This window comes from Lycium barbarum, chromosome 3 (assembly GCF_019175385.1).
Source record: "Lycium barbarum isolate Lr01 chromosome 3, ASM1917538v2, whole genome shotgun sequence".
In the NCBI taxonomy this organism is placed as follows: domain Eukaryota; kingdom Viridiplantae; phylum Streptophyta; class Magnoliopsida; order Solanales; family Solanaceae; genus Lycium; species Lycium barbarum.
Genome location: NC_083339.1, coordinates 122,626,902 through 122,698,990, shown reverse-complemented (window position 1 = coordinate 122,698,990; position 72,089 = coordinate 122,626,902). Strand labels below are relative to the sequence as shown.

The window sequence follows — 72,089 nt, the reverse complement described above, 5'->3', positions numbered from 1 at the left end:
GAATGTTGAAATTTGTGGTGGATCTTGAGAATCCCCTATTTTGATGTTGAAAGATCAATATCATGTAAGTAATAGATTAGCTAGATAATGTGGAAAACATCACTAAGGCCACACGGTGGTTAATGTCAATATATTTGAAATCCTAGTTGGTTAATTTTTGAATTATATAATTGTCTCATCATAATATATCTGAAATCCTAGTTGGTTAATTTCTTTCGTTAGTGCTATCATATTTTTAGTTTAATTCAATTTTTACTTTGGTGGTAAATAGTTAATCAAAAATCCACAAAACATTCAGCATCTTTGCAAAGTCTAGGCTTGCAAGTCGACATTCGCCATATAATTGCTCTTCGTGAAATCGTGGACCCAACACATAGTAGATTTTATGTTTGCATTAATTGACACTTGCCTTCTCATAAAACGTAGTTCGCGTTATCATATATCATTTTATGGTTTTGTCTTGTTGTTTTCTATAGAGAGCGCTTGAAAAAGTATTTGTCAGTGTCCCTTCTAATCGCAAACAAGAAAAGCTAGAGATCAATTTATAATTAACTATGAATATTTTTTGTAGCAAATAGTTAAATTATTCAATTACAAAGTTTCAGTAAATGTATGTGCATGTGTGTTGACATCCAATTTTGACTCACCCCATCTTTAATTAATTTGTTAAGCTTCTTGAATTTTTAGAGTAAAATAATTATTTATCAAAGTTAAAAACATTTTTCTATTTTTTTGGTGCTATTTTTCCATTTCATTTGGCAAAATACCCTAGTATATATTGTATATTTTTTTATACATAATTAAGGTATTAATTTTGTCACAACCCAACCCCGTAGGCCGTGACTAGTGCCCGAGCTGGACACCCGTATGTACCTGTTAACTATATTCATCCACAACTAGCATAATACAGACTTATCAATACCAAGGCAAGACGTCATCTAAAAACTGTCGCATTATTTTGACGTATCACAACAACCTGCCTCCTGGGGAGTTACAACTTTTAACAGACATTATAGTACATAAGCCGACAAGGCTTTCATAATATATAAGGGAACATCCCCGCCATACATGAGCCGACAAGGCTATCATAACACATTACTTCTCAAAACATATATATATATATATATATAGCTACGCAAGCCGACAAGGCTGCCACTACGAATGGGAACGTCCCAAAACATAAGCCATATAGACACAACTGAACAACATCGATACACAACCCACACATATGTCTACAGACCTCTAAGAGTAACAACAATATCATATGACGGGACAGGGCCCCGCCGTACCCCTGGACAGAATACATATATACAACAACAGGTTCTGTACCAAAATCTAGGCTCCGGAACAAGGGAGCTCTCCAAGATAGCTGAATAGGACTCCTAAGCTGGCAGGTTACCAACGTGAGCATCTGTACCTGCGGGCATGAACGCAGCCCCCCGAGGAAAGGGGGTCAGTACGGAATATGTACTGAGCATGTAAAGCATAAATACAATAAACAGGATCATACTGAAGTAAGGAGTACAGAAAAACCAGTACAATAACAAGAAACCACAAGGCTTACCTTTGAATCATAAGTCATGGTGTCAATATCAGAGTTAACTCGTTATAAAACTTAATGTCATAATTAGATAATCATCTTATTCATATGCATATGTATAACGTGTCCCGGCCCTCTAGTGAGGGACTCGGTAAGTAAAATCATATCATTATCATGTATATATATAACGTGTCCCGGCCCTCTAGTGAGGGCCTCGGTGAATAAATGATCATATGCCATCTTGGCCGCCATCCCCATATCATCATGTCATCATATCATCATATACATATATATATAACATGTCCCGGCCCTCTAGTGAGGGACTCGGTGAATAATGCAGTGGATCTGCGCACGAAAACATGTCCTGGCCCGGGACTCAGTGAAGGATGTAACGGTAAGCACGAGCAGAGTGATAAGCAACCATATACATACAAATCATCTTTTGAGACTCAATAGATAAGTAAACTAATTAGCTCTCAAGTATCAGGTTAACAATCATATTAAGTTCTTTCTTACGAACTATAACAAGGAACGTTTCAGGGATCATGTACATGTATCAAATTAACATGAAATAACTTATGAAAGTCAAGGACACCTCTAATTATGGAATTCTTTAAGAATATAAACTTCTATACATCATATATTAGTCAATCATTTAATAGACTCAAGGCAATAGCTCGACTATCCTGAAAGTTCTAATATCAAGAAACGAATAAAAATCATGAGTCATGCTTGGAACTAGTAAGTAGAATTACCCCAAGGCTCATATTATATCTTACTTACATCTAGGACATGCCAAAGGAAAGAAGGGATAGGCTTTACATACCTGTCATCGACTATTCGTGAATCCTTTTCGCCTCGTCGCCCTTTTAGCCTATTTATATAAAAGTAACGTTATCGTTAGTAACTATATTTTCTAGTCCACAATTCTATAACCCATTTCTTATTGAACCTATATTTTAGTTTATATATCCTCGTTTAGGGTTTTCTATTATCTAAAAATCTAGCGAAAATCCGGCAGCACTTCCCCTATACATTCGCCTATCCCAAATTTTCAATTGCTCTCCTGTTGACACAGAAATACCAACAACAACATATGGATACAATCATATCTTCAATTCAACGAAAACAACAACATATTCATATCAACAAAATTTCAACTTTAACTTTCTAATCCTTTCGCCATATAATCCATGATAACAACAACCATACTACTAATTAAACTTAATTTACCATAGCTAGTTTAAATTGGCCCCATACGGCTCAAACTCCACTTTCATATCAACATACACAACTCTTGTAATTTCTTCCACACCCACCAATTCATACAAAGACTAATCATCTTCTAAAACATGTAGGAAAATATTAAACCTTACCTTAATAAATTTGGCTAAAAAAGTATACCTTGGCCGTGAGCTTCCTTCACTCTTTCTCCTCCAATTGTGATTGAAAAATTGAACAATTTAATGGTGTAGGGTGGGGCTGGCCGTGAACAATGGCGCCGTGAACAGTGCGCCGCCGTGAATAGTGGTGCCGTGAACAGTGCGCCGTGAACTTCTCTCTCTTTGAGCTTGAGAGCCCCTCTCTCTAAGACCTAATTTGCAAGTTTAATTTGTAGTATAAGTGATGACTTAGTCATCCACTTATGCTTATATATTATCTTTACAAAGTGGACATGTGTCAATTTTCATGACATGTGTCCATCTTTATTCAAGGCCAACCAAATTTCGTCGTGTCGTGGGGCCCACTTTCGATAATTAGATTAATCATAATTAATCACTAATCCCCACTTAATAATCTAATCATGGTAAATTAATCCCAAATCTCCACTAATATTTCCATGCTATTTGAAATTTATAAACAAATCGCGCCATGTTGATATCGGAGATTAAAAAGGTCCTTGTCGCATATTCGAAAATAATCTTGTCCTTGGATTTATGTCGATTGACTTACAAATAATCCGTCGTGTAATAGAAAGGCTATGAGCAAATTTGAGTAAGGAGGCAATGGAAGAATTTGAGTCCTGGGTGAACAGAATAACGAACAGGATGTAATATGAAACCTATAAGGATTGCTATAGAAATGAGTAAAGCCTAACAATAAGGTAACTAAATAATGCGATGTGATTGGTGTGAAACGGAAAAGAAAATGCAGAACGAATAAGAAAGACTTACGGAGTTCTATAGGGAAAGCTCAGAATAGAGATCAAGTAGTAACAAAAGTGAAAGCGAGCACAGGAAGAGAAGGAGTTAATAGAAGGAGGAAGATAAGAAGAAAGTGAGTGGGATTACAGTGTAGCGATGGGTTATGACATGTAAAGCCAAGAAAACGAGTAATATAAGTGACGGAACTATGAAAGACTAAACTATAGCAAGATAAGTAACGAGGTAGAATGAGTGCCAGAAAAAGGATTGGGATGAAAGAATAAATAGGGATGAACATAATACGTTTTGAAAATGAGAAAGGGATTATGCATAAGTAGTGTTTTCTGAACGGTACAGAGGTAGCATGAGATTCCTCGTGTACAGAATAAAAGATGGACATAGACTGGGGAAATGTTAAGGGAAATATATACCTACGAACATAAAGGTGTAATACGACGACAAGGCGATAAGATAAGACTATCATTAAGACGAACGTGATATGATTTTGAGTAAGTTAGAAGTCAGTTTTGGGTACACAACAAGGGTAAAAGAGCATAAGGCATAACGGAGTACTGCGCGTATATGACTTCACCTCAGAAATAGTGAAATCCTTAAAGGACAAGGACTGTAGGCCTGAGGAACAAATGGTGTATTGTAAATTTATTAAAGGAAACAGATAATATAGGATTGGGATAAAGATAATATTACAAGAGAACTTTGGACACTTATCATCGGAATATAAGTACTACCTAATCGAGAATTTGGGACGACTACAAATACTAAATAATTATTGATTGGAGTAAGTGGAATGTGGCCTTGGATGAGTTGCTACATTGGTTGGATTATTCGATTACGGATTATTAGATGAGATTTTATACTATATATAGAGAGGTTCTCGTCGTTTCATGATTTTGTTAAGATCTCGTACGTGATTAATCAAAGTTATAAATTATAAAGAAAGAATATGGATATGGTATAGTACACCAAGTGAATTGGAAAAGGGATCAAATAAATTTGAGATTGGAAATAGGGACATCGAGCATAATACAAACAGATAATAGCATAAGTACACCCTTAAGAGGGGAAGCGGGTGTGAGAAATGCAAGTGTAAGATGGAAACAATTGACACTGCAATATATTTGATATGGATGCTTACACTTCAAGTGTGATCCCTTGTTGAAACAAGTTAGCAAGATCTGAAAGCCAGCAATAAATGAATAGAAGTCAGAATGGTACTTGAAACAGTGCCGAGAATTATTTGTAAAGACCTTGAATGATAAGACATTAGGAAGTAGGTCTTATAGAATGAAAGAGTACGATAAGAGAATGGTAACGAGTAACTTAAGAGATGTTATAAAGGAAAGCAATGCTATACTAGATTAGAGGCTAAGATTTGGCAATAGAACTGTGCGCTAATGATATTGCGACTTATAAGTAGCAAAGTGAAGGGATAGAAAATCCCCTATAGCAGGATATGAGAAAATCAAAGGGGTGAATAAAGGAAAGGGAAGGGAGTATGACAAGATAGGCTACGAGCTGTACGGATGAAATATGTAAAGCAGAATGAATCAGGAGAAGGAAGGACTATGACTAAGATTGGACATTCTTTCTATAAGTTATACAAGAATAGTTATGCAACCTACGAATATTTGTATGCTAAGAATGAGACTAGTTTAACATTCGAGGACGAATGTTCTAAAGGGGGGAAGGATGTTATATCCCGTATTTGTGGACTAGAAAATTTAATCGTCTGTCATGAGCAAATTTACCCGAGCCCGAAAAATTCGATCATATCCAAGGATGAAAATCAGGAGCTCGGTGTATACAAGGAATGAGGTCCCAAAATTATTTAAGACGAAAAAGTGTGACGACGATGATCGAAAATAATATTTTATGTGTGGCAAATGAGGTCATGAACTAGTGTTATATCACATGGTCGTGGTAATGGGTATACGAAGTGTACTAAAAATAATTGTTATTACAGTGAATTGAGATCAAGAAATTAATTATGTGCATAACGGATTAATTATTGGATAAAGTGGTATCAGAGCAGTTCGTCCTTGGAGTGTCTACAGACCGTGTCTAGTAGAGTCTTGTTTATCGGTGTGTTGTGCACCACACCTATAAACAGGAAGCTATAGGACATTTAGGATGTTACCTTTCTTTCATATCTAAGATCGTGCGATAGAGCCCAGTCATAGGAAATGAAATTCCCTTTACTAACATTTGATTTCAGCTGAAGAACGATATCAACAGATGAAAGCGACTGATGACATTGGAAGCTACACAGCACGCAGGTAAGAAATGGTGCAAAGGAGGTATGTCGGATAAGGTAAGAATAATGGTACGATCGAAATATAAAGTTGAAGGATGAAAGAGAAGGTAGATACGAAGATATAACAGGATAGGTCATTAAAGGGTCAGTTATGTCCTGAGGTGCGATATGACAGGTAAGTCCTGACAGGTAAGTCCTGAGGTGCGATATGACAGGTAAGTCCCAATTCCAAATATAAGTTACAAAGGTGTCAGGACTTACCTGTCATATCGCACCTCAAGACATAACTGACCCTTTAATGACCTGTCTTGTTATATCTTCGTATCTACCTTCTCTTTCATCCTTCAACTTTATATTTCGATCGTATTCCATTATTCTTACCTTATCCGACATACCTCCTTTGCACCATTTCTTACCTGCGTGCTGTGTAGCTTCCAATGTCATCGGTCGCTTTCATCTGTTGATATCGTTCTTCAGCTGAAATCAAATGTTAGTAAAGGGAATTTCATTTCCTATGGCTGGGCTCTATCGCACGATCTTAGATATGAAAGAAAGGTAACATCCTAAATGTCCTATAGCTTCCTGTTTATAGGTGTGGTGCACAACACACCGATAAACAAGACTCTACTAGACACGGTCTGTAGACACTCCAAGGACGAACTGCTCTGATACCACTTTATCCAATAATTAATCCGTTATGCACATAATTAATTTCTTGATCTCAATTCACTGTAATAACAATTATTTTTAGTACACTTCGTATACCCATTACCACGACCATGTGATATAACACTAGTTCATGACCTCATTTGCCACACATAAAATATTATTTTCGATCATCGTCGTCACACTTTTTCGTCTTAAATAATTTTGGGACCTCATTCCTTGTATACACCGAGCTCCTGATTTTCATCCTTGGATATGATCGAATTTTTCGGGCTCGGGTAAATTTGCTCATGACAGACGATTAAATTTTCTAGTCCACAAATACGGGATATAACATCCTTCCCCCCTTTAGAACATTCGTCCTCGAATGTTAAACTAGTCTCATTCTTAGCATACAAATATTCGTAGGTTGCATAACTATTCTTGCATAACTTATAGAAAGAATGTCCAATCTTAGTCGTAGTCCTTCCTTCTCCTGATTCATTCTGCTTTACATATTTCATCCGTACAGCTCGTAGCCTATCTTGTCATACTCCCTTCCCTTTCCTTTATTCACCCCTTTGATTTTCTCATATCCTGCTATAGGGGATTTTCTATCCCTTCACTTTGCTACTTATAAGTCGGAATATCATTAGCGCACAGCTCTATTGTCAAATCTTAGCCTCTAATCTAGTATAGCATTGCTTTCCTTTATAACATCTCTTAAGTTACTCGTTACCATTCTCTTATCGTACTCTTTCTTTCTATAAGACCTACTTCCTAATGTCTTATCATTCAAGGTCTTTACAAATAATTCTCGGCACTGTTTCAAGTACCATTCTGACTTCTATTCATTTATTGCTGGCTTTCAGATCTTGCTAACTTGTTTCAACAAGGGATCACACTTGAAGTGTAAGCATCCATATCAAATATATTGCAGTGTCAATTGTTTCCATCTTACACTTGCATTTCTCACACCCGGTTCCCCTCTTAAGGGTGTACTTATGCTATTATCTGTTTGTATTATGCTCGATGTCCCTATTTCCAATCTCAAATTTATTTGATCCCTTTTCCAATTCACTTGGTGTACTATACCATATCCATACTCTTTCTTTATAATTTATAACTTTGATTAATCACGTACGAGATCTTAACAAAATCATGAAACGACGAGAACCTCTCTATATATAGTATAAAACCTCATCTGATAATCCGTAATCGAATAATCCAACCAATGTAGCAACTCATCCAAGGCCACATTCCACTTACTCCAATCAATAATTATTTAGTATTTGTAGTCGTCCCAAATTCTCGATTAGGTAGTACTTATATTCCGATGATAAGTGTCCAAAGTTCTCTTGTAATATTATCTTTATCCCAATCCTATATTATCTGTTTCCTTTAATAAATTTACCATACACCATTTGTTCCTCAGGCCTACAGTCCTTGTCCTTTAAGGATTTCACTATTTCTGAGGTGAAGTCATATACGCGCAATACTCCTTTATGCCTTATGCTCTTTTACCCTTGTTGTGTACCCAAAACTGACTTCTAACTTACTCAAAATCATATCAAGTTCGTCTTAATGATAGTCTTATCTTATCGCCTTGTCGTCGTATTACACCTTTATGTTCGTAGGTATATATTTCCCTTAACATTTCCCCAGTCTATGTCCATCTTTTATTCTGTACACGAGGAATCTCATGCTACCTCTGTACCGTTCAGAAAACACTACTTATGCATAATCCCTTTCTCATTTTCAAAACGTATTCTGTTCATCCCTATTTATTCTTTCATCTCAATCCTTTTTCTGGCACTCATTCTACCTCATTGCTCATCTTGCTATAGTTTGGTCTTTCATAGTTCCGTCACTTATATTACTCGTTTTCTTAGCTATACATGTCATAACCCATCGCTACACTGTAATCCCACACACTTTCTTCTTATCTTCCTCCTTCTATTAACTCCTTCTCTTCCTGTGCTCGCTTTCACTTTTGTTACTACTTGATCTCTATTCTGAGCTTTCCCTATAGAACTTCGTAAGTCTTTCTTATTCGTTCTGCATTTGCTTTTCCGTTTCATACCAATCACATCGCATTCTTTAGTTACCTTCTTGTTAGGATTTACTCATTTCTATAGCAATCCTTATAGGTTTCACATTACATCCTGGGTGAACAGAATAATGAGCATAGTGTGCCTCCCCCATTACCTGTTGCCGTAATCCTGCAACCTCAGGTACACATAATATGTCTCTGTATCGTAGTATTCCGTCAGATGACATCTTAAATGGGGTCTCGTCCTTCTGAAGTGTTGTATCTCTGTAATGTACAAGAATAAGATCCTCATACTGACGTCTCTTTACCTCTTCTATAATAGAGGACTCAGCAACACCTCGCACAAAAGTTCTACCATCATCAGAATATAAAAATACGCTGCGGATAATTAAAGCTTCTGAGACTGAGTCGGTTGAATTGGCTTCATATCGGTTGCGTGATGTAGCGGTTAATTGGTATGAGTCCTGGGAGTTGTCTAGGGGTGAGGATGCCCCTCCGGCAGTGAGGGACGAGTTCGTGGAGGCCTTTCTGGGCCATTTTCTGCTTCCGGAGATGAGGCGGGCCAGAGTGGATAGATTTTTACACCTGAGACAGGATGGCAGAAGTGTTCGAGATTATAGTCTCGAATTTGATTCGCTGGCTAGGTACGCGCCCACTATTGTAGCTGACATGGCTGATAGGGTGCATCGCTACGTGATGGGGCTGGATCATTACTTGATTGATAGTTGTATGGCAATGGCTTCTCAGCCCGGTATGGACATCGCTCGAGTGCAGGCATATGCACAGGGGGTTGAGGACCGACATAGAGAGCAGGGCAGGGGTCAGCATAAGAGAGTTAGATCAGCTGGGTATTCTGGTGAGTTTTGAGGCGGGCAGCCCCAGCAGCAGCATAGCAGATATCCTTCTCAGCCGGCACGGAATGCACCGCCACGATTCACCGGTAGGAGGTTTGACAGCACGGGGTTGGGTCGTGACAAATTTTGCTTATATAAATTAATACATGTTATTTTATAAAATACAATATATATTTAGTAATTTTGAAAATAAAATTATTTCAAAGATAGGTGTCTGTATATATAAAAATTATTTACGGGTTAATTATTATTTTTAGTCTATTTTTTGCAAATATAATTTATTGTTCAAGTTCATAAAGCTTAATGAATTAATTGAATAATTAATTTATCTCAACTATACTTCAATTTGATTGAATATTAAATATATTGTATTTGAAATTGAATTTGATTTCAGCAGATTTGATTATAATTGCGATATAGTAGCCACAATATAAATATGATTATAACCAAATTTTAAAAGCCCATATTTGGCTGAATTTCCTTCTTGGAGCATCTTCTCATTCATTCTTCCTTTGCCCCACTTTGTTTTTTTCATAAATATCATGGCTTTTCTGAAAATGTTTGCTATCAGTAGGCACTCGAACAACGATAACTCGTCACCATAAATAATCGTAGCCAATGATCATTTATATTTAGCTACGAATTTTTTTCATCGCCAATAGTTAAATATTTCAACTACAAATTTCAAACCGTCACTATTTAAAACATTGCATTCGGACGGATCAAAATGACTTGAATCAATAATAATAAGAATTTACGCGGGATGACTTTGCTAAATGCTGGTGTCTAACTTTTAGCCTTATTAAGAAAAGTTGAGCCAAAAAAGACTTCCACCAGAATTTCTCATCCTCCGCCTTTTTCTTCCTTTTCCCTGCTTCTTCTTCTCATCTTTTTCTCCTTCCGTTGTTTATTTGTGCATTATATTGATTGGGTAATGTTCCATTCAACTTATATTGTCTATTCTTAATAATTTAAATTCATTTGGTTGGAGCAAATTGAAGACCCCATTGTTGGGTTTTGTTGAGCTTCGAAAAAAAAAAATTGAAGCAAACAAAGTGGGTCTATTAATTTTTGAAGATTTAAGTTGAATCCAACTACTGGAAAATATTTGGATTACTATTAGAAAGTTGTATATCAAATTCGAAGTCATCTAGATCAAATTTAAAATAAAACCAAGTTGGTGAATTTCTACACAACATATTATATAGGATGATAACCTGGATAGCCACAAATTCTGATAGATTACCAGGATTCAGCGATAAATGCTAAAAACAATTATGGAACTAATACGAAATCTTGGCGATCAATAGAATTTTGCTTAGAAATCCTAATGATTTTTTTTTAAAGCAAATCCACTAGGCGAGGTGACTAGAGCTAGTTTTTTAATTTATATAATAAGCGAAACTCAAAGAAAAAAGTACAAGCAAGGGAAGCTAGGCCTTACCTTACTAATCTTATTAAGGCGAAAAAAACTTCTACTATATACATGCATGTAAAAATAAGAAGAAGAAAGAACTAAATATTATATAATCATCATAGAGTTTGCAACGCGCTCTAATACTCTATGATGATATTATAAATGATAATACTTAAATAGAGAAAAATTAAAATAAGCAATAACGTAAAACCAGACCTTGTTTCTTTGAAATTATGAAATCTTCAAGGAGATGCTGCCCTATAAAAATCTGATTCTTCACCTTGTGTTGCTCCTCCAACCACTCCAAATCTCTTATTCTTCACCTTGTCTTCTTTCTAGTGAATCATCAGAAGTCATTATCGCAATCGTCAAGGACGTGCTTGTAGATTTTTAAGCAAAATTGCATTAGTCTGGTCTCCACGCCAGAAACTGGAAGCACGTTCCTGACGATTGCAATGATGGGCAAACCCGGGTAAAGGCTTAAAAACATAACCCATTTTGATAATAAGCTTGAATTGGGTGATTAAGAATGTAAAAATCCCTAGCTTCTATAGCTGGGTGGAAACTGGCTATAGGGTGCAATTTCTAAATAATTCTAGCTTTTTCTCGTCTCCCGTTTTTTCTATTATGTATTGGCGTGGGATCTTTTCTATTTTGTTTTTATCTTGATATTTTCTCTTGCCTAGTTGGTAAACTAATGATTCTGTATGTATTTTAAATATCTTGCTGTTTCGATCTTCATGCATTTCATCAACTTTGCTGGTAGCTTAGAAATATGTTTATCTTTTAACCCAAAAAAAAATAAAAAAGGGAGATGTTTGTCCATTTTCTTTTCCCGGGTAATTACAACGGAATGGAATAAATGATACTAACTATTCAATTACAACGTGCTTCTGATTAGCTTGATTTTTTTTAATCTTTGTGGACACAGCCATTCCAAAACGAATTCATCAAAATTTAATTCTATTTAAAGAATGCTCCGTTCCCGTTTACTTGGTCTAGAATTTTAGTCTACTACTGATAATTTATACCAGTTTCTGTAGTTCTGGACTTCAATTTTTAACTCACTGTAAGGGAGATTCTTGATCTTTTGCTACGGGTTATAGTAAAGGGAGGATAAAAAGTCTTATTTTGCATAGAAGCTCAGTTGAGAATCCCCTGGTACATACTTAGATTACATAAGTGCATTGAGATAAATAATTTATCATAATTAGCAAACTCTTGCTTCCATCCTTTACTCTAGCCAACAACTTCTGGGAACTCGGTTCTCACAGATATAGGGCTTCTTACTTGGTGCACCCCGTCAGTCTAAGTTAAGCTCCCGAAATAATAGTCCGTGGTGTATTTGTGAGTGGTTGAAATGGTGAGATTGAAAGAGATTTTCTTGGTGCTGGAGTTGAATATCAAAGTTTTAGGCTTTACTTTTATGGTAATGCCCAGTGGAGGCTCAATGATGGCCTTATACTTGGAGTTCATTGGTCCGACGTTTGTGACGGTTCTGCTAATAGTAATTGTATCTTTGAGACTTGGTATTGTTAAAGAAGGAAGATTGAAATCAAGAATCGAAGGCATTTTGAGTGCACAAGTAACATATCCGTTAATGATGCTACCGATGGCACTAGTGTTATAGCCCATTGGGCACAAATAATTAAAAACATAGTCAGACTCTCCCATATCATAGACAAGGCCAGGATCTTTCGCACCATTTGCATTCACGAGCCCCCACCGAAATCAAACGGATCAACGATCTTATTCGTATTTCCCTCAGCTAGAATTGGTTCCCCAGAATGAGGGTCCGTTTGTCATGCTGCATGCACAATATTCAAACTTATGGTAAGAAAATGTTATTGCTAAGACATGTTAATTTAGAAGGACCAAAAGATAAATAGAGCATATGGCAAACTGGATCTGCAAAGACCTATTGTGACAAGTGCAGACTTGATAGCAGTTGGAGACCAATGTGGATGCATTGACTTGAGCAAGGCGACAATGCCAGAAATGTGTGGAGCTGCCATGGACGTTCCCGATATAAACTCGTACGGAGTTTCTTTAGGAGGAATAGCAGCCAATATATTGACTCCCGGAGCTGCTATATCTGGCTGTAACATCAGACATTAACTTAAAAATATGATGCAATATTTAGAAGGTGCAAGTAGTACATATCAAGGATAAGATGAGATCAAATCGCTTGGAATGGTTTGGTCACGTCCAAGTTGATCTCCAAATGCATCGGTCTGTAGATGCAAAACCATAGTGAGTGAAGGTGTTGAAAGGGAACTAGGTAGACCTAAAATTACGTAGAAGGAACTCGTCTCGAAAGATCTACGTTTTGTTGGAATTCACACTGACTTAGAAAAAATACGGTAGAATGTAGGAAAAATATCTATATCGGTGATACCAATTAGTTGAGACTATGTTTTAGCCGGATCCGGCTCCTCTCCATTACCTTTTCTCTCCATTTCCTCAAGTACACATTTAGGTTAAAGACATGTGTCCTATTTAATTTTTAAAGGCCAAGATTTTATTACACTAACAAGTATATTAACCATAGTTAAGTGAATAATTTTTGGAAAAGAACTCTCCAAATTTGGAAAGAAAAAGATATTCCCCACAATTTTTGGTACCCATTAATTTCATCTTATATAACAATATTTAAATGTTAAAGTTGTAGAACATGAACCTAATAACGTGTTTGTTTAGCCTGATAACAGTAGTCTTCAAAAACATTTTGGGTTTTGAACAATGTTTTATTTCATTTCACACAAAAAGGAAAAGATTAAAGAACATTCTTATAAAACAGATTTTTTTCCCCCTTCGAACACACACATTAGGCTGATGACCTCTCGCATCTTCTTCTTCTTCTTCTTCTTCTTCTTCTTTTTTCCTGTTTTTTATTTTATGGTTTTCTTTCAACATTGAAAATTTTCCTTTTTATTGTTTCTCAACATAACTTTTCAAAAATAAATTTACTGGCACAAAATATCGTACAACTTAACATTTAAATTTATTATATAAGATGAAATTAATGATATTAATGGGTATCAAAAATTGTGGGGAATTTCTTTTTCTTTCCAAAGTTGGAGAGTACTTTTCCATAAAAATTTCACTTAACTATGGTTATAATACTTGTTAGTGTAACAAAATCTTGACCTTTAAAAATTAAATAGGACACATGTCTCTCATCTAAATGTGTACTTGATGAAATGGAGAGAAAAGGTAACAGAGAGGAGTCGGATCCGTTTTAGCCACATTAATTTGTTAGGTCTTTATGTTTTCTTGGAGTGTTTTAGTCTTATCTGTGATTTATGTGCTAGTGAAAAGTTGAAGAAAACTTCTTGTACTTTCATATAGTGAAGCCAACTTATTTTTTTTTCCCTTTTTTCAATAACCTTGGTGTTTGGGCCAGTTTGCCGGCACCTCGACCACTAGCAACAGGTACCATGTAACTCTATCCACCAAGGTTAGCACAGATGAGAAGAAATCATCTAGTGTTTTTGACTCTACTGGATATGAACCTGAGACCTCATGGTTCTCAACCCATGCACTTCATTATTCACTAGTTCACACTCTTGAGTGCAAGCGAACCCCAACTTACTTGGAATTAAATCATGGGTGTTGTATTTGTTATTGATGCAGTATTAGAATTCATAGTGCCACAATGTGTGCGACTTGGTTATGCCCAAATAGTCATACCTTAAGTATGGCAGGGGCAACAAAATTGGGACCTCGAGATGAGAAGGATGCAATATGTGTTGAAATAGGTTTTCCAACATGAGTTCTGGTAGGACTTAGCTTTACTTGTGGGTTCCTGCATTATTTTTTAATGATAGTTTTAAGCACCAAACAAAGTGATTTAAGATTTCTCTTCTCTTATCAAAAGGAAAAAGAATCGGATATGTTCGTCTACCTGGAATATCTAATATAATCGAGTAATTGAGCTCCAACATCAAAACTTACTCCAATACTGGGAAGGTCAGAAGCATAATAATCCAGGGTTCTGGTTGGATTCTTAGCAACAATCAATCCCAAGCCACCAACCTCCTGGACAACTTGTAGATTTGTTGCTAATTCTAACTCATCTCCTTTAACCAGGAAGCAAAGCACCACTTTTCCAGTTGCGCATGTATCATTTGTATTTAAGGTGTCGCAATATCTTCAAAATCCATGAATTCAAGTTATTTTAGCTCGGCAATAAAGTTATAAACAAAAATCCCTACAAAGTAAACCGAAAAACTGTACCAAACCGATAAACTGAGTCAAACCGAGAAAAAAACCCGACTAGTGGTTTGGTTTGGTGTTGGAAAGAAAAACCCGACCATAATTGGTTTGGTTTGGTTTTAGCTAAAAAAAGTCAAATCGAACCAAACCAACCCGACATTAAATGTATTCAATTTTTAAAATATTTTATACATAAAAATATTTATTTGTAAAGTAATTTATAAATATTTCTTAAATTTTTTCGTAATTTTTTATCTATGATCATATTATTCAAGCTTGAACTTAGAATTTTGAATGTCAATAAGTTTTATATCCTATGGATGTTAGTAACTCAAATAAAGTCCAAACCAAAACCAACTCAACACTAATCCTAACAAAAGAAATTCAATTTACCACTATAAATGACAATAATGTTGGATATCTATTCTTTAGTTTTGCATAATTGGTTTAGAGAGTAAAAATACATAACTTAAGTTTTTTTTTTCTTTGTCATATAATTAATACTTATTTTAGCATGACTTAGTATTTTCAGATTATGGTCATTTTCTTTTATGACTTGTTAATTAGCAATATTTATTTTAACCGATTATATTAGCTTTTGTTGAATATTTTAATACAATGTCATCACTCTTCTCACATTTTGTGTTATTTTCTTAAGAAACGCCTTAATTATATAATTGTATCTTAGTAGGGCTAAAGAAATATTTGAAGTAAAAGTTATATGTTTTGTATCAAGACTATTCCGAAAAAAACCCGAAAAACCCGAGAAAACCGAACAATCCGAGAAAACCCGAGGTTGAAAAACCCGAATTTTATTGGTTTGGTTTGGTGTATAAATTTTAAAACCCGACGCAATTAGTTTGGTTTGGTGTTTAAAAAATCCGAACTAACCCGGTTTATGTACACCCCTAGCAACAATCAATCCCAAGCCACCAACCTCCTGGACAACTTGTAGATTTGTTGCTAATTCTAACTCATCTCCTTTAACCAGGATGCAAAGCACAACTTTTCCAGTTGCCCATGTATCATTTGTATTTAAGGTGTCACAATATCTTCAAAATCCATGAATTCAAGTTATTTTAGCTCGGCAATAAAGTTATAAACAAAAGTCCCCTATGAACATAAAAATTAGCCCTAAAAATGGCAAAAACAAGAAAAAACAAGTTGGTTAATTAGGGATTTGTTGATGAATTACAGTATCTTATTAAGAACATACCGATCATATTCAAAATCAAAGCTCTCTGGATGTACGATGCTGATAAAACCAGTCTCCTTTCCAGTATACAGCGATTGACCCTACAGATACAAATTAATTACAATTCCTTCTAGATGTTTGTTTCATTTTCCTTCTTAAGTATGTTGTCTTCAATTAAGAAAAAGAACTTACAGCGAAAGTCCGGTTGTTGCCTAATGTAATGAGTGTGGGAAAGGACCTATCGATACTATAATGTAACACCCCGTATATTGGAACTAAGTTTAGACTCATATCATTAGAGTTTTAGTGGAAAAACTGAAGATTTGAACGTTTTGCGAAAATGGTTGATAGGCCTACTTCGGGCAGAGATAACTCCTTGATTAGTTGGGAATTCGGGAAAGTACCCTTAATGAAAGTTGTAGTATGTAGAAATACCTTTCTAACGATATAAGGACCAAGACAATCAGAGATCGGAGCAAGGAGATATGATCGTCTCAATATGGCTAATAGTAAGGCACTTAAAATTCGATAGAATCGGCTAAATTTTCGATACGTCTGTCTTCCAGTCCAATTTGGTGCAAATCCGTTGAGAATTTGAGGAAACGTAAAACATGAAAGTTGTATCCCTTTGAAATATCTTTCCAATGGTATATTATGGAGCCCAAACAGAACTCTGTACAAGAAGTTATGTCCATTTTACCGAACGCTGTGCAGAACCGACACCCGTAGCTCTTTCAAGCGCGTGGGGGCGCGTGCCCTGTCCCCGCATCGCGGGCCGATCGTGCAAGTCTGAGTATTTAGCTGCAGACCATTTCGCGATGGTCCCGCATGGCAGACCAATCGTGAATCGGGTCAGATTCGGGTCTAAAAGTCGGGTTACGCGTTTTTAGTTATATCTAAGGTTTGGGGTTTATTTCCCCAGCACCCCATTCACGAAAAATTACCCTAAAGTCAATAGAACAAGTCCCAAGCCTCAAGAACCATACAAGGTAAGTGTTATCATGATTCTAGGTTGAATTCAAGTCCCTAATCTCTTTCTAACTTGAGTAAACCCTTCTAATCAATAGATTTGTGAGTGGAACATTATTGTTGGGCGTGGAAACCCTAGAACTTGAATTCAAGAGGATTGAACGTCAAAAAGGTAATGTTTCTAGACTCTAATCATTCATAATAGTGAATTGATGAGTTCTTGGGAGAATAGTAAATGGGTTAGTAAAGAGAATTACACGAACTATAGTAGGGTTTTGAATTGTTGACTTGAGATTGTTATAATGATATGGGTGATGGAGAATGATGTTAATTACATCTAATTGAGATTGTAGAATCACCTAGAAGTAATAGACTGGGAATTGGGTGAAGAAACACCATTAATGGAGATTGTGGAGCTTTATGCCCACTAAGAGTTTGATAAAATGCTTAGATGACCAAAACATGAATATTATTGCTAATATAGAATCCCTTTGGCTTGTATTGATATAGATCAAAGTTGAAAGGGGTGACGAACATTGTATTACGCTCAAAGGCTGGAATTAAGGTATGTAAGGCTAACTATCTACGTTAGGGAATGTTCATAATTCTCCCTATGCCTCATTCTTCATACTTGTCAGCAATTTGACTCAGAATATAGTTAGCCCTAGTTTCATGATATGATATAGAACTGTTATCCTCTAGGGTTGCAGTTACAGAATTCGTTCATGGTTGTCACTTTGAACATCATGAACTCAGCACGTAATCTTTATGGACTTATGCATTATTATCACATGAGTCTCAGTCAGTGTATAACCAGTTATTTGCAAGAGTCCCATAATCAGAAACAGTTATCATGCTATCAGCTATAGCCAGTCTCAGTTTTGTAAATTGTTAATGTTGAACACCTGTATCTGTATTTTTCGGCCCTAGGCCACAGTTTATGCATATGTATTGCTTGGGCCTGAGGCCACAGTTTTTGTGCACATTATTTGGGCCCTAGGCCACAGCTATATTTACAGTTTTACAGGTGATTCTTCATCCAGAACAGGGAGTACTTCAGCTTCTTGCTTTCCTGTTTAGTTCAGTTTCAGTTTCAGTTCCAGTATTTTATTGCTTCAGTTGCTTTACATACCAGTACAATTCAAATGTGCTGATGTCCCTTTTTATTGCTTGGGGGCCTGCATCTCGCGATGCAGGCAACGATATACAGGTTGACGACTCAGCTATTTAGGAGTGCACGTATCAGCTACTGGTGAGCCCCAAATTCCTTCGGGGCATTGTCAGCTATCCAGTTATTTCAGTTTATAGACAGCTCTATTATTCAGTACTCTTAGAGGCTTCATAGACACAGTTCAGAAAGTCAGATATTTATTATGTTTGCCTTGTTGGCAGTTGTTCAGTTGTTTTGGTTTAAGCCATGTTGGCTACGTTCAGATATTTCAGATTGTCTAAGTATTTCCGCATTATGATTTCAGTCAGACCTTTAGTATATCAGCATGTGTTTAGTTGTTTCCACATTCAGTTATGTTTTTGATATCACATGTTGATTCAGCCAGCCAGTTGGTTCGCTCGGTCACATGCAGTCAGGCACCGGGTGCCGTGTTACGTCCAGGCCCAGGTTCGGGGCGTGACATAGAAGCTGCCACAGTTAGGATCCATGGTGTTGTGTCTTCTATTGTTTGGGGAATGGGCCCATCGTTTCCTCTCGAACAAATGACTATGATTCCATTTATGAAAGCATGGAAAGATGCAAAAGCAACGCCACTGCGCATATCAATATCAGCGTACTGAGGAGTATTTATGCCAAGGGATAGTGATAAAATATCAACTCCATCATGAATTTCTTCATCAATAGCCTTTATTATATCAGCAATGTAACATCCTCCAGTAGGCCAGTACCAACAGACCTTGTACATAGCAAGCCGAGCCTTGGGTGCACCACCCTTAACTGTACCATAAGCAAGTCCGTGGTAACTGGCATTTGGTGCAAAGGAGCCACCTGGGGTGCTTGATGTGTGTGTGCCATGTCCATTTTTATCCCTTGGTGACGCGAACTCATTCTTAAGAAAATTTGGATCCTTGATTATCGGTCGTCCAAGCTCTGCTTCTAAACCTTTTAAAAAGTATTTTGCTCCAATTAGTTTCCTGTTACATGCCTTAGCTGGATCAAAGTTTTTAATAGACTGATAGTGGCCCTTCCATTTTGAAGGGATTGGCCCAAGGCCTTTATCATTGAATGCTTCACTTTCTGGCCATATTCCTACATTTTGGGTGAGTAGGTAATTTAGAGTTCTGAAAACATAACAAGTGACTTTGTACTGCATTTGGTACTTTCTACTAGAAATTCCTGCCTTTATGAATGCATTAATGAAAGGATTAAAGAAAGAGTTTCACTTGTCTCGCGGTCGAAAAACCAGCAGAACCTTAATAGGGAAAGCAACCTGGAGTTGGACGAACATGTAGAGAGGGAGGAAATTAACACCACCCTAGAGGAGGTCCATAACAAGACCCCCAACTGAGAGAATCCATCCTGACCATTCGGCAGAAAGCAGGGAGAGGCTGCCTCAGGGACCTTGTTCTGGAAAAAGGAAAAGATGCCCTCATCCCAGATGAGAGGGAATGTACAAAGCGGAGGATCCCCCATCGGCAGTAACTCTAGCAACAGTCCTGGAGTAAAATAGCACCATGATGGAGCGCATGGAAAAGCTTATAAATACCATGGCCAGGGGACTGCCAGTCACTCGCCCTACAGATAACCCCGAGGTTATTCAGGCACATGGAACCCCCAGGACGAAGAACAGGTTGAACCAGAGCCAATCAAGTGGAGTATAGACTTAGCGAGGATTGCCAAGCTAGAAAAGGAACTCTACGACCGGATGAGTCAAATACTCGAGCCCCCTATCTTGAAAGGAGTAGGAGCGAGGAAATACGAAAAAATTCTATACAATCCAAGTGTGACTCACGCACTCATCCCAAAGAAGTTCAAAATGCCAGATATACCCAAGTATGACAGGACCACAGACCCAAAAGAGCACATAACGATCTTTGAAGCGGTCAATCAATGGGATGACCTCAAACAGCACGAGATTGAATCAGTTATGCTAAAAAAATTCCAGCACATGCTCGTTAAAGGAGCACTTTCTTGGTATAATATTTTGCCTAAAAATTCTATTGACTTTTTTGCTGCTCTTGCAGATAACTTTGTAAAAGCTCATGCCGGGGCTGGAAGAGTCGAGACCCACCAAGAGGACATATTTGTTATAAAACAGAGAAATGATGAGACACTTCGCAACTACGTGGAGAGATTCCAACGAGAGAGGATGTTGCAGCCCGTTATATCGAAAGTCTGGGCTGCCGCAGCACTTGCAGACGGTTTGAACGTCGATGGTTCAGAGGCATCAAGAAAATTGAAAGAAATTTTGAGGGAGTTCCTGACCAAATCCTAGAATGACGTAAATAAGTGATAGACGGCCAAGATGAGAATAAAGGACGACCTCAGAATGGGCGCCGGATAGAATTAATAACTAAGCCATAAGCAAGGCCGGCAAATGTCCTCCCCGTCAAGCAAAGGAACCAGACGCATTGGTATGAACCGTATGCGGCTAGCCCCTCTTCGAGAGGCGATGCAAGAGTCCAAATACCGCGGTATGATCAAGGCCAACCCAAGAAAGATAAGGAAATGCCATCAAGAAAGACATCATATGATTCGGGGCCCCCGAGTGTGGCATCATATAATTTTAATATGGAAGTTGGGGAACTGGTCATGGCAATGAAAAATATGAATAAAGCAAGGTTTGCGGAGGCAACGCAATCTAACCCAACAGGCGTAACGTAGAGTTGTGGTGCGAGTTTCACACGCTTCTGGGCACTCAATTAGGGATTGTAAACACCTGCACTATGAGGTAGCGGACTTGTGGAAAAAGGGGCACCTAAAGGAATTCTTAAGCAACCAATCTAAATACAATCGAGAAAAAGGGATCGGGACTTTGCACGGACAGCAGATGCCTCCAAACACAATAAATATGATCTTCGAAGGAAAAATCATGAGGGCAGTGGCCCAAGAGCTATGACCAGGATTGTTGCAAGCAAAGTGCATGTCAAAGCGTGAAAATAAAATTAAAGATGATACACAAAGTGAACGACCTTCATCTATTAAAAAAACATAACAGTAAGTGAGCCCAAAAGCCCAGGACATAGACATTCAAGAGGGCACAAGGGCCCCAACATCCGACAAAAGAAAAACAAAACATAGTCAAACCAGCACACGGACCGAAAATAGCCAATAAAGGCACAATGGCCTATAAAACATGAACAAAATATTTAAATGTCTCACAGGCCGTAATACCTAATAAAGGCACAAGGGCCTGCAAAATATGAGCTTGGGCTAAGCTAAGGGAGGAACATCTTCGCCGCCTGAAGAATTGGTAGACACATCCGAGGATGAGTGCAAGTCATCCAACCCTATTTTCGCAGCCGCTACGTCCACCTCCACATCTAACAGGGCCGAGAAAATATATGTGATTCGACCCTCATTGATCTCGTGGAGAATATCAACTAGGGTCTTCAAAGCAATGATGTCCTTGGTAAGGTTAGAAGCTTTCTTATCAGCTGCCCGACGAAGTTGTAGCCGGTTGAGACGACCTCGAAGATGGGCCTGGGAAGCATCCAACACAGCACTCGGTCCCAGGTGGCTGCTTTTTCTGCTTCGGCATGTGTTATCCTGCCTTGAAGCTCCTGATGATCGACAGTAAGAGTCTGAAGGACATCATCGCGATCGGCCAAAACCCTCTTAGCTTCCCGCATCTCTGTTAAGATAGTAGCCTGGCGAGTCGCGAGCCCCAAAATTTACACTTGTAGATGCAAGTTCTCGGCTTTCAGCCTCTCATATTCTCCGGATGAGTAAGGGGGCATACCTTTGACCCACTCGAGGGTAGAAGCAACACTGGCATGACCCTGGTTGGGAAAAATAAAGGTAACGAACATACTTTGATGAAACGAAGTAAAGAGCCTTGTGAAAAACATACCTAAAGGAATAACTCGGCCAGATGAGAGAGGGATCCTTCCATGTCCGGGTGAAACCTATTAGTAAATGCTAGCGGGACCAAGGGACTAGCACCATGATCAGCACGTCTAGGAGCAACGTACTCTAGGCGGGCCACCTCGGAAGCCACATACGGTTCCCCAATTCCCTCCTCGTTTGCTGTTCCTACTTCACCTTCGTCCAGATTGATTACCCCTTGTATAGACTATTGCCAATACTGTATAACTCTATGATGAGTGCTCACTCGGGAGCTTATCCCCCCCGAGGTAGAAGCGATTGGATCACCTGAGATCCTATGCTTGCGAGAACCTGAGGCCGCAGCCGTAGCCAGCGCAATGTTTGTTCGGGCTTCCTTTCGAGAAAGGGCTCTCTGAGATGATGATCCCCAGGCAGTAAGGCTTGAAAAAAAAAACTTGCCATAATATAAGAAGAGTAAGCGGAGGCGAAAAGGAGATAAAAGTTCTTCTTAGCATACCATGGTTTTTGCCCCTCCAGCTGTTGGCAGAGATGCTCATCCAGGTCCTTTCGACCCCGGGGGACGCGTGTAAACTAGTCAACACCCAGCTGAAGAGATCGGGCATGTAGTCTTGTTCTCCGAGTCCGTTGCAAAAGAATCGGATAAGATTTAAGAGCGGGACTTGTCCAAATAGAAAAATGGTGGAATAAGTATCAAGATAGAACACATACGGGCAGGGTTACAGCGCTACGGAAACGGATCCAAGGAAGAACAGTGCAGGAGGTCAATATGGATCATCAGGATTCGATCATACCAACCGCGGTCGAAGTCGTCTTTAGCATTGGTGATTTGGCCTCGAGAATCTCGGGAGACCATATGGATCATTCCTCCCCAGAACTTGCGAAGAGAATACAGGTGGAGTAAGTGGTTCAGAGTACAAAGGAGCCGGGCTAATTCAGCCAAGTGTTGGATACAAAGAACTATTATCCAAATTTGAGGCTCCAATTGCACAATGCAGATTTGGTAACGACGACAAAACGCCTTAATCACCTCATGGACGGGCAACAAAAAGCCGATGATGAAAGGGTAGGTATAGATCATCAACATACCGGTGGCATGATGGGCTATGTTGGTGTTCTCATGAGCTGTCGAGATATCGACTTCTGGCCCCCACTGGCAGTCAAGAGGGACTTGGGAGAGGGAAGCATAAAAAATCATAGAAAGTATCTGCATAACTGACCCCAATTGTTGGCTGGAGGGGAAGTCCTTCGAGAAATTCAAGACTGGACGGATGATATTGACAATGTTCGACTCTAAATAGATTTCATGGTGTCAGCAAAGGAGAATGTATCAGTCCCTTGGTTAGAAGGGGCATCGAAGGCCCTGCCTAAAGGTTCTTCGGACATAGTGAGGGCCAAACTGTGGGAAGAAGACTATGGGAAAGACATAGTTTTTTGTTCGAAGTTTCAAGGGAATAAAAGATGAAAGAAGGAATCAAATGGCAAAGAGATGAAGCAAAAAGTAAAAAGTGATATCAGAAAAGATTGCGTGGAGATTCAGTGGGCAAATAAATGATTTGAATAGGGGAAATTGTAATCATTAGCCTCGATTTGCAAAAGGGCATGTCCGCTCCTGTAACTGCCAATCGCTGCCTTTGAAGTGGTGCTGCCTTATGAGTGAATAGGTGCATTCAATGCTGCCCTGACAACATGTCAAATTATGGGAAGAGTTGTGACGTTTCGCTAGTTTCCCGCCTTGGATTTGAAAAAGAGTCGACTCTTTCATTTCCCGGGCTTATGCTATAAAGGGCTTAGAAAGTGGGGGACCATCTGTATGGGGGTAAAAATTTACCCAGGGCCAGTCACGAGACCGAATACTCACTATGAATGCAAGGACTATCCAGCTGGCTTCCATTCCCACCAACTCGCATTGTGCAACAGTCCTCGATCAGAGTGCCACAGTAAGTGTGCTCGTTGGGGTGGCAGAAAGGTCACATCACCCATACCATGGGGTTTGAAAAGTTGAGGATTGGCTTATATTAACATTAGCTTAGAGGAGAAGGAAGACATCTTCTTCCTCTTACTCATACTTTTGTAACACCACTTTCTTTCTAAGAACAAGCAATATACATTATGTATGGTCTTTGTTGTTTATTAAAACTCTATCCGCGATCAAACCTACTCTGGGCCGGGCTCATAAAAGAGTTCTCAAGGTTGGATACGTCTCACTTGTTTTCAAACCCTATAAACACAAATCTCTAACTAGTTTTCTTAATGAATTCATTTTCACTGGAAAACAACTTCCAAATTATTACAAAAAAGAGAGTCCAATGTGAAATACACTGTCTCAAGAATCAATTTGTCATATTTAATTAGTTTATTACTAATGGTAAGTTTAAAATTCTCATTCATCATATACTATACTAAAAGTGGGAAACTCTTAAGTTAAAATTTGAATTATGAAAATGCCCTTCAGAAATTGAAAGACATTTACACCCTTTAAACTCAATTTAATTCCTAAAGAATTGGTATACCACTGAGTAAATTCAATAGAAAAAGAAATACAAACATAGTAACTATCCAACACGAAAGTAAGATACATGTACATGATGCATGTAATTAATCTCCAAAGTTAATGCTCACGTTTTATCCTTTCAGTGTTTGTTTTAATACTTGATCTTTCAGATTTTTTAGTGAATCTTCATATTCCAAAACTGCAATTCTTGCCCTATAAATTCAACTCTTCTAATACTATTTTCATAGAGACCTCTCTACTTATCCACAAAAAGATTTCTTATGCTACAATTCTTGTGTGTAGAAGACTAAAGGAGCTCTAAATCAGTGAAACAATGTCAAGACAAGAAGATCTGTGGCAAAATCTGTGAGGTCTGCTTATGTGGTTATGGGGATAGATAACAATTCAATTACTCAAATGTCGGATTTTGGCGTCTTAGTTTTTTCGTTATTTTCAGAGATTAGGATATAATAAGACCTCTCTAGTATATCGTTGAAAAGTTGCTTTTGTCAATTTGCTTTCCAGGCTTTTAAATTTTTGTATGCTTAAATATTGACTATTTATTACATTAGGTTTTGTTTCAATTTGCCTTGTCAAGAGAATAGGAAAAAAAAAAGACTTAAAGACTTTTTTTATATTCGTTGTTAGCCTTATGCCATTGAAGCTTGCTCATAGGAATGTGTTTTTTTTTCTTTTTGTTCTTTGTATTTGTAGTTCACATTTTAAGAATTCGATCGAAGGATTAGCAACAGAGATTGCGAGAGTGAGGAAGAAAGCGCTAGAATGCTATGGAATGGAGATTGCGATAGGATAAAATAGTGGTTGAAAAGACAAATTTGCCTCAGCTTAAAATATAATGACACGGAAGCAGACAAGTCGAAGCCTAAGCTCTTCTATATAATGGAAATGTGATGGTGGATAAAAATCTCTTATCTTTTGGACACATTTTATTATAATTATCAGGAGATCCAAAGGCCAAAGCAATAGGTTGATATACAAACGCTCGACATTGTATCATTCAAAAAAATAATTTTTTTAATAGATGAGTAATTCTATTTAACATTAATTGGAAACTAAAGAGTTTTCCATTTGCCTAGCTCATCGTTTTAATTCCTTTAAGCTTCAGACCATTATGTAACTTTTCATTTTCTATGTCAAATTCTATAAAATGCTCTATAAAGGAGCCGTTTGGACATGATTTGAAATCATGATGATTTGAAGTTGAAGTTTTGTTTGGACATGCAATTTAAATTTTTTAAGTTGTATTTTTTCTTATAAACATAAAAATCCCACAAGTTGTGAAAGTGTCATGTCCCAAACAGACATGAGTGGCTCCCACACTAGTCCTATAGCGGGCGAACTAATTCCCTAACCCATTATCAAGACAATTCCAATTACTTAAACCAATTAATAAACATTGCTCACGAATAATGGAATAAAATGTACGACATTAAAATAAACTAAATAGCAAGTGCGGAAATCTAGCTATTACATCCCCAAAATCTAAAAGTCACCGTACAAGGATTCTAACCAACAATGTCTAAAAGAAGAGATATTGTCTAAAAATAAACATAATGTTTGGGATGAAAATAAACATCTAAAATAAAGAAAGATCTTCAGGCGGCATGACATGGATAGGAGCTCACCCTCTGATCTTGGTAACGAATAACCTCAACTAGATGCGAGGCTTGGAAGACAACTCTGGCTCAAAATCTGCACTCACAAAAACGTGCAGCAAGTGTAGGTCAATACAAACAACACGTACTGGTAGATATTATATGTTGACTAAGATTATTATCATGCATAACAAACAACAACAACATACCCAGTGAATCCCACAACGTGGGGTCTGGGGAGGGTACGTAGAGTGTACGCAGACCTTACCCCTACCTTAGGTAGGGAGGCTGTTTCCGGAAGACCCTCGGCTTAAGAAAGCATCTGAAAGGTCAGATACAGGCAAACAAATCAAAGCAATTATGAACATGAAAACAATAAAAGTAAAGAAGCCATTATAAACCAACAGATACTCGCAAAAATCAAGAGACAAGAAACTATAGAGCAATATAACTACTCATAAGAAAGGATAAACGTGACTACCTGTCACGACCCGCCTAGGGGGCCGCGACGAGCACCCGGTGCTAGCCCACCCGGGCACCCCCTTAACTCACACTTATGCTTACATCTAGGTGAGCCTCATAATTAAACATACATTTCTATTCATCACTCACACTAGTCCCATTGGACGACAACATCTTTATATCATAATTGGCGTCTAGGCCACATCAAATGTACATAAGCCGACAAGGCTACCAAAAGATATACAAGATATAGGCCGACAAGTCCAGACATGTCTAACCAAATACACGTGACTACGAGCCTCTAAGAAGAGTATAACATATCACATGAGCGGGACAGGACCCCGCTATGCCCATAATTATGTACACAAAAGAATAAGTACCCAAAAGCTATGGCTCCGAATGAAATGGAGCTCTGCTATGAAATCTCTGAGAAAGCAGCTATGGATCGAGCCTGTCTCCCTGTGCACCTGCGGGCATGAAGCAGCTCTACAAACAAAAGGACGTCAGTACGAAGAATGTACTGAGTATGTAAAGCATGATCAATATCAATATAGAAGCATAAAGAGCAACATAAGAAATAGCATAGGATAGGGGATGGCAATATCATCGTCATACGCACTTACTTGCCTTTCATAGGAACCTTCCATTGCTAATACGTATTTGTGTACATACATCATTATCCGTATTTCATAATAGTACCCGTACCATATTTGTGCTCATATTCGTATGCATGCCCTTATTCACATTCATATACATAGTCATATCATATTCGTGTTCATATCATATACGTAATCATATCATGTGCGTACTCATATCATATACATAACATTTACATAGCATACCCGACCTCGTAGGTTCGGTGTTTCGTACATACTTGGCCAACCAAGGCTCAAGGTTATACATACCTGGCCCTACCAAGGCTTCACCGTTACATCTACCTGGCCCTACCAAGGCGTCAAGGTTATCCGTACCCTCTGCAGAGGTGTGCGCGCGTTTCGTACTCGTATGCATACTTATTTACATATCATACCCGGCCTCATAAGCTCGGGGTTCTATAATAGTCGTACATATACATAATAACTCATAAACATCTTTACTTTTAACATCATTATCATAATCATCATCGTTGTTATCATTATAGTCATCATCAATAGCATTATCACTACTATCGTCAATCTACTTCTTCTACCTTAATAGGCCTACTCGTCATATGAGGAACTTAGAACAATCGTAGCGTATCAAGGATCGTGAGATTACAAGCTCGGGAGATTCAAATCATTTGGAAGAAAACATACTCGTATAGAGGATTTTGATGTTTGGCCAATGAACCATGCCTTATGAAAGAAGGGTTAGCCTTACATACCTTTCCGTCGCACTATTCTACACTTGCGCGTTCCCTTCCAACGTTAGCATTTCTACCTTCATTAAAGTCATGTTATCATTAGAATCGACAATTAGCACACATGGCTAAAGCTAGGGAAAATCGGACAACATTTCCTTTATTTATACAACATTCCTCCACATCGTAATTCAACTCCCAAACGTCAACAATGCGTTCACAATATCATATCAATGGCCATTAATCATTCACATTATCCACATTCCTCAATTTACTTTCATTTGTCCATGTCTGTGGCTATAACACATGATTTCGTCCATTCACATACAATGTCTATTTCATGGTCTTTCAACATCATTTACAACCCATTCGTGTCACAATATAACAACAATCATGATTCGATTCCAACTAATTCTCTAAATGACACTATTCAACATTCATGACCCATTTTACCATATTTTTCTACAATCCATGTATTTCAACTCTCCAATATCTTAAACAACATATAAATATCATGGATCTTACCTTAGATGTTGTACGAACAAGCCATAGTCGATAATACTCCACTTGAGCAAAAAACCCTAGTTTTCCTCCATTTGGATTTCTTGACTTGGATGATCTTTAATGGGTTTTCTTACACTTGATTCACTTGTTTTATGTTGTTGATCACCAAATATCTTTGAACTCTTGTGAAATAAATGTAGAGAGATGTTTTAGAGAGAAGGGGTGTGATGTAGAAGTGAAAGGAAATAAGCCTTGGTCCCCTTATTTAATGACTTAAAAAAAATCTGAATTGAAGTGCACAGTGGTCGTAAACATGGTTTACGACCCGTCCTCCAGTTTACGGAACGTCATTCATGGTCGTATTTAACCATAACAGAATCAGAAACTCAGGCTGCAACATGGTGATTTACGACCATGGTTTACGGGCCGTAAATCACTTTACGGTCCGTATTCCAGGTCGTATTTTACCATTTGATCATTTGGCAGAAAGTTGAAATCTCGAATGCCAAAATACGACAGGCCAGTTTACGGACCGCCTACCATTTTACGGTCCGTATTTCACTTTACGACCACTGGCCAGTTTTGCAAACCTGCAACTTTTCACATTTCTAGACTTTTCATTCTAATCACCCACATCCATTTACATACATTGCTCATCTCATACCTTGCCTTATCTTAGCCAATTTTCTCGTCTTGCATCGGATGCCTTTGAAATCTCGCCTAAGGTCATCAAACGTCATTTCCTACTCATGGAACATCATACACTCGTACTCATCACTAGTTCATTCACTTGCGTACCAACGAAAAATTTTCGAGGTGTAACATTCTTCCCCCCTTAAGACCATTCGTCCTCGAATGTTAAGTCTTCGGGGATTCTATAAAAATTTCGCCAGAGTTTCCCTTATAATATGGCACTACCATTCTTCCACAACAACCCATAATATCGATGCCTCACAGGGCCACAATACAATAGCATAAGAATCTGGCCACACACGACCCAAAAAGCATAAAAGGAAAACATGCATACCTTATGATCTCGATGTTTCATCTTGGACTTCTTCCAAGGGTTGAAATAATTGCGGGTATCTGGATCGCATGCTCTCTTCTGCTTCCCATGTCATCTCTTCTCATTTACTGCTTCTCTATAGAACCTTAACTGAGGCCACTTCTTTGTTTCTAAGCCTCCGTACTTGCCTATCTAATATGGCAATGGGTATCTCTTCGTAAGATAACTTTTCTGTCACTTGAACATCATCTACTGGGACGATCCTAGCGGGATCTCCAACACATTTTCGAAGCATCGAGACATGAAACACTGGATGGACTGACTCCAATTCTGGAGGTAGGTCTAACTCATAAGCCACTTTGCCTATCTTTCGTACAATTTCATATGGTCCAATATACCGGGGACTAAGCTTCCCCTTTTTGCCAAATCTCATAATGCCCTTCATTGGCGACACTTTCAAGAACACCCAATCTTTCACTTCGAACTCCAAGTCTCTTCGACGATTATCCGCATAGGACTTTTGACGACTTTGGGCTGCTAACAACCGATCTTGTATGAGCTTAACTTTCTCTATAGCTTGCTGGACCAGGTCCGGCCCTATCAATTTAGCCTCTCCAGGTTCAAACCACCCAATTGGGGATCTACACTTTCGCCCATATAAAGCTTCATACGGTGCCATCTGAATACTATAATGATAACTGTTATTGTAACCAAACTCAATGAGTGGCACATCATCATCCCAGTTTCCTCCAAAATCTATCATACATGCCTGTAACATATCTTCAAGAGTCTGGATGGTGCGTTCAGCTTATCCATGGATCTGTGGGTGAAATGCAGTGTTAAGGCGCACTTGGGTCCCTAGACCCTCTTGGAACGACGTCCAGAAATTAGCTGTAAACTGGGTCCCTCTGTCGGAGATAATAGATACTGAAACACCATGGAGTCTCACTATCTCTTTGAGATAAAGCTTTGCATAGTCTTCTACCACATAGGTCGTTCTGACCGGTAAGAAATGAGCTGACTTTGTGAGTCTATCCACAATCACCCATATAGAATCATACTTACGTCAAGAACGGGGTAAGCCTGAAATGAAGTCCATGTTAATCACTTCCCACTTCCAAGTTGGGATTTCTATAGCTTGCAACAATCCACCCGGCTTTTGGTGCTAGATTTTCACTTGTTGACAATTAGGACATTGAGCTACGAATTCCGCTATATCTTTCTTCATTCCATTCCACTAGTATATGGACTCAAGATCATGATACATTTTCGTCGCTCCGGGGTGAACAGAATAACGAGAGCAATGAGCTTCTCTCAAAATCTGGTGGCGTAGACTTGCCACATCAGGGACACATAATCTGCCTCGGCATCAGAGAACTCCGTCTCCTGAAACATCAAATGATGACTCCTCTTTCTGAGGGAGTGTATCTCGGTACTGCCTTAGCATGGAATCTTCGTATTGTCTCTCTTTCACTTCTGCTACTAGCGACGAGACTCCAGAATTCTGAATAATAGCTCCGCTGCTACCTGAGTCCACTACTCGGACTCCTAGGCTAGCTAACTGCCGGAGCTCACGGGCCATTTCTCTCTTCTCTGGTCGTACATCACTTAGAGTTCCCATCGATCTACGGCTAAGAGCATCAGCCACAACATTTGTCTTTCCGGGGTGATACAAGTTATCAACATCATAGTCTTTTAATAATTCTATCCATCGTCATTGCCGCAAATTCAACTCTTTCTGCTTGAAGATGTATTGAAGACTCTTATGATCTGTATAAATATCCACGTGGACACCATATAAATAATGTCTCCATATCTTTAATGCATGAACCACCGCGGCCAACTCTAGATCATGGGTAGGATAATTCTGCTCATGTTTCCGCAATTGCCTTGAAGCATACGCAATGACCTTGCCATGTTGCATCAATACACATCCTAGCCCAACACCTGAAGCATCACAATAAACAACGTATCCTTCCAATCCCTCTGGAAGTGTCAAGACTGGGGTGGAAGTCAATCTTCCCTTTAGCTCTTGGAAACTACGTTCGCAAGCATCTGACCATTGAAACTTTGCTGACTTCTGGGTCAACTTTGTGAGTGGTGTGGAAATAGAAGAAAAACCTTCAACGAACCTCCTGTAATAACCTGCTAAGCCCAGAAAGCTACGAACCTCCGTAGGAGTTGTGGGCCTTGGCCAAGTCTTCACAGCCTCAATCTTTTGACTATCCACTCGAATACCATCGGCTACAACAATATGCCCTAAAAATGTCACCGAGTTCAACCAAAACTCGCATTTGGAAAACTTTGCAAATAACTCTCGAGTTCGGAGTACTCCAAGGACAATACACAAATGATCCGCATGTTCTGACTCGGATCTAGAATACACCAAGATGTCATCGATAAATACTATCACGAGTAAATCCAGGAAGGGCCTGAACATATTATTCATCAGATCCATAAATACTGTTGGCGCATTAGTTAGCCCAAATGACATTACTCGGAACTCAAAATGACCATATCTTGTTCTGAAAGCCGTCTTAGGGATATATTTTTCCCTAACTCTCACTTGATGATACCCGGACGTCAAATCGATCTTTGAAAACCATTTGGCACTTTGCAGTTGATCAAATAAATCATCAATCCTCGGGAGAGGATATTTATTCTTAATCGTCACCTTATGCAATTACCTATAATCAATGCACATTCTCAAGGAGCCGTCTTTCTTTCAGACAAACAATACGGGTGCTCCCTACGGGGATGAACTAGGCCTAATAAAGCCTTTCTCAAGCAGGTCTTTCAATTGCTCTTTCAATTCTTTCAGTTTTGCGGGTGCCATTCTATACGGGGGGATAGATATAGGCTTAGTGCCTGGCAGCACATCAATAGCAAAATCAATCTCCCGCTCGGGAGGAAGGCCTGGAAGCTCTTCCGGAAACAAATTCGGAAATTCATTTACTACGGGAACCGACTGAAGAGTTGGTAATTCAGCTTCTATATCTTGAACTCGCACTAGGTGATAAATACAACCTTTTGTGATCATTTTCCTTGCCTTTAGGTAGGAAATAAACCTACCTTTCGATGATGCCGTATTCCCTTTCCATTCTAAGACTGGTTCTCCCGGAAATTGGAAACGAACCATTTTCATTCTACAATCAACATTGGCATAACAAGAAGCCAACCAATCCATGCCCATAATGACATCAAAATCTACCATCTCTAGTTCATGCAAGTCGATCATGGTGCGACGATCACAAATCGCAATCACACAATTTCTATATACTCGGCTAGCTATTACTGATTCACCCACGGGCGTAGACACCTCAAAAGGTTTGATCGACTCCGGCTCGACTCTAAATCGACCAGCAATATATGGAGCAACATATGACAATGTGGAGCCCGGATCAATCAAAGCATATACATCATGAGAGAATACCGATAATATACCTGTGACCGCGTCAGGAGAAGACTCAAGATCTTGGCGTCCAACCAAAGCATAAACACGGTGTTGAGGACCGCTAGAACTGGGAGCTCTGCCTATGCCTCTACTATGGTCGGCTGGCGCATGAGAACCTGGCCCCGTAGGGCGTACAGATGTCGAAGATCCGGCTATCGACCCTGATGGTTGGGCCCTACCTCTACCATGTACTGAGGGGCAATCACGCATGATATGGCCTGGTCGGCCGCACAAATAGCAAACATCTGAACCTAATCGGCATTGTCCCCAATGCAACTTCCCACACTGGGAACATCGTGGCACGGGTGGCCTGGCCTGACCCGAATCACCCCTAAACTGGGACCCCGAAAAACTCGAACTCGACCCTGAACGAGCGGACCTATCAAACCTCTGGCCTGAAAACTGTGGAGGTGCACTGGTCATAGAATAGCCTGAATGCCTGGGAAACTGCTATCGGTGCCCACCTCTAAACTCGCTCATCGGACCCGAAGATCTGGCCCTCTTGCCATGTCCCCTATCTTGCTCGCGCTCACTTCTCTGTTGTTGCAAGCTTTCCTTTAAGTTCTGAGCGTGGGCCTGAATGCGTGCAATATCCATACCGTCCTGAAGGGACGCTGTCAAGCATCTATCCATCAAGTGTGGCCCTAGGCCTTTAACAAATCGGTGTACCCGGTCACCCATATCCGCTACCATGGCTGAGACATACCTAGCCAGGGAGTTGAAGCGGAGACTGTACTCTAGGGCACTCATGCTACCTTGCCTCAAACTTAAGAATTTATCGGCCCTAGCTCGCCGAACTTCTGGAGGCATATAATGACGGAGAAAAGCATCAACAAAGTCTTGCCATACCGGGGGATGTGCATTGGCTCCCCGTGAAGCCATCCATACCGTATACCACTGGATCGAGACGTCTCTCAATCTATATGACGCTAGCTCCACCGACTCGGTGTCTGATGCATGTATCAATCGAAGCGTCCTCAACATACCATCAATAAAATCCTGAGGGTCCTCCTCCGGCTTTGACCCAAAGAATTCCGGAGGGTTTAAAGTAATGAAGTCACGGGCCCTTGCACTAACAGCCCTATCACCTTGCCCTGAACTTTGCCTCTGAGTCTGGGCCGCAACCAATTGAGTCAGCAAATTAATGGCCTCTTTCACATCTTGGCCCGAAGCATCTGGTGGAGGAGATAGAGGTGCTGGAGCTGGGGCTGAGGCTCCCTCACGCTCCTCAGTAATAGGTACTGTCTGGGAGGACTGAGATTGAGCCGCACTCTGGGACTCACTTTCCTCTACTACCGGTGGCGGTGCTCTTTTAGCCCGCTTTTCTGCCACTGTCTTGCCCTTTTGGGCTGCTGTAGCCTTTTTCTTTATAGTCATTTCTGAAATACACAACACACGATTAAGGGACAAGAATTTCTTACACTATAGCTCTATCGCACCGATTCTTATGAAGAAAGAAGGTCATTTATTCCAAGAATGTCCGCAGCTTCTTGTTTATAAGTGTGGCGCGCAACACACCCATAACCAAGACTCTACTAGACACGGCTCGTAAACACACCCTAGGACTGAACTGCTCTGATACCACTTTTGTCACGACCCGCCAAGGGGGCCGCGACGAGCACCCGGTGCTAGCCCACCCGGGCACCCCCTTAACTCACACTTATGCTTACATCTAGATGAGCCTCATAATTAAACATACATTTCTATTCATCACTCACACTAGTCCCATTGGACGACAACATCTTTATATCATAATTGGCGTCTAGGCCACATCAAATGTACATAAGCTGACAAGGCTACCAAAAGATATACAAGATATAGGCCGACAAGGCCAGACATGTCTAACCAAATACACGTGACTACGAGCCTCTAAGAAGAGTATAACATATCATATGAGCGGGACAAGACCCCGCTATGCCCATAATTATGTACACAAAAGAATAAGTACCCAAAAGCTATGGCTCCAAATGAAATGGAGCTCTGCTATGAAATCTCTGAGAAAGCAGCTATGGATCGAGCCTGTCTCCCTGTGCACCTGCGGGCATGACGCAACGTCCACAAACAAAAGGACGTCAGTACGAAGAATGTACTGAATATGTAAGGCATGATCAATATCAATAAAGAAGCATAAAGAGCAACATACGAAATAGCATAGGATAAGGGATGGCAATATCATCGTCATATGCACTTACTTGCCTTTCATAGGAACCTTCCATTGCTAATACGTGTTTGTGTACATACATCATTATCCGTATTCCATAATAGTACCCGTACCATATTTGTGCTCATATTCGTATGCATGCCCTTATTCACATTCATATACATAGTCATATCATATTCGTGTTCATATCATATACGTAATCATATCATGTGCGTACTCATATCATATACATAACATTTACATAGCATACCCGACCCGTAGGTTCGGTGTTTCGTACATACTTGGCCAACTAAGGCTCAAGGTTACACATACCTGGCCCTACCAAGGCTTCAGGGTTACATCTACCTGGCCCTACCAAGGCGTCAAAGTTATCCGTACCCTCTGCAGAGGTGTGCGCGCGTTTCGTATTCGTATGCATACTTATTTACATATCATACCCGGCCTCATAAGCTCGGGGTTCTATAATAGTCGTACATATACATAATAACTCATAAACATCTTTACTTTTAACATCATTATCATAATCATCATCGTTGTTATCATTATAGTCATCATCAATAGCATTATCACTACTATCGTCAATCCACTTCTTCTACCTTAATAGGCCTACTCGTCATACGAGGAGCTTAGAACAATCGTAGCGTATCAAAGATCGTGAGATTACAAGCTTGGGAGATTCAAATCATTTGGAAGACAACATACTCGTATAGAGGATTTTGATGTTTGGCCAAAGAACCATGCCTTATGAAAGAAGGGTTAGCCTTACATACCTTTCCGTCGCACTATTCTACACTTGCGCGTTCCCTTCCAACGTTAGCGTTTCTACCTTCATTAAAGTCATGCTATCATTAGAATCGACAATTAGCACACATGGCTAAAGCTAGGGAAAATCGGACAACATTTCCTTTATTTATACAACATTTCCTTTATTTATACAACATTCCTCCACATCGTAATTCAACTCCCAAACGTCAACAATGCGTTCACAATATCATATCAATGGCCATTAATCATTCACATTATCCACATTCCTCAATTTACTTTCATTTGTCCATGTCTATGGCTATAACACATGATTTCGTCCATTCACATACAATGTCTATTTCATGGTCTTTCAACATCATTTACAACCCATTCGTGTCACAATATAACAACAATCATGATTCGATTCCAACTAATTCTCTAAATGACACTATTCAACATTCATGACCCATTTTACCATACTTTTCTACAATCCATGTATTTCAACTCTCCAATATCTTAAACAACATATAAATATCATGGATCTTACCTTAGATGTTGTAGGAACAAGCCTTAGTCAATAATACTCCACTTGAGCAAAAAAACCCTAGTTTTCCTCCATTTGGATTTCTTGACTTGGATGATCTTTAATGGGTTTTCTTACACTTGATTCACTTGTTTTATGTTGTTGATCACCAAATATCTTTGAACTCTTGTGAAATAAATGTAGAGAGGTGTTTTAGAGAGAAGGGGTGTGATGTAGAAGTAAAAGGAAATAAGCCTTGGTCCCCTTATTTAATGACTTAAAAAAAATCTGAGTTGAAGTGCACAGTGGTCGTAAACATGGTTTACGACCCGTCCTCCAGTTTACGGACCGTCATTCATGGTCGTATTTAACCATAACAGAATCCGAAACTCAAGCTGCAACATGGTGATTTACGACCATGGTTTACGGGTCGTAAATCACTTTACGATCCGTATTCCAGGTCGTATTTTACCATTTGATCATTTGGCAGAAAGTTGAAATCTCGAATGCCAAAATACGACAGGCCAGTTTACGGACCGTATTTCACTTTACGACCACTGGCCAGTTTTGCAAACCTGCAACTTTTCACATTTCTAGACTTTTCATTCTAATCACCCACATCCATTTACATACATTGCTCATCTCATACCTTGCCTTATCTTAGCCAATTTTCTCGTCTTGCATCGGATGCCTTTGAAATCTCGCCTAAGGTCATCAAACGTCATTTCCTACTCATGGAACATCATACACTCATACTCATCACTAGTTCATTCACTTGCGTACCAACGAAAAATTTTCGAGGTGTAACACTACCTACTAGCCTTCTACCCTATTATGAGTCCTGCATACCCTCCTATCTAAGGTCATGTCCTCGGTAAGCAGGAAATTCACCATGTCCTGTCTAATCACCTCTCCCCAATACTTCTTCGGCCTACCTCTACCTCTTCTGAAACCCTCGCTAGCCAGTCTCTCGCACCTCCGCACAGGGGCATTTGCATCTCTCCGCATCACATGCCCAAACCATCTCAGCCTCAATTCTCGTATCTTGTCTTCCACTGAGGCTACTCTAACCTTGTCTCGGATGACTTCATTCCTAATCCTATCGCTCCTAGTGTGCCCACACATCCATCGCAACATTCTTATTTCTGCCACTTTCATCTTCTGAACATGATATTTCTTGACTGGCCAACACTCCGCCCCATACAACATAGTTGGTCTAACCACCACTTTGTAGAACTTGCCTTTAAGTTTTGGTGGCACCTTCTTGTCACACAACACTCCGGAGGCAAGCCTCAATTTCATCCACCCTGCACCAATACGGTGTGTGATGTCATCATCAATCTCCCCATTTCCTTGTATAATAGACCCAAGATACTTGAAACTATATTTCTTCTGTATGACCTGGGTGCCAAGCTTCAGTTTCACGTCAGCCTCATGCACTATATCACTGAACTTGCACTCCAAGTACTCTGTTTTGGTCCTACTCAACTTGAATCCTTTAAACTCCAGAGTTTGTCTCTAAACCTCCAGTTTAGCGTTAACTCCGCTGCAAGACTCGTTAATCAGGACTATGTCATCCGCAAATAACATACACCATGGCACCTCATCTTGAATTTGTCGCGCCAATCTATCCAATACATAAAATAATGAAATAGGAAGACAGACACGACAAATGTGAATCACAATAAATATTCTCAAGCAATCCTCTGTCAGAATCAATCATCAATTGTCAACAATGAAACACCAACACACTAGCCGAAAGTATTAAAATAAACAGTAAAGTTTCCAGCTCTATCACATATCTGTACACACATGCTAAATGGTATTGTTTTCCCCAAATAGCCATGACTTGCAGGGGACCCATAGTGTCCATGTACCACTCGTTACGGAAAGAACTGTTGACATCCAATTTTGTCCCGCCTTTCTTCCAAAATATTTATTTGCGCTTCTAATATTTTTGACAACTTAAGAACATTTGTTTATATTTTATTGCAATTATTAGCTTTCTATTAATATCGTCGTTTTTCACTATCCAGCTATAGTCATCGCCTATTATCATTATTATTACCATTATTATTCTTATTATTTCCATTATATTGCCATCACTTAATATTATAATCGTCAATATCACTTTTAACATCTTACGCATCGCATTTATTTTATATATTTAGCCGATAACATTTACTTACTTTTAAACTTTATAAATATTATCACGCAACTATTACGATATCGTATAATTTTATGTTTTATTTGAGTACTAATAAATATATTTTTATATTAAGTAATACTTTAGCACGCGTTAATAAATAATTAACTAAAGAGTGCCTTTCATCTTAATTTAGGAGCCCAAATAAATATAAGGAAGAAAGCTTATTAAGTCCAAGATAAATAGACTTCACACTAGCCCAATTCATATAAAATTTGATCCTTAATTTGGCCAATAATAGCCCAAAAAAGAGCCCCATCCACACAACCAATTTCCATAACCTCTTTGTCATGTGGACGCAACGCAAGCGCTCCTTCAGCGCCACATAAGTGCCAAACGGTCACAAACACACGCTCCCCCACATGCTCCACACGCTGCTCACATACCTCCCATGTCCAACACACGCCCTTCCACGTGTCTCTCTCTGGTTGGCTAGTGAATTTAAGTATTAAACCCTAGGTTCCTAATTTTTATTGAATGGTCTATTTCACCCTCACTTAACCCAAGCGAAATACCCATTACACCCTTAATGCCCTAAGATATTCTAGATTTTCACTCTTTGAGCCTCATAGCCGCACCTCTCTCTCTGCCATGGAAGGAAAATATTTTGTTTCCTTCTCCATTTTTAACAAATTTTTGACCTTCACCCCAGAAAGGCAGGGATTGTATGGCAATTTCGAGTACACTCCTGCCAAAATCCCAAGGTTCGTCAGATTTCATTTTGACCGAGATTCGAATTGGATTTCTATTTATAATGAAGTTGAGAACGGTAAAATGGAATTCTTTTTTTCGTGTTCCTCATTCTTCACCATTTTTGGCAACCAAATACCTACTCTACCTGTCCATGTTGTTCGTCTTCTTTTCTGCTACATGCCATTTCAAATGGCTCTTTTGAATTCCAGAAGCTCTAAGAATCCCGCCTAAAAGTCGATCGTAAGAACCCTAGCTCGCAGCTATAAATATCACCCTTTTGCATTCATTGCGGGAGATGGTTGAACAGCCACGATCTCACCTTAAAAAACAACAAGAAACAGCCATATATCATTCTAAACCACTATATTTTACCTTTCTGTTTTGAGATTCTGGTTACCCTTAAAGTGTTCCGGCTCGTCAGTTTCTTTTGAGCGTGGATCCGGGACCTAAAAGCTCTAGTTCGCTGCACCCGGAAAAGGTCAGTAGTGTCTCTTCCTATTCTTTTTCAGTTCTGAAGATATTTAGTCATATTCATGCTATGAAGTATGCTAGGCTAATGTTAAATATCATGAAATATAAGTTTTCAGCAAGCTTCTAGTTGATTGTCATTATTCATGATTTCCAGCTTGTATATTAGGATTATGCCTATAGGACTCATTCAATCTTACTCGTTCATATGTTACTAGATTCAAAATATTTAAAATAAATTAGTCGAAGGTTTAATGTCTGTTTCGTTGGACTAAATAACTTGTTGTTTGAGATTTAAGAAATTTTAGCCTTTTAGCTTATATCACTAGCTCAATATGTGCTTACGAATTCTATGTATCATGAGTTCCATAGCCTTTACAAATCTCATGATTAATGTTCATCTCTATATTTAGTGATTAGTTTAAGTGTTGTGGAAAACCAGCAGCCTTTTAAGTTTACAATTTCTTCCTTTTTCATGTTAAAAGATGACTTTTATATTTAAAGGGGTAAAGTCTTTGAGGTTTCAAATAAGAAATCGTCACTGTTGCGAAATGGCGCATCTATTCATGTTTGTCATTTATTTTTTATGAAAGGAATGAGATGTTTGATAGCATGTTCGTAGGTTCTATTCTTTCGCTGTCTCATATAAAGTGAAGTAAATGTATAGCTTGCTGTCCTTGTTTAAAAAAAATGACTTATCATTATCCATAGGTTACTCCATAGTTAACTAATCCAAAGGCATGGAAAAATTGATTAGGAGTATAAGTTGGAAACTGATTTCCTCATCTATATCACCATTACGAAATCTATTTCCAGGTGATTATTTGCTGTCCATGTTAGAATATGAACTAGTGCTCTCTCTCTTCATTTATCTAAGAAATACATATTGTTTGCAAAAACATGTTTGGAGGTGGTAGGTCATGTTTTGGTCCTTCCAGATCTGGGTTGTTAGCATTTTATGTGGAAATTACATCACCGGTAATGCGTAATATAAATATTTCGCTGAATCTGTTTTGAGTATAATGGTAACCATTTCTTATTCATAATGATGCTTAAAAAATTGCTAAAGAGATATAAATATCAAGCTCTTTGTCGCGTATCTTAACGTGCTATAGGAATGGAAGAATATGTTCTATTTTAATAGTCGAACCGGAAGTTTCCTTAAAGGATGAATCTAGTGGTTATGTTTCATGCGAAAGTATAAGTATTTTTTCACCTGCAAGCTTTTCAGCCTGAGATTTTGTTAACTTGGCTGCAAAGCCGGAGAAACCATGTCTGTAACTGTAGATGATTAAATATCTTGCTGCTTCTGGACTGCATCAGGAGAAACATGGACACACACAGAAAGCTGTGAACTACATAGTATGCACGTATTAGGATAATCTTGTTCCTGATAATGCCACAGAATTTCAAATTATTAGCTCAGATTAAAATAAAAAAGAGAAATGTGTAGAGAACAACAGAGAAATCAATGTGTTGATCTATCCTTAGTTACCTTCCGAGGACAGAAGTAAGTATTTGATGGTGGGCTGATGTTGTGAGTTCTGCATTATCGTGTTGCCTTCTTCCCATGTAAACAGTATAAACCTATATTTAATAATCATTTTTTATACTATTAGTTTTATAGCGAAACACATGATGAACTTGGCTAATTAATTGTCATATGAAAAATACATTGCAGAATAGGCTGTTGTAATATCTACTCACTTTGGTTTCACCATTTTCTTGGATTCCTAAGACAATGGACAAGTTAAAGAGGAGTAGAGCAGTGACAGCCATGTTATATGGAAAAAAGTGGGTGATGCTCATTTTGCGGTAAACTGAGTGATGAAGAGCTACTTTTGATTTGCTATTTATAGCAGTTCCTTTAGTGGGAAATGCCTCCATTTAAGCTACTATGGTTTAAATTGGACTTGTTTTACCATTGGATTTGAATATCTCACAGTATTAAGGACGCTTCATCATTTACAACATGTAGTATTAAGTGAATAAACTATTTTCTATTTGAGTATTGAAAAGAAAAAACAAAAAAGATTGGATCATAATTCATAGACAATCTTCTTGCCTCCCTCCCTTCCCAACCCCAGCCCCTTGCCCCCTCCACTCCGCGACCCCTTAGCCCACTCTCCCCATAATATTTGTTTGATATGATTTCATTAGCTTCATTATTATATTGAATATTTAGGCCCCGTTTGGCTATAAGAATTATTCACTTTTTTCCTGAAATTTTTTTCACTTTTTTCCGGAATCATCATTTGGCCATGAAAATTCCAAATACAACTTGAAGTTATATTTGGAATTTGAAAAATAATTTAAGTTTTTCACTTTTTTCACAACCAAAACAAGTACATTTCAAAAAAAAAAAATACAATTTCAAAAACTATGACTAAATATAACTCCAACACCAAAATTCCAAAAAAAAGCGAAAAAGTTTTTGGTTTCTATGGCCAAATGCCTACTTATTATAATGTCATGACTCATCTCTCATTATTGTGTGTTATTTTTTTGGGAAATACCTTAAATAGTTGTATCCTAGAACTAAAGAAATATTCGGAGCACAAATTATATGATTTGTGCTATAAAGACTTTATCGGGAAAAAACTTGAGAAAACCAAAAAACCCGAGAAAAATCAAGATTGAAAAATCCGACTTTTGATAGTTTGATTTGATTTGTAGATTTTAAAAGTCCAATACAATTGGTTTGGTTGGGTAATTAAAAATCCCGAACCAGCAATATGAGTTAACGCTTTCGACAATGTTGTACATTTGTATCATCATTGTTCCTAGTTTACAAAAATTCATGAAACAGTCTTATCTTTGCTATTTTACTAGGTCACAAAAGTTCACCCCACCCACATCTTGTCTAGCTTTTGTGCTCCTGCGAAACAACAAGATTTGGGTCCCTCGCTTATCAATGACTCCCTCCATCCCAATTTATGTGATGTAGTTTGATTGGGCATAGAGTTTAAAAAATAAAGAAGGCTTTTGAATCTTATGATCATCTCGTAAAGTGTAAAAAGTAAAGTTTAAAGTTAAATTACTGTCAAATAAGGAAATGTATCATTCTTTTTTAAACAGACTAAAACGGAAAGTGTATCAAATAAATTGGGATGGAGAAAGTATTCTATATCTTATTATCTACACGCATAAAACGTTTTGTTCACTGAGTTTCAACCCCTACTTTTAATTGCAGTAAGTTAACCATATCCAACAATGATTTCTTGACTAGTGCAATTCAAACTGAATTTTCCAAATATACCTCATTTATAAATGTGAGGTTTCAAACTTTTGGTCCGATAGTCGATAACCATGTCAAAATTATAATGGTAAGAGGTTTATATGTTAATGATCTTAATAATCTGAATACGAAATGACACCAACGCGGATCTGCACGCATGGTGCTATTCATAATTCCATTCTGAACCCACAAATGGACCATTCTTTTAACCACAACAGTGGTCTTAAATGGTATAAGCATTTATGTGTACCGGGTGTTTATACTAAATCAATAAATGCAGCATGATACGCGTTTAACATACATTTTGATTACTTAATCATGACTAATTAATGCATATTTTTACTTAATTACGTTATTTAATCACAAAAGTCATTAGGAGTAAACAAAGGTGACATTTTATATAATTAGGCAAAATAGAATGACTTTTTCATCAACAAAAAAAATTTAGTGACTCTGTGTAAATTTAAGCAAAACAGAGTGATTTTTCGTTACAAAATATTAGTCTAGTGACTTTTAGTGATATTTAGACAAAGTTGAGTGATTTTTTTGTTATGCTAAATAGTTTAATGATTTTTAATGTAATAAAATAAAAAGTGGAATTGCCATCCCTGAAATTACCCCCATTAATAGTCGGTAACAATAACTAGATCAAACAATGAATATCAAGTTCTAATATGTAATTAAAGTAAATGACAATTTCTAAAACTTGTTTAACTAGTACATGTACAAGGGATTTTCTATATCAGTAATATTAATACATATATTCTTATTACATTCCAATAGTATAAAAAAGCATAAGTTATAAGCTATACAAAATTTATGTATATGAAAAATAAAATGATAACTTCAAATTATATTAGCGATGATAAATTTTATGAGGAAATGTGGATTAAATATGATTTTTCTTTGTGGGAAATTCCTTGTGTTCTTATTTAATCGGGTTTTTTCCGTGTTGCAAAAAAGAAATATCTGCAATCAAAATATACTTTGGCTTTTAACGTACTGGAACGAGGGGCAAAGGCTAGCTGGTGAAACCTTTCACACTTTGAATTAGAGTAGATGATTCTCTCAGCAAAACGTATACTAGTGACTTCATTGACTCTTATAAAAGTTAATTTTGCTTCTTTCTTCCAGCTTTGGACCTTTGATTCATTGCGTAACCACTAACCAGTCACTATATAGTGATTTACCCGTTTTGTAATCTTGCACTTTCCAATATTTATCTAAATCACACATGAAATTGTTCTACATTAACATTTTTTTCCCTTCAACTCAACCGTTTCCTCTCTTAATTTTTTTACGGGTTCGGGTCCTCTTCGTTTCTCCTTCTAGTTGCACTAGCTAATTATATTTCACTCCCTAACACATTATATTTAGCAAAACGACTTTGAAGTTAAAGGATTCCAGTATATGTCCCCCTAATTTTAGATTGGTTGTTTGAGGGTGCTTCGTAGTTCATTATTGTGAAGTAACTATCAAATTAATAAAATAAGGGCGTAACTTGCCCAATAAATATTGACAGAATACCTAAAGCCCCCAAAACTTGGCGTGTTTTATTCAGATTCCTCTTAGGCTATACTTGGTCTTAATTACCCTCATATACTTGGCTAATTGGCTTTTCTTTAATCGTTACTGTTTTCAGGTAAAATCGTTAGCTACCAAAAAATAAAGTTAGAGATTTGTTTTTACGAGTTTAAAGACAAGTAGGTCGTATTCACTCCGGAGACTCTCGAGAATGAGCTCGGGGTTTGGTTGTTTTTCTTATGAGCGATACAAACAATAATATTTATCTAACAATGTAAATGGAAAGTAAAAAAATCACAATAATGATCAATTTTCCGAAACTGAGTATATTTCTTAGCCAAAAATGATAATACAAGAGGTGAGAACTTGGATACAAAACTGATTGTCTTTCTTCTCTCCTAAGCTTCGTATATATAGACAAACCCTTGGTATGTTACTGTCCTAGGTGACGTCAGTCGAGTGTCGCGAGCAAAAAGCTCCGACTTTGTAAAGGTGTTAATTCGCCCAGCAACAACCAACAACCTCGATGATCATTCTACTTACAATATAGTATATAGTGAAATTATCAAAAAAGCTTTCTCTTAAACTGTTTGATTGACTATATATATAACAGCTTAAGATTCTGTAAGTTATTAGTTTGATTTTATGTTTTCTATTTAATATTCCTCCATTTATCCCGCTAACTTACTATAACACTTTTCCTTCATTATTTTCTAGCTTAGCAGAAAATGACACAAAACCTGGGTATACATGCAATAACTCCGGACACAGCTGACTGGACTTGTAGCGGTTGTGGTAAAAAAAACACCATCATCTCACTAATGATGAGATTTTATGATCCAAAGAGAGGTTCGGCGTCCTTCCACTATTAATTAGTACTTTCTTTCAGCTCTTACAAGTTGAACTTGCAAGGGCATAGACAAAATACAAAAGAAAGTTGAATGTCTAAAAGATTCTTAATGTACATAATCTGCATAGTCAAATAAAGTTGCCTGGACTGTATATGAATGTCAGAACACTAACTTAGTATGAAACCCCTCAGGTGGCATTCTCCTTGACAACCATAACATCAATGCAAGGATCTTGATTTAAAGTTTCTCAGGAGAAATATAGGATTAGTTTCCCAGGAGCCATCACTATTCGCTGGCAGCATTAAGGACAACATCAAGATAGGAAAAATGGATGCAAATGATCAGGAATTGAAAGAGCATCATCCTTGGCAAATGCGCATTCTTTTATACAACAGCTCCAGGATCAATATCTAACAGAGGTCAGACCACTATCCCTCAGACACATGAAAATTATTCTATGTTCCTAACGAAATCTGACCTAGGTTGATTATATAAAGAAGAAATATAGCAAAATTGATAAAGTTTTCACTCTTTTGGATATAATATGGTCAAATTCATGCTGAAAAGAAATATTGTTGAAGAAAGTAAGAAGACTCGGCTTGAACTTACATTCATGTTCATAGCCACTAAATCTTCTAAGGAGTTAAAAGTTGAGGAATTTCAGAAACTGTGGATCATCAAAAAGCCAATTCTTTTTCTGGAACATCTAAGATTCAAAATGAAATTAAACTAAAAAAAAAAAAATTGGCAGTTAGGAATGCACCCAAACCTGCACTTCTGATATAAAAGAAATTATAAATTCCCGGTAATAATTTAGCAAAATTCATCCGAGACTTCATGAAATCTGGCACCTGGCCTTTTTTATCCAATACTTCAAGTATAATTGTATTACTTTTAATACCATCATAGCTCAAAGTCTTTTCTAAGTGAACCCTCAATTAGCTGGAACACCCAGGAACTAATTAAACCAAGTTTCATTAGTTGGGGTAACCAACAACTAATGAACTGTTAAATAAATTCTAGGTTACACTTTAGTGGGAAAGTAAAGGTAAATAATAGCTTCTTTGATGATACCTTTGAAAACTAACTGCAATTTAAAATAACTCAGAGCACTCTTGAGGTGGAGGCTACTTGAACAGTATCCTATAAAAAGTACATGAGCAAAGCTTTTTTTTCTCTTTTCCGTCATGCACCAGTCTCACATACAAATCAGAGTGACAGGATATGGCTGTAGAAAGTACCAAACTAATGCAGTAAGAATATCAAAAGAAATCAATGTCACTAAGACAAACAAGTTGGAAAATGATGACACAAATATGCACAATAAAATAAAAATACTATGTACAGAGGGGCTGCAAAAGCTGCTACATTAACGTATAACTAATACATATACACCTTTCACATATATCCTTCACTCTGGCATAAGCCACAAAAAATCTCTGTGAAGCAGGATTAATAAGTACGTTCAGAACAATGTTTTGATTTCTTAAGCACAAGTTTCATGTAAACTAAGACTTGATGATTTTGCTTTCCTGTCATATATTCGCACTCTAGGTAGGGCAAAGGGGTCTTCGGTTAGCAGGTGGACAGAAACAGAGAATTGCAATAGCAAGAGCAATATTAAAGAACCCTCCAATTCTTTTGCTTGATGAGGCCACCAGCGCTCTTGATACAGAATCAGAGAAACAAGTTCAAGAAGCACTCGACACAGCAATGCAAGGAAGAACAGTCATCTTAATTGCACACAGAATGTCAACTATCGTTGGTGCAGATATAATAGCTGTTGTTCAGAATAGACTAGTTATAGAGGCAGGAACCCATCAGAACCTATTAGATACCAGAGAGTTCTACAGTGCCTTGGTTAACATGCAGAACATCAGCCAAGATCGTCAAACCAGGTCAGATGCAGCTCAACGGCATACTTCCCATTATAAGATACAAATTAAAATAAGTACTTAATTGATTGATTCAAAATGAAATACATTATAATTGACAGGATTGAAGCGACCGATGAGAAAACTGGATTAATCCAACAAGACGATGCACCTCAGGACCATCAGCAGCCTCATGAAGAGCTTAAGCAACCTTATGAGAAGAAGCAGAAAGGAAAAAAAGAAACGCATATATTCTTCAGAATCTGGTTTGGCTTGAATAAGAGAGAGCTAATAAACACTGCCATTGGCTCTTTTGTAGCAGCTTTTGCAGGAATCTCTAAACCTGTTTTTGGATTCTACATCATTACCATAGGAGTGGCATATTATTATCCTGATTCAAAGGATGAAGTAGCTCGGTATCCAGCAATCTTTACCTCAATAGGACTGCTTTCTTTGTTTGCCCACACTCTACAACATTACTTATTTGGAGTAGCTGGAGAGAAGGCCATGACGAACCTCAGGCGAGCTTTGTACACTGGTACGTTCCTTTCGCTTCCTCCTTTTCTCTGCAACTTTTTATGACATTCCAAAAACTGTTTGCAGCCATACTACGCATGGTTTGAAAAGCCTGAAAACAGTATTGATCACTTACCTCCAGGATAGTCAATGAAACATCCTGGTAGCCTGGGCTGTGATGCCATGTCATTTCATAGGTGGGCTGGTTCAAGCAAAGTCAGCTAAAGGTTTCTCTAGCGATAGCAGTGTAGAACATCAGAACTTGTTTCCCTATCTTCTGAATCTGCCATGAATATAAAGACTATTGCAGCTTTCTGCCACGAAACACAGATCTTGAGAAGGCCAAACTGTGTTTAAAGAGACCATTGAGGAAAGGGAGGACAGAAAGCATCAAGTATGGAATCATGCTAAGGCATCTCTCACAGCTTATGGAACATTGCTCATGCAGTGGTCTTATGGGACACAACTGTTCTGGTTGACAAGACCCAAGCCAACTTTGAAGATGGCATAAGGTCATACCAGATATTTTCCTTAACAGTACCCTCAATACAGAACTATGGACACTGATACCCATTGTTTTATCAGCCATGGGTGTTCTAAAACCTGTGTTCCAGAACCTTGATCGGTGCACAGAAATTGTACCAGACATGCCAGACAATGCATCATCTGAAAAGGAAATTGAGTTCCAAAATATCCAATTTTGTTATCCATCAAGGCCAAAAGTAATGGTACTAAAAATTTTCAGTTGGATTGAAGATGGAAATTGCAGGGCCTAGTGGAGCAGGAAAATCTTCAATCTTGGCCTTGTTATTGAGATTCTATGATGTGAATGAGGGAAAGGTTCTGATTGACAGCAAGGATATAAGAAATTACAATCTTAGGAAGTTAAGGGCACAGGTTGGACTGGTCCAACAGAGGCCACTTCTGTTTAGCTTCTCAATTAGGGATAATATCCGCTACGGAAGTGAAAAGGCATCGCAAGCTGAGATAATGGAAGTGTCAAGAGAAGCAAACATACATGAGTTTATAAGTAACTTACCCAAAGGATATGATACTGTTCTGGGGGAAAAGGACTCTCAACTTTCTGGAGTGCAAAAGCAACGGATAGCTATAGCAAGGGCCTTGCTAAAAAACCCATTAATAATGCTGTTGGATGAAGCAACAAGTGCCGTAGATGCCGAGTCCGAAAGAGCCGTGGTAAGTGCATTGGAATCAATGAAGCTTAACAACTATGGAGGCACAAAAGTGACTCAGATAACAGTAGCACACAGGCTTTTCACAGTAATAAATTCAGATACTATAGTTGTTATGGACAAAGGTAAGCTTGTGGAGAAGGGTTGCCACTCAACCCGGATGGTAGAGCCTGACAGTGTGTACTCAAGACTTGTGAGGATCCAAAGTGTGGAATAATTTGACAAAAACTAATAACAAATAAATAAAACATTAAGAGTTGGAAGTTATATTTTTTTGTTAGCTGTTATACCTACTCCATCATGCTCGTTTCTCAATTCAGTCGAACCTGATATAGTGGCTTCTTCAGGATGTGGACACCACTTTTTATTAGCCTTTTCTAACCAACAATTTCTCCGAGAATTGCTACAGATTCTGTTTTCTGATAAATGTACTACAGAAATAGTGGAATTTATCCTAAGCAATGTAGAAATATGATAAGTAATTCATCTTAATATAAATATGAATAAAGCACCGTATAGGCATTCAAACTTTTTTTGAAAGTTAATGAGTTAAAAACATTACCAAAACCAGAAGTCTTCAAAAATGCTTAACCTCACTTAAAAGGGGACTACACAGCTTTATGATAAACAGATTCATTTAATTTTTTAACATCTAGAGGGAGAAAAGAAGTGCACATCAATAACTGATCTATCCCATATGTCCAGTAGTTCCAACGCATGCTTTTAACCAATAAGTTACCGGATTTCTAACACTTATGTCTTGTTACTGCTGCTGTTGTTTCTTCTTTAAACTTGAATTCTGGAAATACAAATCCTTTTTTGCTGAAGAGCGTATCAATCAGGTTCTCCAAAGCCTCAAGGGTCAGTCGAAATCCATCCCAATGTAAATAAGAAGCCCTATCAGAACACGTAGCAGCTCCTTCCTCTCCGCACTTCTTCACATCAAAGTTGAATGGACCATCGCCACTGCCACAGCACGCCTTCATTAAAGTCTTTGTCTTGAATCCCATAAAGGCACAACACGCCTTCATTAAAGTCTTTGTCTTGAATCCCATAAAGGCGTGATTTTTAAGAACAGCCAAGAGTGTAGTAATCTGCATATATGATGTGAACTGCAGGGTATTTCAACCGCAGATTCAGAATTGCTTGCGAAAGGCGATCGTTGTGAAGCTTCGAGAACAGATTCAATCCCTTGTGACATCTGTTTTTGTCCATTGAATCTCCCTGGGGAAGCAGAGTCCGAAAACCTGGAAAGCAGCCCGTGGGTAGAATTCCAGAAACCATAATAGTTTTGGCTTCAGCTTCATTGATGAGTCTTTCCACTGAATTCTCAATGGTCTCTACCACTTCAGGCACAAGATGAGACGCCTCAAAAATAGATTTTCCATGTAAGAAGGCCTGTTTGTAGTCGTTGATTCCAGGTTGATCCATAAAGATGAGAGCTTTCTCAAGAACCTTGTATTTGCCACAGTCATGAAAAGAGAAGCAGTTTCTATAGAAGAACTTCATGAAGGTGATAATCGGTGATAGTTCATGAGACTGCGGAGGTGGTTTGATACCATTTTTGAGGAAGAAAAAAGGGCTCATAATGGTAGCTCCGGGGCTGGCAAAATTAACACCGGACTCGAAGAAATCAGTGCCTTGTTGGGTGTAGGGTGGCGGAGAAGGCAGATTGAGAGTTGCAGCAATATGATCAGCCGCTGATGAAGATGATGAATAGTCGCCAATATCTCCCAACTTATATATGGAATTAAACGGACCAAGTAGTACATCATCTTTCCCCCGAGGAAAAAAAAGGAACAGCAAGAAGACAAGAGTAGAGTAATGCCAAGATCAACAAAAGATAGTTGTTGCTAAGGGAAGCCATTGAAGCAGAGACGAAACTACAGAGCAAAATTGATTGGAGAATCAAAGGTAAAAGAGAATTGAATGATATTTATAAGGGTGGTGATCGCTCGATTCGGCTCTCTCCATTTTCCTTCTTCCATTTTTCTCAGATCTATTTTGGATTAGAGACGCGTGACATGTATTAGAATTAGTGGCCAAAATTTATTTGATTAAAACAAAGCCTTAACTATGGTTATATAATTCATAACTTATCTATTAATATATTAGAATATTTTTCTCTCTCTAGCTATTTTACTTTTTTTATCCAATAAATTATCTTTTCTGATTTATTCGATTATTTTTTGACACTTATTTTTTTCCCCTAACAGACCCATTATTCAATTGGTGATATTTTCTATTTTTTCAATTACGATGCATACTGATTGACATAATATAGACTCCATTATTCAATTGGTAATTGTATATTTCTGAAAGAGTTGTCTATATTCTGAAAAATATCACCATTAAAGAGTTGTCATGGTTAAAAAAAAAGATGAAATATTAAAATAGGAAGAGAGAGAAAATATTTTAATATATTTATGGATAAATTATTATTATATAAACTATAGTTAAGACCTTATTTTAATCAATTAAATCTTAGTCATTAATTTTAACTCATGCCATGTGTCTCTAATCTAAGGTAGAACTTGAGAAAAATTGAGAGAAGCGAAATAGAGAGCAGCCGAATCCGTGATTACTTGGCGTTTAATTAAACTAAATTGTTTCCTACGTTGATTAGAACTCTCCAATATATTCTACTGATATCATAAAAGGAAAACTCTCCAATATATTATCTCCTTTGTATTTGTAAAAGCAAATGGAACTCACATGTTCCTTTTTTTTTTTTAGTTTGAAGAAAATAAAAGGAGGCACATGATCTTTCTGTCCTTTTCCTTTTTGAGAAAGGATAAGAAATTTGATGAAAACGAAATTCTAGTATTCTATATTTCTCTAGAATGGGAGTTTTCGATTTTTTAACAAAAAATAATTGAACAGACAAGGAAATTCTAATATTGCTATAGTTTTCTTTCGAAAGCGGAGCTTCTGGTGTGTTTCTTTTTTCTTTTTTAATTAAAAAAAATAATTTGAACATAAACTAAAGAATAGTTTGAAAAATAATTTTAGAATAATACTTATGCTATGTTACTCGGACTCTTCACCTTCGGTGCCGCACCCGTGTCGACACGACATGGGTGTGGGTGTGGGTGTGGGATCTGTACCCGATCTGGCCAACCGATTTTAGATGCTTTGACCAAAATCGACGTAGAAATTCTGGACAGATTCAATGATTTCTTTAATCAAAACTAAAGCTAAGGTGAAATTGAAGAAAATTGAATACCTTGTATATAAAAATTTCTATGTCACTTTGTTTCTTTTTATCTCCTTTGGGATTCTCCTCTCGATCAATATTTTTTCCTCAAGTCTTCCACATAATATTCCATAATTTAGGTTTTATAACTCTATTTTTAGATATTTGAATTTTTTTTAGCCGAATCCCCGCATCCGTATTCATAACTGGATCCGTATCCCCGAATCTTAAAATTTAGATCATGAAGGATCCGACATCTGGATCCACACCCGCATCGGACACCCGCACCCGAGTCCGAGTAACTTAGCTTCTATGTGATAACTTTATCCAGATATTTTTTACTCCTCTTTATATTCATTTTCCTTTTCACAGAAGCTATTAACTTGATTTTATATCTTTCTTTATCTTTTTTCCCCAAACGTTATGCCTATAATTTAGAGTCCACAACCAAAATACCCCTAAAAAAGTGGGGTTGAACCAAAATACCCCAAAAAAAAAAATTATGACAAGTATATTTAACGCAGTATTTTACTGCGTTAAAAAAAATCTATAACGCAGTATTTTATTGCGTTATAGAACCCAGTAAAAAAAATTTTGGTCAACCTTTTTTTTTTGTTTTTTTGTAACACTTAGTGTTTTTTTCCATACTTTGACCAACGATTAGTCGTGTGTCAAGACTCCGAAACGTCAATATTTTATATAGAACCTGATATCTTTTTTACATACAATAATGTAGGCTTAATACATCAAGGATACGTAAACGTTCGAATCGTCATTTTAGGGGTTGAAAAGGTGTCCGAAATAAGTTTTGTTTGAAAACTTTAGGTTTAAGTGTTCTATATACATAGATGTCCATTTTTGTTTGAAGACTTGTTGTGTTATTTTTTAATGCATAACTTTATGTAAATGGAAAGTAAGAAAATTACAATAATGATCAGACCTCCGAGACTAAGTATATTTCTTAGTCAAAAATGATAATACAAAAGGTGAGAACTTGGATACAAAAGTAATTGTCTTTCTTATCTCCTAAGCTTCGTATATATAGAGAAACCCTTGGTATGTTACTGCCCTAGGTGATGTCAGTTGAGTGACGCAACTTGAACTCTGCATACAGTGGCACTCTGCTCGATGATGGTTGATGTGATGGGGTTGTTGGGAGTGGAAGGCAGCTGTATAGATCCGTTTGAGACTCTTGTGACTGCAGAAACTTCTCGCCTACACTTTGAGTCCCCCGAACATCCTTTCTCTTTATATTTCGAGACCCGAATTCTCCGGACTCACTGTTCCTAAATACCCTCGGATATTATTCCCGCATACAGTTACTCTCTCAAACAACATTGCTCCTAATTACCTTTATACTTGGCTTTTTTATAATTACTACCCCTTTAAAAGAAAATGGTAAAAGAATGAAAAATTGGAAGGAAAAATTGGGTTGTATTTAATGAAGGGATAGAGAAGATATATGGAAGTTGATTTAAAATTCCGTCTCTTGAGCCAATTTGATTGGGCAAACATTTCACAAGCCTCCTACGCTTGGCCAACAATTTCCAATTATATATCTTGGACCAAAACAAACACTAGTAACAAAGTTGCCCAGATGGAGCTCTATCCAAATTTCTTGGGCAAGGATTTCTCAAGATTTGGAGTTATCGTGGCCCATTGAATCGATTGTCCACTAACCTTGAATTGGATTCCTTGCTGTCTCTTAAACATGTCCAACGATTTCTTTTGAATAAAATCGATACCAGGTAACCACTTTTATGGCTGCTAATTGAAATATAATCGGCTTTTGAAAAATATCACAGCTTAAAAATATGGAAAAGTAGTTGAAAAATAGCTTCATGATTCCTAGAGTTCGAAATTTATACAACATACAAGTCAAACTACTGCAAGTAAACTCCAGAACCAAGTCTTGAAGTTCGAACGTCTGCAAGTTCTAGGACTGTGCACAAGTGAAACTCCAAAATACCGTTTGAAACCTGAACAAGTTTTGAGATACGAATGTACATAGATTTACACTATTAATTGTCCATTAAATTTGCTTTTAGTATTCTCTTTCGGGAATGTTAGACTTGCAGATGACTTTTTCCACGTCAATGGACTCTATATAGAGCCCGTTTGGATGGGCTTATGCCTATAAGCTGCAAACAGCTTATAAGCTAAAAAAATAAGTTGGGCTAGTCTAACTTATTTTTTTTTGGCTTATAAGCTGTTTTCAGCCTATAAGCTGCTTTAAATAAGCTAAGTCAAATGGGCCCAATTATTTTTTTGAGCTTATTTTAAGCACAAAATGACTTTAAGCTAGTCAGCCAAACACTCAAAAAAGCTGAAAACAGCTTATAAGCAACTTATAAGTCAATCCAAACGGGCTCATAATGGCCTAGGACTAGTGCATTTTTGGGTAGTGAATTTTTTAAATTCCAGGAGCTTCTCCTCTGTAAAGAGTGGAGTCCGCAACTTAAGTGAGTCAAAAAAACAAAAGTTGAATCAAAATAACACCCAAAAATTAAAAAAAATTACAAAACTAGTATTCACGCACAGAATATGTGCGCGAAAGGACCAAGCTGTAACTTTTTGAGTCCGGTCTTTTCACGCACAGAGGCTACCTTTTTTTTTTAAGCTATTAAAATCATGTTTTTTTCAATACTTTGGACAAAGATTAGTCATGTTTCAAAACCCCGAAATATCAATATTTTATATAGGACTTAATATCCTTTTTTGCGTACAATAATGTCGGCTCATTACATCAAGTATAACTAAACGTTTGAATCGTCGTTTTAAGGGTTCGAAAGTGTCCCGAAGTAAGTTTTGTTTTTTTGGAAACTTGTCTTCTTTAAGTTTAAGTGTCATATTTTATAGGGTTTTGATCTAAGTGTTTTATTATTTAGTCAAATCGAATGTACAAATAAAAATATTTTATTTAATAATAATTCATCCAATACGAGAGGTTTATACTTATTCAAAAATAATTCATTCCATTAAATTACAGTACTAATTCAAAGCAATAAGATACTAAATTACAGTAACAATACAATCTTCAAGTTCTAGAGGCTCTATTACTCCGAGACGTGCTTGTACCACTACGGCCTTGTTGCCCACACGAACGCTTGTCATGGCCATATTGCTTACATGTAGAGCACTTGCGAGAGTAAGTTCTTTCACTAATATACATTTGATAGGGTCTACGACTCCGTGAGTTAATGCCTAATTTCCTAATGTAATCATTGTTAGCAACCATGAAAACGGCTCGTTTGGACAATAAGCTTCATTACCAAGTAGGTGAAATTAGTCGGAATATGCTCTAAAGTAATTGTGGACCTTGTATTCCCCCGCCACATAACTTGTTATTGTTTTTTTTCATTCTCTCGAAGCACTTTACAGCATGAGAACACGGCATGTGGTACGTTTGTCACTTACCACAAGTACGTGTTCTTGTTGCCTCATAAACAGTATGCACGTTTCCACCCTTACCGTTTTAATAACCCGTCCTAACTTCATACACACGTTGAATGGGGTCATACTCGGTCACTTGGTAAAGCTCACATTTTTTTCTATAATGCTTCATCTTACTGGAGGGCTTTGGCATCCATGTCCAGCCTTCGGCTAATATCACTTCGGCCTGCCTTGTCCTAACCACAAATCGCTCCACAACCTGCTTGAAAGTCATTCTCACCATTGTAGTGACAGGTAGTCCCTGAGCAGATTTCAGCAAGCCATTGAAAGACTCTGAGATGTTTGTTGTGAGCATGCCCCATCTTTTGCCACCATCAGCATGAAGCGTCCATTTTTTAATTTCGAGCTTCATCAACCAAACGTATGCGGGTTCACTAACTGCCCTAATCAAATCCATTTTTGCAGCCCATTTTCTTTGTTGATTCTCCATCGCAGCCCCTCCCTTCCCCCCTTCACATCAATTTGTTTAGAGTGCCATTGTGAAACTTTGATTGCAAATTTGCCTTCAAGTGCCTTAAGCAATAGCGATGGTAAACAACGGGAAGCTGCCACCCCGGCAAATTATCCATATAGTGCAATATGCCTTTATGACGATCAGACAACACGCATATGCCCGTACGATCCTTAATAACATGAGTCTTCAAATAGGTCAAAAAGACCCCCTATGTGTCCTTGCTCTCGTGTAACGACCTGTTTTGTCGTTACTGTGATTATTCCGTTTTTGACCTCGTTGAACTGTTCCTAAGTCTCGTTAGAACCATTTTGAACCGAGGAGATAGTCGGCATGACTTCCTAGGCATCGTTGTGGGCTTAAGAATGGTTTCTAGAAAAATTGGGCTTTAAGCGAAAATGAATTAACTCAAAGTTGACTTTTGAGTAAACAAACCTTTTTCGAAAATCCGTCGATTCCGATAGGTTCGAAAAGTCGTTTAAAACTTATGTGCATATTCGTTTCGGTTCCTAATGCACTCGGGTGCATTTTGGGACCTGGGTTGAAAAGTTAGTTTTGAGGTATCGAGGATTGACTCGGTCAATGAGACCTCTGATGGGAATTCTGAGGCTACGAGTACGTTCGTAGTACGTTTTTATTATCTGCATATTTGGTTTGTATGTTTCGGGTCTCGAGTGAATGTCAGATTTCAGGATGAAATTGTGGTGGGATAGCCGCTGCAGCGGCGGTACGTATTTTGGCCAAGACCGCCGTAGCGGTCTGCACAGCCGCTGGGGCGGTCATCTGACCGCTGTAGCGATGTTGACTGAGACTGACCCTATTTTATAAGTTTAAAACCCCAAAACCCTAGTCACTATTTCTATTCCGACTTGAGAGCCTTGGGGAGGTGAATTGGAGGGCTTTCAAGTGATTTCTTCCCTAAGGTAACATTCCTAGATTATCATGGTTTCATTAACCTCTATTAATCATCTAGCATAATCTAGAATCCATAGAATCTAATGGGTCTTCAAATGGATTCTTGAGTTAAGTTCTAAATCATTTTGGGTTCCTCGAATCTTCCTAAATAGTAAGATTAATGTTGAATGCTGGAATATGTTGGGAACAAACTAGCTAGATTCATATTTTCCATGAAAAGCTTAAGATTAAAATAAAGGTTTTATGGGTTTCTTCCTAATGGGCTCTTGACTTTGAAATCTTGTATTATTGGTTAGGTTAGCTTCATTAAGCATGAATTTGATGATTATAAACTAAATAAACATGTTTCTTCCATTTTTAGAGGTAAAATTGTGAGATTAAAGTTAGGGTTCTTAGACCCAAATTTGGGGGTTTTCATATTAATGATGATTTTGAGAATTGATTAGTATCCCTAAGTTTAAAGTAATGGATTTTGACCTTCTGGTATTGAATTTGGTATTTTGGGCATAAAATTCTCGTTTTGTCCTTGAGACCCGTTTTTCCTAAATTAAGGGTTGGAATTTGACCCGAATAGAAAGTAGCCAATATGGGTATCATTATTCATTATTTCTTACATAGAATTCATAGATGGTCGAGTTTGATTATTTGGAGAAGCTTTGAAAGACAAGGCAACGTGTGGGTTCATGGCACCTGTTCGGCTGCCAGGTAGGTTATGGCTTCCCTTCGGTAGACTCCGGTTAGTTTTCCATATTTTTGTATTAGAAGGAACAGAGAATGCATGTGCAGAAAATTAGGGATTTGGGATGGGATCCTAGGATGATATTGTTGTGTGACTTGTTTGTTCGGGCTTGTGGCCTGTAGATTCCTTAGGTTGTTTGATGTGATTTTTCTTGAATATCGGTGAATTTATGTGACTTGGGAGCAGCGGACGAAACTTATTTTTGTGCCTAATAATGAAAATTTCCCGTAATATGTGATCATTGTGTTATGCCATTAATAGTGAATCTAGTGGATAAATGGGAGGATAAAATATACCAACTATTGTGATTGAGTTCTAAATGAGTTGTGACGAAAGATTTTAAGTGTAAGGTTAGATTTGTGTTCTAAGCTAATAGGCTGATTTAAGGAAGTGGTAAAATGTATATCGATTGATTGACCGTTGAGTCGTGTTTGACAGTTCTATTGTACTGGCTTGATGCCAAGAGTTGTTGATAGAGATTAGACCCTGCATTCATCTTGATTTGGAATATATTATTGGCATACCCATTGTGGTATTTGTGGTTCGGATAAATTGTTTGCATACCCATTGTTGGTATTGTGATATTGAGACATTGTTGGCATACCCACTATTGGTATTGTGATATTGATACATTGTTGGAGTACCCCATTGTTGGTACTTGTGATATTGAGCATGATTTTTGATGTTGATATACGCATTCTCACGCATTCATGATGCATGGCCGATACCCGGTGATGATCCGGTATCATTGTTTGAGTGAAACTGATATTGACATACTCTTTTACTTGAGTGATTGTGAGATGGTCGATGTCCGATGATAAATTCCGAAATCATTGATTAGGTGAAACTGATTGATACATTGTTAGCGTACCCCATTGTTGGTACTTGTGATATCGAGCTTGATTGTTTATGTTGATACACACATTACACGCATTCTCATCCATTCATGATGCATGGCCGATACTCGGTGATGATCCGTTATCGTTTATTGAGTGAAACTGATATTTTGATAAAACTCTTTTACTTGAGTGATTGTGTGAAGGCCGATGTCCGAGGTTCAATTCCGGAATCGTTGATTGTGTGAAACTGATATTTAAAGACTCTTTTACTTGAGTGATTGTGAGATGGCCGATGTCCGATGATCTATTCCGGCATCATTGTTACATGGTCAATTCTGATGATATCTCGGAATCGTTGTTAGTGCATGAATTCCGCGGGTCCCCCAGAGTGGTGCCAGTGAGACTCCCCCTGTGAGTAATTAGCCAAGGTCCAATATGTCTGTTGGGCAAAGATCCGGCACGGATGGCACTTAGACTTCGCGAGTCACACTGCGTTGTGCTACTGAGACATCAATATTTTCGCCCGGAGTACATATGTACACCTTATTTGCATGGCATTGCATTCATACATCTTGTATTGCATTGCATTAGGGCTTGTTTGAGATGATTTGGTGCTTAATTGTGATGATTGGATTCGGATTGATTTATTCAGACTTGGCACATTTGAGATTAGATGCTTTACTTAGGCAATGACGTGTACTTGGATCTAGATTTATTGATTGAACTTGTTGAGGTATCCCATAGGCCTTCTGTAAGATTAGTTATATGTTTGGTCTCTACGTGATGTAGGATAACGGATGTCGTAATGATGAGTTAACTACTAGACTGAATTGATCGATTTAACGATATGTGAGTTCCGAGATCGTTGTTGTCACGACCCAGCCCCGTAGGCCGTGACTAGTGCCCGAGCTGGGCACTCGTATACATATTTGTTAGACATAATCAAACTGAAACTAAACATAATCTGGAAGCTTGCGAAAACATAACGTTATCTCAGGACATCACATACATATATCAAGGCAACCTGTCTCCTGAGGAGTCACAACCATCAAAAGATAACATAGTACACAAGCCGACAAGGCTGTCATAACGTATGGGAACGTCCCAACTATACATACGCAAGTCGACAAGGCTGCCACTACATACAACATTCCAAAATATGTATATACGTAAGCCGACAAGGCTGCCACTACGAATAGGAACGTCCCAAAATGCAAGTCATGCTAACACAGTCGAACAACATCTATATACAACCCACACATATGTCTACAGACCTCTAAGAGTATCAACAGTGACATATGACGGGACAGGGCCCCGCCGTACCCCTGGATAAACATATATATACATCAAAAGGATTTGTACCAAAAGTCTAGGCTCCGGAACAATGGAGCACTCCAAGACAGCTGAGTAAGAGTCCTAAGCTGGAGGATCACCAAAGCGAGTATATGTACCTACGGGCATAAAACGCAGCCCCCCCCCCCCCGAAGAAGAGGGGGTCAGTACGAGATATGCACTGAGTATATAAAGCATGAAATACAATAAGAAAGATCATAACTGAAGTAGAGATTCCAGGAGACAAGTATGATAATCAAGAAATCACTGTACCTGTGCTTTACGAAACAAAATCATGCATATCATTATCATATACCGTACCCGGCCCATTATGGGACTCGGTGAATAGAATCGTATTATCATATCATCATATTCATATACCGTACCCGGCCCATTATGGGACTCGGTGAATAAAGTCGTGTACACGTATACCATACCCGGCCCATCATGGGACTCGGTGCCATAATCATATCATCATATACATATACCGTACCCGACCCTCTAGTGAGGGACTCGGTGAACAATGCAGCGAAACTGTGCACGAGAACATACCCGGCCCGGGACTCGGTGAATGATACAATAACAGTATGCACGAGTAGAATATCAGGAGTAATCATATGCAACTAAATCATCATCTGAGACTCAATAGAATAAGTAGAATATCTAACACTCGAGCATCAAAGGCGATAGTCATGTTGACTATCCTTTAAATGTCACTATGGACTATATCAAATAGAGCCTCAGGAATCATAGACATATATCGAGATAATAGGAAATAGCTTAGGGAAGTCAAGGATGTCAGTCGTCGTAGAGTTTCTAAGAATGGGAGCTTATATATACCGACTACCATCCAACGTATGGAAAACTTGAGAGGCAAGCTCCATTATTTTAAGAGTTCTAACATCAAGAAGTGAATAAGAATCATGAATCACATTCGAACTTATGAATAGAATTACCCCAACGCTCATATCATACATCACTTATATCTAAGACATGCCAAAAGAAAGAAGGGACAGCTTTACATACCTGTTAATGACTAATCGCAAACCCGCTCGCTTCGTCGCCCCTTTGGCCTATTTAATATAAAAGTAACGCTTTCGTTAGTACTATACTTTCTAGTTCGTAATTCCGCAGCTCATTGCTTATAGAACTTATTCTTTAACTCATACTTTCTCGTTTAGGCTTTTTCATTAGTTAAGGACTTAACGAAAATCGGGCAGCATTTCCCCTATATATTCGCCTAACCCGAATTTTCAATTATCCTCCTGTTAACACAGAAATAGCAACAACAACATATGGACATGATCATATCTCCAATCCTTTCAATTCAACAAGGATAACAATACGTTCACAACAACACAACTTTAACTTTAACTATCTAATTCCCTCATTTTTTTTACCATATAATCCATGATAACAACAACCATAATGTTACTTAAAATCAATTCACCATTCTTAATCAAAACAGCCCCCCTACACGGCTCAACTTATACTTCAACATCAACATATATAACCCTTTACATTCAACACACATCTATCAAGTTTTACAAGTTAAACTACCTCCAAAACATATAGACCAAGATTGAATCTTACCTTAATGGTCTTGATTCCTTAACGTTGTCTCCTCCAATGAACCAATTCACGTTGAAATTCTTTTGAACACCTACAACTCCTTAGAATACAAGCTCCCCAAACCTTTCTCCACTTGAGCTTCACCTTGAGCTCACTCTCGGCCAAAAATGGCCATGGCCGAGAGCTCTATCTTCTCCCCCATTTCTTTTCTCTTCTTTTGTTTAGTTCATCAAAGTGTGAATGGTGATTTAATGACTCATCCTTGGTGATTATATAAGAGTTTTCTAGGCCCTACATGTGCCCTCCTATGTGGCATCTATTTTTCTTTTCTTTTTTTAATTTAATTCGGGTGGGGCCCACACATAGTAATTAGGCTAATTAATTTTAATTAATCCCTAATTCTTACTTAGTAATCTAATCACAATTAATTAGTCCCTAATCTCTAATAATATTTTTATACTAAATAAAATTTTTAAACAATTTATTTTTTAATTAAAATTGAAAATTAAAGGTTCCTATTTCGTGTTCGAAAATAATCCCGTCTTTAACTTGGGTCGATTGGCTTGCGAATAATTCGACGTATAAAAATACGGGATATAACATCCTTCCCCCCTTTAGAACATTCGTCCTCGAATGTTAAACTGGTCCTGAACTCTCAATACCTTCTCAAGTGTTCTCTTATTTAATTATGCCCCTCGCATACCTCTTCCGTTTGTCGATTCGCTATAATTCACTATAACGTATTCCAGGCCTCTACATAGTCATTCCTGTAATATTTCCTCTTTCTATTGCTTCCCGAGGTAATAATTCCACGTCATTGCTTTTACTCTCCTCTTTACTTCGCAGTCAGTTGTCAGCTGCATTGCGAGCTTTTTCGCTGAAATCTTACTCTCTCCCTTGTGCGCTTAGTCTTAACTCGACTCCTTCTTCTCCTATAGTTACTCCCTTAAGGTATCGTTCCCTTCATCTTACCTCTTAATCTCTAAATTAGATTTTTATAACGCGCAGACGTCCCTCGTCAGTTCATTAGACTTTAATATCCCTGGAGTATTGCATGCTTCGGGTAACCTGTAGACCCTTCACAGTTTCTACGAGTAAAACGAAATTTCCCAGAGGGTAACATTTTTCCACTCCAATATCCTTGTTTACTTTGTTGTTACAGTCTGTATTCTGGAATCCTCAACATCATGTGTCACCTTCTGACTTTCCTTTAAAGGTTGTTAACTATCACTTACTTTTAGTTCTTGATCTCGATCTATAGGTTTGGCTATCAAATAGCGCTAGGGATCCCTCATATTATAACTTCACTGTTATCCAGTAACCAGTAACCCGCTTGTTCTGATTGTCTCGGTTAAATAATTTCGTAATTTTCTTTACCCTAACTGGCAATACTTTAGGCATATTACCTCGTGTCGTTTCTCTATTTTTGACTCAAACTCTTTTATTGCCCCTTTACTCAAATTTGCTCTTAGTCCTCCTATCACGTATCTTATTGCAATCTTTACACGGGTATGTGTAGGTGATCAAATCATCCCAGAAAATACCTTAGCGTCGCCACGCTAGTCTTTATGCAGACCCTATATTCTTCTCTTATCTCTTTCTATTTATATCAAGGCTCAACTATGGCTTTTGCCCTCAAAACTAATTATACCTCTGTAGTTTTGCCTCAAACCATCTTATACCTTTCTTTGGTGTACCCAAAATATTGCAACCGCATTGTTGTTACTCAATTCTTACCCTTCTTATCAAGTACTTACTTGGTCTCATCCTTAGCATACAAATATTCGTAGGTTGCATAACTATTCTTGTACAATTCGTACAAAGTGCATCCAATCTTAGTCATAGTCTTTCCTTCTCCTGGTTTATTCTGCTCTACATATCTTATTGTACTAAAACTCACATGCTGTCTATTTCGTCATCCTCCTCTCCTTTCCCTCCTCCTTTGCTACTTATGTGTCACAATATCATTGGCCAATAACTCTATTGCCAACGTCTTAACTTCTAATCCAGTATAGCCTTGTTATCCCTTATAATATCTTTTAAGTTACTCGTTACCATTCTCTTGTCGTATTCTTCCTTTTGATAACTATCCACCTTCTGATGTCATATTATCCAAGGTCTTTACCAATAATTCTCAGCACTGTCTCAAATACCATCTTGACTTCTATCCGTTTATTGCTGGCCTTTAAATCTAACTAACTTGTTTCAGCAAGGGATCTCACTTAAAGTTTAAGTATTCACATTAAGCGTGTTGCAGTGTCAGTTGATTTCATCTTACACTTGCATTTCTCTCATTCGCTTCCCCCCTTTAGGGTGTACCCACATCATTATCTATTTGTATTCTACTCTATATCCCCATTTCAAATTTTCAAATTCATATGATTCTTTTCTAATACATTTGGTATACTGTACCATATCCATGTCTTTTCTCTATAACTTATAACTTGATTGTCCACGTACGAAACCTTAATCAAAGTCAGGAAGCGACGAGAACCTTTCGATGTATAGTACAAAATCTTATTTGATAATTTGTACTTGAGTAAGGTAATCAATGTAGCAATTCACCCAAGGCCACATTCCACTTACTCCAATCCATAATTAACTAGTACTTGTAGTCATTCCAAATTCTCAATTAGGTAGCATTTATATTCTGATGATAAGTATCCAAGGCTCTCTTGTAAAATTATTTTTTTCCCAACCTGTATCGTGTGTCTCCTGTAATAAATTTACCTTGCATTATTTGTTCCTCCGGCCTACAGTCCTTGTCCTTTACGGATTTCACTATTTTCCGAGGTGAAGTCACATACACGCAGTGCTCCTTTATGCCTCATGCTCTTTCATTCTTGTTGTATACCCAACGCTAACTTCTAAATTACTCAAAATCATATCGAAGTCGTCTTAATAGTGGTCTATGATATGAGCGTTGGGGTAATTCTATTCATAAGTTCGAATGTGATTCATGATTCTTATTCACTTCTTGATGTTAGAACTCTTAAAATAATGGAGCTTGCCTCTCAAGTTTTCCATACGTTGGATGGTAGTCGGTATATATAAGCTCTCATTCTTAGAAACTCTACGATGACTGACATCCTTGACTTCCCTAAGCTATTTCCTATTATCTCGATATATGTCTATGATTCCTGAGGCTCTATTTGATTTAGTCCATAGTGACATTTAAAGGAAACTCAACATGACTATCGCCTTTGATACTCGAGTGTTAGATATTCTCTATTGAGTCTCAGATGATGATTTAGTTGCATATGATTACTCCTGATATTCTACTCGTGCATACTGTTATTGTATCATTCACCGAGTCCCGGGCCGGGTATGTTCTCGTACACAGTTTCGCTGCATTGTTCACCGAGTCCCTCACTAGAGGGTCGGGTACGGTATATGTATATGATGATATGATTATGGCACCGAGTCCCATGATGGGCCGGGTATGGTATACGTGTACACGACTTTATTCACCGAGTCCCGTAATGGGCCGGGTACGGTATATGTATATGATGATATGATAATATGATGATATGATAATACGATTCTATTCACTGAGTCCCATAATGGGTCGGGTACGGTATATGATAATGATATGCATGATTTTGTTTCGTAAAGCATAGGTACAGTGATTTCTTGATTATCATACTTGTCTCCTGGAATCTCTACTTCAGTTATGATCTTTCTTATTGTATTTCATGCTTTATATACTCAGTACATATCTCGTACTGACCCCCTCTTCTTCGGGGGGGGGGGGGGGGGGCTGCGTTTTATGCCCGTTGGTACATATACTCGCTTTGGTGATCCTCCAGCTTAGGACTCTTACTCAGCTGTCTTGGAGTGCTTCATTGTTCCGGAGCCTAGACTTTTGGTACAAATCCTTTTGATGTATATATATGTTTATCCAGGGGTACGGCGGGGCCCTGTCCCGTCATATGTCACTGTTGATACTCTTAGAGGTCTGTAGACATATGTGTGGGTTGTATATAGATGTTGTTCGACTGTGTTAGCATGACTTGCATTTTGGGACGTTCCTATTCGTAGTGGCAGCCTTGTCGGCTTACGTATATACATATTTTGGAATGTTGTATGTAGTGGCAGCCTTGTCGACTTGCGTATGTATAGTTGGGACGTTCCCATACGTTATGACAGCCTTGTCGGCTTGTGTACTATGTTATCTTTTGATGGTTGTGACTCCTCAGGAGACAGGTTGCCTTGATATATGTATGTGATGCCCTGAGATAACGTTATATTTTCGAAAGCTTCCAGATTATGTTTAGTTTCAGTTTGATTATGTCTAACAAATATGAATACGAGTGCCCAGCTCGGGCACTAGTCACGGCCTACGGGGCTGGGTCGTGACAACAACGATCTCGGTTTGGTGATCCTCCAGCTTAGGACTCTTACTCAGCTGTCTTGGAGTGCTCCATTGTTCCGGAGCCTAGACTTTTGGTACAAATCCTTTTGATGTATATATATGTTTATCCAGGGGTACGGCGGGGCCCTGTCCTGTCATATGTCACTGTTGATACTCTTAGAGGTCTGTAGACATATGTGTGAGTTGTATATAGATGTTGTTCGACTGTGTTAGCATGACTTGCATTTTGGGACGTTCCCATTCGTAGTGGCGGCCTTTTCGGCTTACGTATATACATATTTTGGAATGTTGTATGTAGTGGCAGCCTTGTCGGCTTGTGTATGTATAGTTGGGACGTTCCCATACGTTATGACAGCCTTGTCGGCTTGTGTACTATGTTATCTTTTGATGGTTGTGACTCCTCAGGAGACAGGTTGCCTTGATATATGTATGTGATGTCCTGAGATAACGTTATGTTTTCGCAAACTTCCAGATTATGTTTAGTTTCAGTTTGATTATGTCTAACAGATATGTACACGAGTGCCCAGCTCGGGCACTAGTCACGGCCTACGGGGTTGGGTCGTGACAGCTGTGAGCTTGACTGGTGAATTATTAGACCGAAATTAATGTTAAAGGGTATTCAATTACAGTGTGTGGTAGATAGACGTATGACTTGATTGGGTTGTTATCATGTTTATCTATGAATTCTTTTACTGATATGTGTTACTAACTATTGTCGGCCTGTGATACTTACTCAGTACGCGTGGTTTGTACTGATATTGCACTTGCTACACCCTTCTTGGAGTGTAGATTGTTTCAAGTGATTGATTGAAGCATACGTGAAATTACGCGGTGCCTATCTGGAAGGCCTCCTCCCATTTCATCCTGGGACGGAGGTTGAGTCTTAGAATGTAGTGGTAATCTGAAGTTATTAGTTGCTCTTGTACTAGTCTAGACCAGGTCGTGGGAACTTGAAGAGAGTCCTTATCTATTTAACGGTTGTAAATATTTTCCATATTGGAGTTTATTAAGCAATTGATTTTCGCTGTTAATTGTCTTTACTTTATTAATGTGTTATTGATTGAGAGTTCGCCTACCGAGGAGGGAAAGGTAGATGCTCGCGCGATCCTAAATTGGGTCTTGACAAGTTGATATCAGAGCTTAGGTTACCGGTCTACTAGCTACTAGAGCAATGTGTAGTAGAGTCTCGTGGAATGGTACGGAGACGTCTGTACCTATCCGCGAGAGGCTATGAGGCATCTTAGGAAAAACTCCCTTTATTCTTTCTATTCGTGCTACTTCGATCAAATTGATATCTCGGCGGGTCCAATTGGTATCTAGGCGATTCTAATTGGTATCTGTGTATCCTTGTTTCATCCTCCCTTGAATGACATACATTCGTTCTCATGCGTTTGATCTCATACATTATGTGGTGGTATGGTATGAAAGGTGTCATCTCGGTTTAGATGCGTGGCTTAGTTCAGTTCTAGCTTGGGAAGAAGGTTTGACTTCGAAAGGATTGTGATAGTATGTGTGGCACAGGTGAACTTAGGGAAGACAATGATTTCGCAATAGTTAAGTTTTTATTATTGGTATGCGAGGACGAGAGTGAGTTCACTAGGGATTACCATATTAGACGAGTGTAATGATTGTGTGTGGTAGATAAGAGGAGCTGAAAGTAAGTACTAACATGACGATATTGTGAGGGAGCATGGAGAATCTGGATTCTTAAGGGGATTCGTATTGGTACTTGTTATGTACATGGAATTGAGTCGTGATAAAGAGGATTGGATAGGAAATTCTTGGGCACTAAGAAGGAAATAATTGGTATCTGGCATAACTATGAGCATGTGTTTGTGGCTGCTATGAGAGTGAGATTCTAGTAACCAAGCAATTGTTAGGAGTTATGTTCATTATCGGATTGAGGCAGAGAGCCTTTGTGTTTGTTGTGTGGCTTCGGTGAGTTTTGTTATTTATCGATGTTATTATCCGGTTGGAGTTGATGGTGTAGTCGGTTGAATGGTTAGGTGTTCTTAGGTTGGACAATGGAGATGTTTTAATTTAGTGAGTCAGAGATGAGGCTTAAACCTATTCGAGTTATATGGATCATTTTGAAATTCAAAATAAGGGGTGAAATAAGGGAACTTTGGTAGAGGAAAATGGGTCATTGTAGACCAATATGTGCTTCGTTGGATTTAGAGTTTAGTCAGTTTAGACTCCGATGCGTTGAAAGGTAACTCTAATGTATAAAGTGTGTGGGGTGATTCTTTATTTACGGTAATTGATTTAACGGCTAAGAGAATTGGCTAGTGTTAGTCCAGGGTGGCAAGAATTAGGTACCCCCTTGGGAGTACTTGAATCTATGTGAATGGTGGTATTGTTGTCTAGTATGGAATGAATGAGTTTGTGATTGTTGTGTGATTTGAGAAAGTAAGTTTACGGAATGGGTAAGTGATAAGAAGTTGTGGCCAGTGGCTGAGTGAGAAGTGAGATTTCAGATAACCGACATGTTAGATTTATCGGAAGTGGCTTGTGTGGTGCCCTTTGGATAGTTTCATAGTACTATGCAGTGAACGAGTTAATGTGTGTAGTAGAGAAAGGATTTGTAGAAATTCTTAGTATGTTATGGCTATCAGTGTTTCCGAGACGGGATCGTGGTGTGCTAAGTGTTTCATGTTATGAACAACATTGATGGAATGACTTCGGATATTATGGATCCGAAGTGACTATACTTGTTAGCAAAAAGGGATTATGAGATTTTGATGCTTTTGGAAGTTGTATGGGTTATTAAGGTAATACAATGGAAAGTTTGATAGTTAAAAGATTGTACCAGGTATGCGCATTGGGTAATGTTAAGGAATTTGAGGTTGCATTCGCAAGGTTTAGTTATCCGGTATCTTGAGAACAATTTGGATAAGTGTCAGCTTTAGAGCCGAAACGGTAACTTATGGTCTGCTATGCGCCATAAGAATGTGATGGGTTCCGGATCTTAGAATCAATTTGTATGGTTGCTGATATATTCTAGAATGGTGCGTTCATTGTGGGTCATTATGGTTTGAATGGAAATGGTTAGATCGAGTTTGTAACTCTAAGGGAACTTATCGGTTCCAAGTAAATTAGTTTAATGGATGTGATAGGGAACGTCTAATTTTTTAGGTTTGTCATTAATAGTAATTGTGTTGTTTCACTAGAGTCAGCCTTTTGGTTAGTACAATGGGTTGTAATGATAATGGTTGTGCTTCGAAGAGATTCTAGGATTGTGATAAGGTCGCAATTTGACCATTGGATGTTGGCAGATCTAGCCCTATGTAGTGCTCGATGGTAAGTGTCACGACCCAACCCACGGGTCGTGCGGGCACCTACCATATGACAGGCTAGTAGGTGAACCCTGACCAATATAAACCCAACACTTTAAAGCATGTGACAATCACCCTTAAAATTAATAAAATTAAACGTAAACATTTATTATAGACTTGTTTCAATATAAATAAATTTGAAATAAGACCCTGGGATCTAGTCTAGACGGGTACAAAAGCTCCTACAATACAAGAAGACAAGATAAATGACAAAGCCTCCGCCGGGAGTGAGATAAACGAAGCTGGAGGAGAATATCTGATAGACCCATGCAACGAAACTTCAGCTAAAACCTGCAACACATCTACACCCAAAAAGGGTGTAGCAAGACTAATATCAGTACACCACACGTACTAGTAAGCATCATAGGTCGACTAAGATTAGTTCACCCAATACGATATAAAGTTAATAGATTAAGCAGATGAGTCAATGAACCTCCAGATTCTAGATAAAGACCATTACCATTACCGCCCCCTTTACTTCTTTACTCCCGATGCTCGCTTCTTTTATTCCCCCCAACCACGGGTATTCTACTAAATTTCCACCTAGTAACTCTCGTGTGCACATTCGTCGTATACTATACTGTTACACTTATTATTTAAAGAGTCCACCTATTCACCTTACTACTATGTTACGGTGTATCTAAGGAAATAAATCAGTATCTACGACCAACACTACACTTACCTCGTGTAACCCCTTCCCCACCAGGCTCTCAACACACCCACGGGTTAATGGACACTGTTAACGACAGAAATACACACATATATAGCAACAAATTATGAGAATGCAATGCAGTGCAAATAGGATGCAAGACCCGACACACTGTACATACATGCTATCTTATGTCTTTGCTCAGTAGCCATGACCTGCAGAGTACCCATGGTGTCAATGTACCACTCGTTCTGGAATACTCCTCGGACCCGAGCACAACCTCTGCTCCGGAAAGAACCTCGGACGCAGGCCATATTAATTCGTACACACATATGTAATCCAAGTACTCGATCCCACGACCGCAAGGCCGGATAACACAATATGATACTTATGCCTTGCCTATTTACCTGTATTTCCACCTGAACCCGGCAGTTGTAATGCACAAAATTACCTAACAAGTCAATCATAATCCCAGCCCTTGATGGGGGCAATGCAAGACAACTTCATATAATGCAATTGATACGACCTCCTAATTTCAAGGAAATAACTGTATGAACGATCATCAATAAGATACACACATAGAATTTACTCCCCCCTCCTAGGGTAGCATTAAGTAATTACGAGGTATCTCCGTAGCGACCACATCACTTCCTATTAGGCTACGATCCTTATTATCATAGTCCTGATTTTACCCTATTTTAATCATATTACAAGTACGTTTCTCCAAACTCCGGTGTCCAAAGACCTAAGCATGCATCCTCCCATCAACTCTAACGTATATACGATTAGCTAATCAAAGTCTAACTAAAGTAAACCATAACCGACCTCTTTGGTGAATAGATATTTGATTTTTCATGAATTGCTCGTCTTCTTAACCTACATTCGAATCCATGAGCGGGTATCTTTCGTAGGGAAAGGCGGAAAAAGGGATTAGAAGGGTTTTCTTTTTCTTGGGGGCCATGATTTTTCTTTCATGAAGAACCCTAGGAGCAGCCCTTGGGAGTCTTATGTTTGAAAAAAGAGAGAAAATAGACCAAGAACATGATTTTAGGCTACTATTTCTGCGTGGACCGCTGCGGCGGTCCTCAGGCCGCTATAGCGGTGCCGCTACGGCGGTCCGCTAACAGCTATAGCGGTCTGCCTTTTTAAATTATGGCCAGACATTTTCTAAACCCTTCTGAAATTGATTTTTCCTACTCCCATCTCTTAAAACATATTATGAAGCTTTTTAAATACAACCCTAGACTTAACTTGGGCATGGTTTCGCAAAATATTAAATAACGACCGGACGGGACGTTACACCAGATACTAATTAAACTATCGTTCGTCCCCAAACGGGATAGGATGAAGTAGGGGTTAACGTCCTGGGGCTTATGTCGGGTGAAACGGGGTCTTGGTCCATCGTTATGGGAAAAGAAGGAACGACAACGCAAAAACGAAACAAAAATGGAAAATTTCTCGCTGCCACCGCTATAGCGGTACCCCTGCAGCGGGCTAAGCACTGCCGCAGCGGCTATCGGGCAGAAGCAAAAATATAAGGTCCCTACCACTGCCCTCTCCCCTATAATCGAAAAACCTTCCCTCTCCCCACGAATATTTCTTCCCCTTTTAACACCTTTCAACCCCTCATCTCTCTCCCCACTCCCTTATAACCCCCCCTACCCCTTGCCATAACCCAAATCCCTCACAAAATACGAAAAAAAGAAGGTTCCCTTCCACACAAAAATTTTATTTTTCTTTTGCCAGGCTTGCAGATCTTCCTCTATTTCAAGGTAAATTCTCTCCTTTACTATCCTATAACTTGTATATAGCCTTTTATTTCGAAAATCTCATGCTTAACTTGCTAGCCCAGGAAGGGAAATTTAGTTTCTTAGAGAGTGAGCGCATCTTCGTGAATCTAAGAGTTGCAGGTCAACCGTCTCATAGGAGCTATAACTGGATTCAATTCTTCGCGTGGGAACTCATACTACTGTTAGCTGACCTTTTTTCAAAAAAAGAGCCGGAGGGTCGAAAACCCCAACGAGAAACCTTTCACCGCGC

General features: G+C 38.4%; 1 protein-coding gene, 1 long non-coding RNA gene and 2 pseudogenes across 2 annotated transcripts; 2 read left to right on the top strand and 2 right to left on the bottom strand.

The window, feature by feature from the left end:
• Positions 1-12,167: 12,167 nt before the first annotated feature.
• Positions 12,168-19,954, bottom strand: LOC132631246 (subtilisin-like protease SBT3.8; annotated as a pseudogene).
• Positions 19,955-39,192: 19,238 nt separating this feature from the next.
• LOC132632169 (uncharacterized) lies at positions 39,193-42,042 on the top strand. Its single transcript, XR_009579270.1, has 2 exons — positions 39,193-40,007; positions 41,679-42,042. It is a non-coding gene; the product is annotated as an uncharacterized LOC132632169 (long non-coding RNA).
• Positions 42,043-45,421: 3,379 nt separating this feature from the next.
• On the top strand, positions 45,422-49,573 carry LOC132632168 (ABC transporter B family member 2-like; annotated as a pseudogene).
• A 688-nt stretch (positions 49,574-50,261) lies between these two features.
• On the bottom strand, positions 50,262-50,780 carry LOC132631245 (GDSL esterase/lipase At1g28570-like). Its single transcript, XM_060346846.1, has one exon. It carries the CDS (start codon positions 50,778-50,780, stop codon positions 50,262-50,264), a length of 519 nt encoding a protein of 172 aa, XP_060202829.1.
• Positions 50,781-72,089: the final 21,309 nt, after the last annotated feature.

Coding starts and splice junctions, on each gene's coding strand:
- LOC132631245 (XM_060346846.1), bottom strand. CDS start 50,780: ATGAGCCCTTTTTTCTTCCTCAAAAATGGTATCAAACCACCTCCGCAG.